Here is a 60,948-nt window from a genome sequence, read left to right as displayed (position 1 = left end):
ATTATTGAGAATATTCAAAGTTTAGTCACAAATTTAGCGTCAAAACTGCTGGTTAGTAATTGGGAATAGACAACGTTAGTCGTAGAAAGTTAAAGTCTTGGCGGCAGCTTACCCAAGAAGCAAAGTAGAAATTTGGAAAATAATTTTGAAATGGTCATTTTTATTTTTATTATTATAAAATTAAACGATGATGCAGGATCTGGTAGGACGTTACGAAGTTAGATATACAACACGGAGACTTTTTTACTAAAATTTGATTATTATTTGTAAAAACTAAAGGGGCAGACAAAAAGGGACGTGCAGTGTAGTTTATGGTAGGTTCATGTAGGTGCAGACTGGGCGTGGCGTTACGCCGGTTATAAGTACAAATTAACACCGCAAGCATAGACAAAACATAGACAATCTTTTTAAAATATTATAATGAATTTTGTTTATGGAACGCGTTGGTTACAAAAGGTATTACTCTTGACAGAACTGCACGAGGGGGAGGGGGGAGTCCACCCTCTTTACTATTCTGTTATGACATTTATCAATAATTTTATTAAAAAACTAGCTTTTGCCCGCGGATTCGCTCGCGTTAATTTATCCCCTTAGGGGTGGAATTTATCAAAATCCTTTCTTAGGGGATGCCTACGTCATAGTAGATTTATGCACGCAAAGTCTCAGCCCGATCGGTTTAAAATTGAGAGTTTCATACAAACTTTCATCCACTATTTTATGCCTTTGAGAGTATAATTAATCAAAATCCTTTCTTAGCGGATGCCTACGTCATAACATCTACCTGCATGCAAAATTTCAGCCCGATCCGTCTTGTGGTTTGGGCTGTGCGTTGATAGATCACTATGTCAGTCACCTTTGAGTTATATATGTATATTTAGATTTAAACACAATTAGAGACCCCACAGTTTCCATGGAAGGAATGAAATTTGTTTTAAGACTAGCTGTTCCTGCGACTTCGTCCGCGTTGACTGTTGACTGTTGTGCGACTTTCTTTATCTAAAATAAAAATAGCCTAACTTACTCCTTATTAAATCAGCTACCTGCCAAAAAAAGTACCGTCAAAATCGGTCCAGCCATTTCAGAGATTAGCGCAACAAACAGACCGACAGACAGACAGACAAAAATTGAAAAAAATGTTATTTTAGTATATGTTCCGTATTTATATCCTTCATTTAGTAAAAACGATTATTTCAATATTACAAACAGACACTCCAATTTTATTTATATGTATAGACTACATTCCGCTGTTAGTCTCGATTTCCGCATTGTTTCTTGGGAAATGTAATTTAATTTGATTATTATTATCAATGGCTTTTATCTTTTACGACTAACCCCCTACTCTTATAAGTATTTAAATTAAAACTATTACAATATTAGCTATGATTACATTATATTTAGAAAGATTACCCAATGTACTGGCCGATGTAGACCCATTTTCTACATGAAATAACAGTAACAACTGAAAATAAGTTTTCAGTCCAAACAAATTAAGGTCCATTTTGAAATACGTCGAATTACGTTCAAATATACACATGTTATGATTATATATTGTTTAGATTTTGTAAATTACATTTACAAATAAGATATATATTACAACGAAATGCAGCCATTTTACAATGGATAATTATAAACGTTCAGTAATTTAAAAAAAAAAGTATATCGAATCTATGGTTGTTAGTTTCTGTCATTTAAAATGTAATAAATAGTAGACTATGTGCACTGTAGCATGTGGGCGACAGTTGCTTCATTTAACAGTTGCTAAATTTGATCTACTACAGTTATTAATGATTTCATATATTACGAATGTGGTACAGCTGAAATACTAAGGCACACTTTTTTTTTTCGGACTACTCTAATGCTGTTGGCCGCAGCTGGCCTTTACAGCTTCACCGGACGTTAGGGGCGAGTGCAGATGGCACTCCAAACCAAAGGAAGGACTTATGGAGCTGCTAAAGCCCCCTCCCGCCTGACGGATACGACTTTAGTCTGAGGGCACCATTAGAGGTTCGAACCTAGGCTCAGGCCGTCGTAATTTCGATCCCCGTTTGAATTGGACGGGGGATCGATCGGAGGGGCGCCGGTGAGGCATAATTTATAAGTTGCGGCAACTTTCAAGAGTGAAACGAAACTGTAACCCGCACCATGCTACAGTGCACATGGTATAGCAATACTATTTCAATATCCAAATGCTTACATTCAGCCGCTTCCCCTGCCACTCGCGCTGCCGGAAATATAGCCGGGCGACAACTGAGCGAGAGGGCTGAATGTAAAAACACGCTGCCACTCGCGCTGCCAGTCCTTTGACTCGCGCACGAAAAACCGACAATCGAGGGAGCGCCGGGCAGCGCGTGGGAAGTGTTTCCACTCCTGTTTACACTCTCGCGCTGCTCACTTCCCTGCCCACTCGGGCTAAGTGTAAATTGGGCTTGGTGCATTAAAAAACTAAATGATAAATGTAACGCCCACATTGATAGAAAATTTAACAATAATTTATATACAGGGTGGCCCAGAAGTCACTTTACATTTTGAAAATTACATAACTTTTTTCTATTTATATATTTCTATTTCTCTTTTCAGAATTAAAAAATATAATCCCTGGAAATTTTTATCATGGATAAGTTTACAACAGAACAACGAGTGAAGATAATTGAATTTTACTTTGAAAATGGCGCATATACGATCTTTGCGTTGCAACAATTGACCATCCATTTTCAAAGTAAAATTCAATTATCTTCACTCATTGTTCTGTTGTAAACTTATCCAAGATAAAAATTTCCAGGGATTATATTTTTTAATTCTGAAAAGAGTAAAAGAAATATTTTAATAGAAAAAAAGTTATTTAATTTTCAAAATGTAAAGTGACTTCTGGGCCACCCTGTAGTTAATTTTATATTAATACTTTTTTGCTGGTCTACGTCAGTGGTTCCCAATTAGTTTTTGCTGCGTACCACTTCAAAAAACACATCTCACTTTGCGTACCCCTATACTACCAGTACTGTAGCATAGTATAGCAGTAAAGCATATAAAAATTATACGTTTTAAGTGTGAAGTTGAGTGCAAAAAATACATTTAAATCCTCAATCAGGAAAAAACTGAATTACTTTCCGAACAACCCAATATTTACGCATTTTACTACTATCTATACCAGTGGTTCCCAAACAGTTTTTGCTGCGTACCACTTCAAAAAAGACCTCAAACTTTGCGTACTCCTTATTGTAGCTATCACACTAATATTATAAATGTGAAAGTTTGTGAGAGTGTGTGTGTTTGTTTTACTGATAGCAGCACGTACCCCTTGATGCAACTTAACGTGCCACTAATTGGGAAACACCGATCTACGTCATAGCATAATACAAAAACTCAAATAAGAGTTCCAAGTACGCATTTTAATAACAAAAAGAAAATATATAATAGTACAAATGAAATTAGTATTTCTATGAATAAATAACACCAACAGTACATTTTCGCTCTCAACATACTCCTAGTATGTTGAGAGCGAAGAAAATCGAGTCTAATCGAGATCAAATATTTTATAATATAATAAAAGTTAACAACGACCTACTTGCAAACCCTATTTAATACTGATATAGACACCTGTCTAGTGAAGTGATGGGACCTTTCTGAACTGTATACGGCCTGAAAATACGCATTGTTACTGTTCAATGTTGATGTAAATTGTCTTTGGACGCATGGTCATTGGTCGACAGATAACCATTCAGAACGCAGATTCATCACAAGAACAATGAACAAGAAACTTGTGTGTTGCTCTTTTTAATAGATGTATAATAATAATAACAGTATAACAAGTAAGAGGCATGCGATAATCAACATAGAAATCGCTACGCACTCATTATTAGTGTAATCAGATAATATTGTCAGTGCTATGGATTTTAAGTTTTTCTATAAAAACATTATTATCGTTAACGAATTCTACAATTTTATAGTAAGCTTTTTTTGCAAAGGAATTGTTTTAAATGACATTAAAACCTGTTTTCAGGCAGATTTATAACAGACTCTGGTATTTTGTTGTAAAATCTTACGCAATTTGAGTTTATTTAAATAAAGATTATTTATATTTCTGTTTAGCTTTGGACTACATGGCGCTGTGTGAGTTGACTTTTTTTCGCTTGAAGTTTTTTTTATAATTAACCAAACATCGACCAATGAAAATGCGTTCTAATACATAGTCACAATGTAAAACGTTATTAGTATATATTTAGATGTAAAAATACAGATTTAGTACATAATTATATTCTCTCGATCAGGGACGGATCGTGAATTTGTGGGACCCTCGGCTAAATCTACTTAGGGCACTACCTGATTATATTACTCAACTAAAAAAAATACACCGATCAAAATACCCTGTTCCTTTGGATAGTAAGTGCGACTTGAGATTGATCTCAGGGTTGCCAACCTTATGATAGGTTTTTGAAAATTCTAGATATTTTTTTTATATTCTAAATATCATTTCACTGGGGACAGGGACCCCTTTGTATACTCGGGGTCCTGGGCTGCAGCCCAAAAAGACCTTCAGTAGATCCGCCCCTGTTCTCGATTCGTGTCAACCGACCCGCCATTCCAGCGATATTTTTCTTATACTGCAACACTGTGATTTTTTTTATTACTTGTATTTTTTTATTGTTTACAATGCAATTCACTTCCATTTTCTGTGATCTCTAACTATATCAACTATTTTGAATGTGTCAATTTAATTGTGTTCACTGCCGAAGTCTAGTTTCGAGGTTTCTAGCTGGTCCAGGGGTTTAGCTTCGCATTATTTATAATGGTCGCAGGTTCGAGTCCTCCCAAGATACAGAAATTATTCTTTCATGTATTCATGAATATGATTGTTTGTATTGGTCTATGTATAATATGTATGTATTTATGTATTTGTATTAATTGACTAAGTACCCATAACACAAGCTTTAGCTAGCTGAACTTGGGTCTAGATGGCGCTGAGTGAATTGTCCTGAGATTATTATTATTATATATGTGTATATTGTATTTTTTTATTTGTTATTTCTTATATTATCTGTCACAGATGATGTAGAGTCATTATTTTTGTTACAGCAACGATCAGTGCAGTCTTTACCAGATTTCGGTAGTGAATGCACTTAAACATTTCGTTCTATATACACTGAATATATTGTGTGCATATTTATAAGAATATTTTTTATATAAGCATTATTTGACTCTCCATATTTTATTAGATTTCTTAACTTTTAAGTGTTGATGCTGTGAGAAACGTTAATTGGAAATGTAATTTCTATTTGTTTATAATATTCGTTTACATCACTGTATAATTTGGTGATAGGTCACTTTAAGCTTTAATTTCTATTTTAGTATTATTTTTATATTATTTATATGGGAGCGTTGTGGCCTAGATGTTTACAATACAAATCCGGTGATTCAAATCTGGATGACATTAAAACTTTGTGTGTCAATTTATTACTAATTAACTCTCTGGTGATGGAAATAGATAATCGAATTAATCCGAGGCAGGTTCGTCGCCTGCTCTGTGGTATAATAAATAATTCTTGGACGCAAGTTGACTTTTGCGTTCACAATAACAGTTGACTATGCTCCTCTCTGACTCCCGCATGAGAGAAGAGTCGTAAAATATTATACCTTAGTCCGTAAATTACATAAGGTGTTTTTAATAGTCTGTGGTGGTGAGATGTCGTGAGATTTTAGTCAACCCTCTCCCCAATGTCACGTGAGTTTTTTCAAAATGTGGGTTTCTTACGTATACGCGTTGGATTGTTATTGTAAAAAGAAAAAAATGATTAGTGCTTTTATTTACGTACTCTCGTGTTACCTACTCAGCTCGTACTCTCTTCGGCTGACAGTGGCGCGAAAACAAAGGACGGGCTACACTGTATCGTAAATACATTATTGGGCTATTTGGTACAAGCAAATATGATTTGACAGTCAGATGTATAACTTTTTTTTCGGACTACTCTAATGCTGTTGGCCGCAGCTGGCCATTACAGCTTCACCGGACGTTAGGGGGCGAGTGCAGATGGCACTCCAAACCCGCGGAAGGACTTATGGAGCGGCTGAAGGCCAACTCCCGCCTGACGGATACGACTTTAGCCTGAGGGCACCACTAGGGGTTCGAACCTCGGCTCAGGCCGTCGTAATATCGATCCCCGTTTGAATTGGACGGGGGATCGATCGGAGGGGTAGGTGTATAACGTGACAAAGTATGAATGAAATTATTTTCTTTCGAACAAATGATCTTAATCTTAAATCTTAAGCATATACAATCTGGATTAGATGGACCAAAATAGTTTTTTTTTTTTTTTTTGAATCAGAAAAAAAAAAACCCGTGATATTTGCCGAGAGAGTTGTTTGAGTTGGAGAGAGGGGGGGCTCTCTCCAACGTAAGATTAGATGAGATTTGACTCGACCCCCTCCCACCCTTAAACATATAACGTAATTTATGGACGCCCTAGTCGTAAGCGACTAAAACCGAAAAAAGATCCGGAAATCAAACAACATACGATATATGCCGATTCATTTCCGAATCTTTTCGAGCGAAATTAACTTGCTTCTTATTTGGAATTGGTTTATACAAATATAATATTAGTTAATACTAAAGCTCAATAAAATATATAAATATAGCAGTAGGTATACGAAGAATTATAGATATTCGCAGGTTTGTGAACCTCGGCGCCGTTCATTAATCACGAGATCTTTTTTAGCATCTCTTAACCCATCCCCCCCTCCCCCTTGGTGAGACGCAGTGAGATTTAGGACAACCTCCCCCGCCCCCCACAAACCCCTCAAGATTACGTGTATTTTTAGTGCCTGCAAAGAATCTTAAAATTTTTAGATTATCATCTTTAAATACAAGTATAAACTATAATTCTATTTTACTCTGAAATTAAGGATCATGATAAAAATGTCTAGACTAGATTGCACGTTGTTTTTGATTGCCATAAAAACAGAAAAAAATAAATACACGTGATATCTTACTACACTCCCCCTCCCCCTTGTGATATTTCGTGATTTTTGTCCAACCCGAGGGGGGTTGGACAAAAATCACGAACCACCTTTCAAGCCTCACGTGATTAATGGATACGATTTTGTACTTACATTTATGTACCGAAGAAGTATATACAATATTACAATTTATACCATTAACGATTAATATAAATTTGTTCAGACATAAAAGTATAATTCCTTTTAGATATTTACTAAATAATTAAAACAATAGTATTTTTAAACTTTAGTAAACCTTTTTTTTCGCGACAACTGTTTTGACTCTATTCGGTTGTTTATGGTTAGTAACTGCTCTCGTTACTACATGATGAATGACGAATTGTTTATGGTAACGTGTAATTTTAATAATTAATAATCTGTGGATTATTTAGTCATTAGTATTGTTTATTGACAGTCTGTGGTAAAAATATTTTTTACCATTTACGTAATAAATCAGGTATAAAGGATACCGGTATCTCTAAACCTGGTCCTCAATCTCCTGGAACCCCTGATCAAACACATTTCTGCTCATTTATGAACATAAACATTATGAATTAAAAATAATAAATTCAACCAACTCTCTTACACCGACTTTTTGTTTTATTAAGGGGTTCAAAAAGTTAAGAGGTCTCTTGTGTTTATTGAAATAAACATAATTAAAACTCTGCTCTATATATATATATATTTCTTGTACAGTGCCAAATAGCTTCAATATAAGAGAACTGAATATTGAAACAAAACTTTATTCTATATTGTGAAAATTTTGCTGATTGTAAAATAAACTTTGTTACACATAAGTATATATTGTTGTCCACACATATATATATGAAAATGCATAATTAATTATAAACTGCATAGCACATAATGTATTTGGACCAGATAGAATTATAAAAACCAAGTAGTATTTAATGTTTGTTATATTTAAGAGGAATTTCAAATTTAATGGTGAATACACTTCATTTAGGGCTGGTTTACAGTTTTATTTTATATATAATATACAGTTTAGTACATTAATTTGTGAGTAAGTTAGTTGTGCTTCAGACTTCATGCTCAATTGAGAATAATAAATAACATCAAAAATAAGTGTTATGTATCTAGATAGATATCTATAGATAGATATTTGAGATATAATACAATTTTTAAATGTAAATTCATTAAATCTATTGTATAATTTGTATATTATAAAAATTTTTGCATGCCAAAATAATGGCGAAATATGTGGACAATTTTATTAATACTGACATTCTTTTAATATTTATAACATATTTCATGCAAATAAATACATTTCATTTCATTTCAATCTCTGCAAATATTTGATAAATATTACCAAAATTAAGTAAGTACTTTACCCCTCGTGAGAGGGGTAAGGTACAAGCATTTTCCTCAGCTTTCCACAGCCTATAGTTTGGCCAATATTTTACATGCCTAATATTCCGTGAAAATTGTACATTAATTAAATGTAATCTTATCTCTTTCTACAAGGTTGCTGTGTCTATTTCATGAAAAATATAACTGAAATGTTTCGTGAGCACGTATTACATGCATTTATTGTAATCTAATGAGTGCTGATTGCTTTTAATCATATCTATGCAGCCCTTAATAAAGTGTTTAGACCACCTCACTACCTAATCAGACGTCAAAATAAATATAAATAACATATAGATGTTAGTTATAATTAGAATTAACACGCATAATATTTAACTTTAATTCTACAAATTCGGGTATTTTCCGTGTCGCGGGTGGTGCCGCGAGCACGGTTAGGATAATATAAAAATGAGAGATTTGTCTCTGGTCTGTTTGGAGGCGGGAAAATAATTTACATAATCTGTGTATACTGTACCTAATGTTATGATTGTTGACTGACTGTGTAGGTCTTGTGTTGTGCTGTTACAAGCATTTAATTAATCAAATATTTAAATTCAATACAAAATATTAATTATTTGCCATAAAAGCAAATTGTAATAGACAATTGTAGAACTATGTTACTGTGGTGGTATTAAAACCTTTGGTTACATTATTGACATCGTGCAGACAATTTCTTCTAACACAGTTTTTAGTATTCTTATATCTATACATGTCTGACTGTACAAATTATAGGTGCAAATATTGTTCAGTAATGTCAATCACATGAATGATGATGATTTACACAATGAAATTAGTTACATTTAAAAGTTATAAATGCACAGAGTAATGGAAACTATAAAATAATTTTATTTTTATTGAATTGGGCTCAAATACAAATTACGTATATCATATGTTTGATACTTAATTTTTGTCTTTTATAATTATCGTAGGATTATATAAATTTCTGTTAAATAAACATTCATATTTGCTCGCGCAAAAATTCCCGCCTTTTATAGCTTTCTGTTCTGTGACATTTACGACTTGGTATAAATATTTTTTTTTGTTCTGTCTACTCTTTAAAGGAAAGGCAAAGGAAACTGCGCATAGACAGCCATATCAATGGTATTTGTAACTAATTTCATAGATAAGTCAAGATTTGCTTGAATTGTCAATTTCTCTGTAAGGAGAAGGAACTTTTTTCGACATGGCAGCACAACGCGCGGCCCCTATATTGATGTTATATGGTGAAAAGTTAATTTTATGACGAAATCGATTTACAAATTGTGTTACTATTAATTATTTAAATAATAAATGCCGTTTTTAATATAATGCCATATTATTATTTCCATTATAATAATAATAATCGTCACCATCTAGACCATTTATCTACAAACAATCATACTCATGGATACAAATGTTTGTGCACTGAAATAGATATATATATGTAAATAAATTCTGTTGGTCTTTGAAAATCGTAATAAGTAATTTATCATGACCTTGCTTTGAAGTAAAAAGTTCTGGTAAATATACCAAGTTATACTTTGTACAAAGTTATCCGAAATACACGGTCTGTTCTTATATCTGTGTATATCAGCAGTCAAACAGTTTGCTTTGTGAGTGTTTGGAGTATGAAATAAAGCAGTAAATTTACAGGGTATGGGTCTTAGTTCTTAAATGGCAACACCATAATGTCCGTGGTATTCATGTTACATACGCGTGACAGCCTCCGCGGTCTAGCGGTTTCAGCACACGCCTTACTTCCGATGGTCGCAGGTTCGTTTCCTCGCACGGCAGAGACACTTGTATTTTTCTATGTATACATATTATGTATGAATTTACAAAAAAAAATACCTATCTACGATGGCTCTGTGTAATTGTCCTGGGAGATAATATTATTATTATATGTCAAAAGCCGTCATCTTTGCCATCTTAATTAATTAAAATCATTTCTGAATGATAGTGCACTAAAAATTCAATATTCAGTGATAAACCAACAACTTTCTGTTGAGAGCAAGGCATGTACCTACCGGTGGTTATGATAAGGTATCGTTACACCTGGGCGAATGACACAGTCTCACAGGTGACGTGGCCACGGAGCGGATAATAGGGCTGGGCTACTGCACTGTGACTTACAGTTTTATATTTTAAATTAATAATATAACTCTTAGTCCACACAAACATATTTTAAAAAACTTGTGGCGAATTAACTATTATCGCGCGGCAACACCGTTGCCTAGTTACGAAAAACGAATAGAATAACAGGCCTGTCATTCGAGACCGAATCACTTTCTTGTACATACCTATATATTCATTGTAAATATTTCGTAATTATAAATATGTACATAACAACAATCTGGACTCATCATTTCACCTCCTTCTTTCCCGCTGCTGCTACAAGAACACAACATAAACATAAATAATAGCGGTAACAATATAGACACTAAAAACTATATAAACATGCAGCAGCAGTTCTTATGAACTGCTGGGTTCGGGCCTCGAGCTTGCGCTCCTTGCCCGGGCCTCGACCTTGCACTCCTTACCCGGCATTCTGCTGGGGACACCACTCAGCGTCAGCGCAGGCTGGAAGCCGGAGGCCGGCTACTTTAAAGTAGACGGCTAGAAAATATATAACATCTTATTTTAGATTTCGGTTCATCAGCGACATCTCCGTAACTGAGAGTAAAGAGAAGGTTATGAGCGAGCGGACTCAGCTCATAACCTTCTCTTTACTCCTTCCCATCATTCAGCCTTTATGTCCAACTCTTTCACAGTCACGGCAATTAACCTTTGGAATGCGTTACCTGTAGACCTGCGCAGAATACAGAGTAAACCCATTTTTAAAAAGAAACTTTAACTACCTAATGAGTCGCCAGAATGAGCTACAACCGTCTGGTGTTGAATTAAGAGTATTATATTCATATATGTATATATATATATATATATATGTACATTATATATCACATTTATATCTATTGTGTATATATTATTTTATTCTATGTAATTTTTATATCTATTATAGTTTTTATTGTCACAATTTTCCGCCACTACTGCCCTACATGCTTTCAATTTGTACCTAAAGATTAAGAATGCCATATGGCATTAAGCTCGCCAATTGTACTTTTGGTTTTATACAATAAAGAATTTTTATTCTTAAAAAAAATGTGCTAAATTAAAAACAACCTTATATATATTATATAAGGTTGTTTTTAATATATTATATAGCTTAAAGCAATCTCTTGCAGAAACCTGGGAGAAGCTGAAGAAGGTGAAGCAAGCTTCTAGCTTGGAATAAAGAAAAGTTAGGACAATGTTAACCCAAAAAAATTCACAATAGTGCATTGTGAATTTTATTGGGTTAACATTGTCCTAACTAAACACTACATCCAAACTAAACCGAGCTTGTGCTATAGTAATCTACTAAACAAATGATTGAAATACTTAATTGTTCTTTTTAATACATACTATAATGTGCATCGGAAACATATATACAAACATATTCAATCACATACATTGATACAAATGTTTGTATTGTTCGAGAATCGAACTCACGAGTAGAGTTGACTGGGTACGGTTGAAACAAGGCGAATATCTCGTGAAACGCGTTTTGTGAAGCTGTAAAGGCCAGCTGCGGCCAACAACATTAGAGTAGTCTGAAATAACAGTACGTGATGAGGTAAGGGGTAGAAGGAAAGAAAGAAGCGTACGACCAGTCAAAAGACAAATTTAACAACTAAGATAAATGGTTGAAGCATTTAATTCGTCAACAATGAAGATACCAAATGTTTGCAAGCCCTGACATAACGGACGAGCGCGAGACACGTTACAGCACCGTTCACACATCATACAAACATGACATTAAGCATACACAGCACACAAACATGTTTATAACACTACTCTTTATCTCTCAAGTACAGTGCGAATGGGTGCAGATCTCTCAGCAACATTACATGAAGCCATACAAACCGTCATACAACCCTACCGCTATAACAGAAGCTGTAAACAGAAAAGGCGAAGCATATGAAAGTGCATATGTCAACGAATCACTCGCACATATGTGGAATAAAGGTACGGTTGATAAGGTATCGCATAAGGGAATAGTAAGTCGTGTGCAGCCTGATTTAATGGAATCTGCTAGAAAACCAGCAAATAACGGTGTTAAACCGTCTGCTCCTAATATCGATTTAACTAAACATCCTAATCGCCGTTATAATTCTGATAAAGACGCAGTTGAGGCCTTAGAAATTCTAGCAGCTGATGAGGAATTTAAAAACAAATATGCATTTAAAAAAGAAGTATATAAATTAGAAGATTCATTACAGTTTGTAAGTAGTACTCAAGAAAATGAATACAACATTCACGAAAGTGCATCTACAGTAAAACATCAATACACTCGACCGCAAGTGTATGAAGAGAGACTGAAAAATTATAATCCTAGTGTGACGAAAGTAAAACCTAATGTCCAAAGTGATTTCGAACATAAACCTGTACAAAATGGAGAAGTTATAACAACAAAATCTATAATTAAAACAAGTCCGGACTACACTTCTCCAGCCGACAGCGACAAAAGTAATGACAAGTTTAGCAGTTATTCCAATATAGATATTTGGGATAAACCGAATTTAAAAAGTGCTACTCAATCTTACAAGCATGATCAATTGCCGGATATATCATTACAAAGACCTTTAAAAGGTCCTGCAAACCGTATATATCTTATAAGTAGCACTGAAAAAGTTGCAAATGATAATTTGAAAGAAAAAAATGCAATTAATGCAGAAATTAACGTACTAAATGATAAATTGACACGCGTAAAAGATTTAAGACCACTAAAAGCAGAGTTTGTTACTAAAAAAGAAGAATTCGAAGATATAGATTCAGAAGCAACTGTTAGTGACGAATCAGACAACCTATACTTTGAGAAATCTCCCGGTAGTAGTTTAAACGAGAAAGAAGATTTAAATGATGAAGAACAGCTGACGAATGAAAAAACATTAGATAAAATGGGGAATGTTATAAAATTTATGAAAGTGGTTGCCGAAACAATATCGAAAAATTCACATAGAAGTGTTGACAGTAAAATAAAGTATTTGGAGAACCTCAAAAATACTATTGTAGCGAATATTGGTAAGGAACATATTCTTTTTTTCTGACTTTCTTTTAGACTACTGATCATCACTTAAATCGTAATACTGTAGTGTTACTCTGTACCACGATTTAATTTTTTATGTTTATGTTATACATGTTGTTGTTAGTTTGTAGTTAGTTAGTTTGTTGTTGTTTTTGAATCACGACGAGTATAATAAAATATTACAAAGTGAATGAAAGCTCTATAGGTTTAGTATGTTTAAAATCATTTATTAGTAATGACTGTGTATAATAATAATTGCTATAATTATTCTATTTTTTACATTACAAACATAACATAAATTCTTGTGATTTTATAACTATTTTAAAATTTTAAATGTATGTAAATTACATATACTATAAACGGTACAAAACGAATAAGATAATAATATACACATAGAGAAATGAAATGAAATTTATTTCTTAAATGTAAAGAAGAAAGAAAGAAAAATGTGGTTTTACATTGATGGTTTAACTGTAAAGTTTCATCAAAACATCAACAGTTTTTGCTTGAAAGAGTAACAAACATGCATCCATACTCACAAACTTTCGCGTTTATGAGATAGTATTCATATTTCTAATTTTTAATTGACATGATCTTAATGTACGAGACTATTTTTTTTACAAATAGAATATCGAATAGAGACTCTATGGCCGGATGACACCGTTGACCCCAAAAACACCATACGTCGGAAGGCCCGCGCTGCCCAGCAAATGGCGCGGGGGCACGTCGAGATCCCTTCGGCAGAGAGTGCCCTGATGACCATATCGTTCCTCACTTTCGCTGTGTACCTCATCAAGCTAGTTTTGGTAAGAAATATAGGGATTCTTTATGAATGACTAGCTGTTCCTTCTGCTATTTTTCTAAAATAAAAGTAGCATTAGTTAATCCTTATTAAATCTGCTACCTGCTAAAAAGTCCCGTCAAAATCGGTGCAGCAGAGATTAGCCGGAACAACAACAACAGACAGACAGACAAAAAATGTCAAAAATGTTATTTTAGTGCATGTACCGTATTTAAGTTTCAATATTACAAACAGACACTCCAATTTTATTTATATGTATAGATGTATAGATTTTATCTCACCTGCAGATAAACGTAGTAGTCATACGGTTCATGCCGACCATCTGGCAAAGTTAGGGGCAAAAACCGTCCAACTGGGCCCCGAACCCTTCTGTGGTGTGCCTCGTTGCCTAAAACTGGGACATCTCAAATTAATAACCAAACGAGAAGCACTGAATCACTGGCAAGAAATGCCAGGATTAATACATTCAAAAGACCTTATATCGGGCTTCTCGACCAAATACTCCAATAGATTACTGCAATTGAGTAAAAACAACATATGCATGATGACTAGGGCCCTCACAGGACACTGCAAATTGAACAAGCATATGGCTAAGCTAGGCCTATGCACGACAAGTTTCTGCAGATTCTGCCAAACTGAAGAGGAAATGCCGCTTCACGTCCTATGTGGTTGTAGCCCACTCATGCATAAACGAAATATCTCCTTTGGAAAGTTTACACTCTTTCCCGAGGAGATAAAAACGATCGCTCCTAAGAATATCCTTCAATTCTTGTCCCTGACGGGTCTAGGTAGCGAACTCTGAAAAGGGCGAGCACAATAGATCTATGTAGGTCGCAGTGCTACAGGTGCTACACATCTGACAATAGCCCAAACAACCCAATAAAAAAAAAAAACACGGTTCATGCAGTGGTAAGAACGTCGCTCTTAAATTATGAATGAATGAATGAACCGGTGCCACCGGTCGCCCCTCAGATCTATCCCCCGTGCAATACAATCGGCGATCCAAATTACAACGGTCTGAGACGAGATGCGAACTCCTGCGATATCTTTAGAATAAAATCGTATCCGTTAGGCGGAAGTTCGTCTTTAACCACTCCATAAGTCCTTTCTTTGGTGAAGCTGTAAAGCGCCAACGGCCAACAGCATTAGAGTAACAATAATAATAATCTCAGGACAATTCACACAGCGCCATCTAGACCAAGTTAAGCTATATAAAGCTTGTGTTATAACTGATACAAATACATAGATATTTTTTTTTCGTAAATACATACATATTATACATAGAAAACACCCAGACCGATACAAACAATCATACTCATGATTACAAATGTTTGTGCCGTGCGAGAAACGAACCCGCGACCATGGGACGTAAAGCGGTGTGCTAGACCGCTAGACCACCGAGGTCGTCAAAATCGTAAAATAGTCTAAGGTACTCCTTATTCCATCAGCTATCTGCTAAAATAAAGTTGCGTCAAAATCGGTCAAGCCATTTCAGAGATTAGCCGGAACAAACAGACAGACAAAAATTGTAATAAATGTTATTATGTTTTATGTACCGTATTTATATTCATATGCCTGTAGTAAAAGACGGTTATTTCAATATTACAAACAGACACTCCAATTTTATTTATATGTATAGAGTATAGATTGTACCTACTGAAATTAAATGAAATTAATTTTGTTGCAGCAAGTAATACAAACGTACAAGAACAAAACTATGATGGTGGCGCCCGCAGTTGTAGCGACAGTGGGGCGGGCCGCTAGTGCGGTGCTCACTCGACGGCACACCGGTCGATAAAATAAACAATTCAAATATGTACTGATATTTTATTACATGTTTTTAGTTAAGTGTTGCTTTTTTCACATTTTTTCACACTAATAAACCCCTTCTCCCACCCCTTTCCACTCTTCAAAGCAGAGCTTATTAATAAAAGGAACCCTTAATACAAACTAAGGGTTCATTTTAATAATAAATGATTACGAAATGGCGCTCCCGGGGTAAGCTCACGATATACGTTGGCAATATACCAGTGAAGGATAATAAAATTACAAAGAAGTCAGCTAAAGTAGATCGTTGCTCATCAACCTGATGGGTTATGTGAGATATATTTCAGCTCTTGAGTAGTAAATTCTATGTATTTCAGTTTGTTCAGAATTACCACCCCCCGCTCCACTCCGCCACTACCGTTTATTTACTCTTTAGTAGGGATGACGATGTCTTTCGAAAGAGATCGATATGTTAATCGATTTTTACCGAATCGGATAAATCTAATAATAAAAACATTTAACAAAAGCTACATTTTGGATTGGTAGTTTTAAAATTTTATTGTACCTACACTTGTAAAATTTCTGTCAAGACTCATACGTTTAAGTTAAGCGTGAAACCAGTCTACATCCGACTTCGCATCGAATTTATGGGTTATTAATAACAAATGTAGCACACTATCTAATAAACTTATTAATGTACAATTATTTCACCGGTATACTCACTACCTAGACTATTATAAAATTATATATAAAAATATATTATGTAGCGAACCACCGTGATTTAATATAAATATGAACAAATAAACAAATACAACGCAGCACAAATTATGGGTTTGATATTTTCTATCTCTATAGTTTTTTAACAACGCACAGTTTAAGTCAGAATATGGAAAAAAAATCATAATATTTTTTTATTGTTTTTTTAGAAAACACCTTAGTAAACTGATGACGGACATGAGGTGGTTCATGTGTAATTCAGTAATTATATTAAATAATTATAGTAATAACAATAGTTTATGGATATGATCAACATAAAAAAAAACTAATATCAAGTTACTTGGAAATATTAATTCTCAGATTTATTGAGTGGCGTGTATCGTTTTATAAAATCGATATTTTTGAGCGGATGAATCGATTTTTCGACTAATCTAATAAATTAATCGTACTCAATACGCCATCCCTATCACATCCCTACTCTACTCTAAACTCTGGACGCCGACGACGGCTGAGACATGTTGTTTTGTAGTTATTTAAATAATTCTGTCTAATTTTCAATATTTAAAATTAATATACTGTTTTATTATAATGGGGGACGGTCCTGCACAAGTAGGCGCACTAAATCCATCGGAAAATCCACCAGCTAGAGCAATGCCAGTTGCGCAGTTTAATCTAGACAGTAAGTAATATTTATAATATAACAAAGACTGTATGAAAAATATTCACCGGTATTTATATTGGAAATTTCATAATTTATACTTATTTAAAAACATGTTCTGCAGTAGGTTATTTTATGTCTGACATGACAATTATATACTTATCCTTTGTTATCTCATACAATTAATATTTCGATCATCCTTGCGTTTTACAAGCGTCTAGATCCAGGTGAGACCTACTGACTTAAATTTTACGTACTAAAAGGAACATCAAATCAAATCTTAGGGACCAAATTGAAATACAACATCAGTAATCGCCGTTTCGCAAATGGCGAAACGACCATGGCTTTTGATTACACACTCCACTACTTGTATACTCCAATTTATAAAGTTCAATTAAGATTCAACTATTAGTTTTAGGGAAGGGGTTTTTATGGATGACTAGCTTTTACCCGCGGCTTCGCTCGCGTTGAATAAAAATATTTGTTTTTTTTAATAAATTTAATAAAAAGTATCCTAGTTCATTCTAATACTGCCAAGAACATGTGTACAAAATTTCACGATGATCGGTTCAGTAGTTTTTGCGTGAATGTGTAACAAATACTTTAATGTTTCTCATCAGTGAATGCAATGCATGCATGATGTTTTGCATGATGCATTGATGTGATGAGAAAAAATTCCACAATACTAGGTGAGTATTGTGCAATTTTCTCAATGTCATTTACATCTTGGAGTCTTCTTTTTTTGAATTTTTATTTATATAGTGGAGAGAGAGTTGTGTAATCAAAAGCCATGGCCATTTCGCCATTTGAGAGAGATGGGAAAAAATTCTACAATTTATAACTAGTACTTGTATACTCCAATTTATAAAGTTTATTTAAGATTCAACTATTAGTTTTAGGGAAGGATAGACATTACACAATACTAAGTGAGTATTGTGCAACTTTCTCAACATCATTTACATCTTGGAGTCTTCTTTTTTTGAATTTTTATTTATATAGTGGAGAGAGAGTTGAGAAAATATTATACAATACTAGGTGAGTATTGTGGAATTTTCTCAACATCATTTACATCTTGGAGTCTTCTTGTTTTGAATTTTTATTTATGTAGTTGAGAGAGAGTTGAGAAAAAATTACACAATACTAGGTGAGTATTGTGCAATTTTCTCAATGTCATTTACATCTTGGAGTCTTCTTTTTTTGAATTTTTATTTATATAGTGGAGAGAGAGTTGAGAAAATATTATACAATACTAGGTGAGTATTGTGGAATTTTCTCAACATCATTTACATCTTGGAGTCTTCTTTTTTTGAATTTTTATTTATATAGTGGAGAGAGAGTTGAGAAAATATTATACAATACTAGGTGAGTATTGTGGAATTTTCTCAACATCATTTACATCTTGGAGTCTTCTTGTACTGAATTTTTATTTATGCAGAGGATCCAAAGCTACAAGCTCCACTTTTCAATTCAAGGAGCCTTAACACATTGAAGACCTTATTTCTATAAGATTTAAATGTCATATATAACACTTCCTTTGCAAAAAGCTTACTATTGAATTGAAGAATTTGTTAACGACAATACTGTTTTTATAGAAAAACTTAAAATCCATAGCACTGACAATATTATCTGATTACATTAATAATGAGTGTGTAGCGAGTTCTATGTTGATTATCGCATGCCTCTTACTTGTTATACTGTAATTATTATATTAAAAAACATCTATTGAAAAGAGCAACACACAAGTTTCTTGCTTATTCGTCTTGTGATGAATCTGCATTCCGAATGAGTGGTAGAATCAAAATATGACTATTCAAAAGTGCTTGTAATGAATTTATTTTGAATAAAGATTATTTCTTTCTTTGTTATTTATATACATAAAAAAATATTTCTCATTCCTTATTATTAGATAGAATATACTTTATTTGTAACATATAGTAAAGAAAAAGGCATAAACAATATATTAATGGACAACATGTATCGTTATAATAAGGCAGCCTTATTGCTGAAGGCAATCTTTTCAAGGCAACCTTAGGGAATTGAAAAATGAACAGGTAGATAATATGCATACAAGAGAAAACTAAAAGAATAACAAACATATATTGATGAAGGAAAACTATAATAAATATAATATGAATTTAAATTTATTCTTAGCCTGGCTAGTTTTGTTGAGAAGAATGGGCAATGAACTCAATTATTATATTTTTATTAGTTAGGCCCAGAAATCTCATCAGTGAGTTTGGTACATAGTTAAATAAATGTGCAGAAATTACCTTTTGTCGACCTCTGTGTTCTAGTGGTTTAGCATACCGCTGGTCCAATGGTTGCGGGTGCGATTCCTCGCACGGTACAAACATTTGTATCCATGATATGATTGTTTGTATCTGTCTAGGTGTTTACTATGTATAATATGTATGTATTTACTAAAAGAAAGTAGCTATGTATTTATATATGTTGCCTAGTAACCATAACATTTATTTATTTACACTAAGTTAAAAATATAGATAGATATATTAATAGGAACTGTTGTATTTTTAGATGTGGAGGACTTCTCCACGGTGTGTAGAACTTGTGCCACCGTGACGCAGCTTGTCATACCCATATTTCAAGGCGAGGGACTGCAGAATGACTTGGCAGCGAAAATAAATAAACATTTACCTATAACTGTAAGTATGTGACAATGATATTATTTTTAATGACCAAAATCGGTAGTTTTTTATTGTTACTGACATTGGACAGGACACTAACATGATTCCATTCTGTAATTAACATGAGAAGGGCATAGGAGAGGATTGACGAAGTGTGACAATATGTGACAAGGTGTGCAAGATTATGTGATGTATAATTTTGAAATCTATATAATATATAAAGATATATTAGAAAACTTAAAAATACTTTCTACTCAGTAGGTGTACTTTCAAAATATATAACACTGGTCACTAGTGTTATATATTTTGAACGTGTCCCAGCGTCGCATTAATTTCTCGACTTATATGTATAAAAAATTTGTTACAGTATTTCTATACTAAAAAGCTTTCTCTTTAATCACTCCATCTTTTGCTGAAAACTCCGTGGCGTAATTTAAAATATATAAGTGAACAGATTCACAAATGTGACAAACTGTGACAAGAAAAAATGGTCTAAAAATCATTGCATTATGTATGCCATAGTTTATGATGGAAAATATGGCATTATTATCTTACTTATTTATTTATTTTTTAATTATATTCAACAATGACTCCCAGGTTATCTATTCATTATAATAAACTAATAATAATAATAATATTTATTGCCAGAACAAAACATACATACACCTTTGAGTTAATACACTGTTTGTTGATCAATATCTATATTTTATTTATTTATTTTATTTATTTTATTTATTTATTAAAGGAAAACCAAGGCTATTCAAGTACATCTTATATAAAGTCAATATATATGTCACAGTAAGCCACTGACAGGCTTTCACTAATAACAATAGACTAATTCTTAAAAAGTTTTACATCACTACGTATAAAGGCATTATAAAGTTAACAGAGAATATGAAATTAATTAACAAGAGTACAGTAACAAATAGTACATTTATAGAAATATATACATATAGGTACATGATTTTCAATAATAATTAATTGTTATTTAAAGAAGGACTCACTTAGTTGGTGTCTCGTTGAATTAATACTATTACAAAATATATCTATATTAACTGTTTTAGATAGTTTATTAAAATTGTTGCTAGCTCGCCAGAGAAATGAACTGCTTATAGTTCGATGACACTAGGGGAACAGATAGAAGAGGATTGTGCCTTGTTGATACTCGTGGTACATTAATAGATAATTTACCCAGGAGATTCTCGACAGCACCAGAGGCTATTCTCATGAGATATGTTATATCCGCGATTTCCCTACGCTTCTCAAGAGGCAGAAGGTGGTGTGTACAAAAAAGAACCTCTTAAACTACATATAAAATAGCAGCAGTACCTCATATTGCGTATTCTGAGCAAAAGGGGCTGACTCAGCTGATGCTGTGAGCGTAACGTTTACACGTACGCTGCATAGCACTGATTTTCAGTCATACTCCTAAATTCTAAAATATAAACTCCTAAATTTAGGTGGGTTGTATTGTCTATATTAATCTATAAATGTGTATTTGTCTGTGTACAGGTGACGGAGCAGGATGAACTGCCGTTGGTGGTATGCTACCAGTGTGCAAGCACGGTGCTGGGCTGCCACGAGCTGGAGAAGAGCAGCCGCGAAGCTGATAAAGCGTTACGATCTCGCCTCAATGACATCAAGGTACTGGTAATCTAAACCCACCATGCCTCTTCCTACCGGAAGGAAGTTTTGCTACTAGTACTGCTTTTAACTAACTTAAAAAAAAGGAAGATATTCTCAATTGTAGTGTTTCTTTTTAATATCTCACCTCAGAAGATTTTGGTTATTTAATTTTTTTTTTTTGGTGCTGTACCTAATATAATCTATACATCTATATATATATAAATAAAATTGTGAGTGTCTGTTAGTAATATTGAAATAACCGTTTTTTTACTATATTCATATGAATATAAATACACCAAAATTTTTTTTACAATTTCCGTCTGTCTGTCTGTTTGTTCAGGCTAATCTCTGAAATGGCTGGACCGATTTTGACGAGACCTTTTTTGGCAGGTAGCTGATTAGTTTTGTTTTAGTAGAAAAATAAAGTTAAATTCCACGCGGACGAAGTCGCGAGTACTACTAGTATGTTAGTTATGTTATGTTGCCTCGCTGGCCTGCTCTCTAATAGTATTAAATGAAGTCACCGTTTTCATCTTTCTATACTTTTTTATATATTCACTAGCTGTCTCGGCAAACGTTGTTTTGTCATATTAATTAATATCGCTATAAAAAATAGGGGTTGATGATAGAAGGGTGAAAATTTAGAATTGTATGTATTTTTGTATGTTGTATCATAAAAAAATTTAAATTAATATTTTTGTCTAAAAATTAAAAAAAAATTTAGGGGTGGATGAGATGTTGGCCGATTTTCAGACCTATTCAATACGCTCACAAAATTTCATGAGAATCGGTCAAGCCGTTTCGGAGGAGTATGGGAACGAAAACTGTGACACGAGAATTTTATATATAAGATTTATATCATTTATGTAAAAATCTTTTTTACAGAAAAAGAGCGATGCAGAAAACAACCAGAATAACAAGTAAGTGTAACTCATAATTATTATCATACTTTATTAATTTAATAATATTTAAAAGATATATAGACATGTACTTTAAATAATTTGATTAATTAATATATGTTTTAGATGATATTAAAGTTTATTTAACCACAGAAAGATTTAAATAAGTAATATAGATTGAAGATTTTTTTTTGTTGTTATAGAAATTTGTTTTTTTTTTTAAACTTAATTGTACAACTACAAACTAAAATTAAAAAGCTTAAAAAATATAATATAATAACTAAAATATATTATTAAAAGGGGTCCCTTTAGGCAAAGTTCCGATACTGGCAGCGTTCCCTCTTTGAATAGCTAGACTAATTCTTTGTCCAAGGTAGCTGCCAGCTCTTCGGTCTTCTGTGATGTCAACTAACCTTTTCATTATTTCTTTGATTACATACATATTACAAGATTACATATCTAACAATATGGTTGAAGGTTAAATACTGACAATGTGAATTAAATACTTACACGTTTATTACCATTATAAAGAGAGAACAGATAAAGAGAGACATAACTAATATGCGCAAAGTAAATTAACCAAATTAATAAGGTATAGTTAAAACAGGGACAGAATTTCCCAATTTACACTTGATGGGCTATATATTTATTTATTTTATATCATAGAATCAGTCGTCCAGACTATACTCTGATTCATTAATACTTGTAATATCTCATCTCAACATAGGCATTATAAGATTTTTATCGTTACTAAATAAATGCGAAAGCAAGTCTGTCGCATAAAGCAAATCTGTCGAGCTTTCTCGCCAATACTACTGAACCTATTTAAATGAAATTTGTTACATAGATAATCTAAACCCTACGAAAGGACAAGCTATTTTTAATGCTAAAAAGGGTTGTAAAGCTAGAAGCTTAAAACTAATATTATATTAGCTTAAAGCTTATAAAATATATGTATACAAAGCTTATAATGAGTTTGTATATATAGTATTATATCAGAAGAAGATATAATGTGTTTTTTGAAAATTTAAAATAAAAAGTAGGTTTTGATATGTTTCACTGTTTTTTTTGTAATATGGTAACATATTGGGAGGATGGGATAATCTCGAAACCGCGGGATTAGAAAAATCAACCGAGATCGAATCGTCTAATTATGATCCTCTGAGCACTAATTACCACCTTATCAAAGAAGCTAATAAAGCATGGTAAAATGAAATCCAATTTATATGATTTTTTTAAATAAATTTATATGATTTAAATCTTTCTGTGGTTATATTATATAATATATATATGTCAACAAGTACATTAGAATGTAAATATCCTTGTTATGTTTTTTTATCATATATTGTTATGGAGGTTTATTTATAACCAAGATTATTACATACTTCTGTATGTAATAATCTTGGTTATAAATAAGAAGATGTTACAGAAGTTATTATAGATTTTTTTTATGAGCGTTAATGGAATTGTAAGGATGAATATGTACTTAGTAAGTAAGTAGTATATAAGGATTGATTATTATAATAAACAAGACAGTATATACTTAAATACTGAGACAGTCAATCGAGTCAGTATACTTCATCCTTACAGAATAATGCCTGCACTGACGGTATACGCTGGCTTTTTTGATTGACACCCGAGATTCCTTGTATGAGTATCAGAGTATTGATGATAATTTAATGTTCCACTTATATATAGTTACTAGCTGAATTGGTTGTCTCTTCATCATTGCAACACATAAAACATATAACAGAAATTAAAAAATGGTAACATTTATATCTCTGTATTTTAATTTGTGAAATTTCTATTCATATCTCTCATGTATGCTATGTGTTTGTAATTGATGAATAAAATAATTATCTATATATCTATGTACTAATAGGAATGACAAACAAACTGAAGGACCACTACATGAAAGTAGTAACTATTGTCAGTCTAGCATATTAAATTTGAACATGTACTTAGTTAATCCTAGGCAGTATTGACGTTTATACAGAAAAATGATTGCATAAGGGGATGTGTACAATTTCAGATCTCAGACCTCACTAATATTTTACGAACAAGTGAAATCTGTTATGGTCAATTATGTTGACACCATTTACATGGACGACGACTTGGATATGGAATGTGTTTGTCAGTTATGTGCTGACCATCCATCTGCAACGAGCGTACAACATTTGGCTGAGCATCTTACAACAGCTCATAACGAAGCGGTGCAAGATATTAAATCTATAGAGGAATTCATAAAAGACAATATTACATTCGAAGTGGCATTAGTTTCTGAAGATTCTGACAGATATATAGAATCAGATACAGATGATAAGTCCAAAGATAATTTGCCAAGTTTCCTATGTCCATTTTGCGATAGTGCCTTTTCATCGCCAACTCGTCTGATCTTCCATCTAAACCAACACATAGAAATCTGTATAGACAATGCTATTGAGTGTTGTGATGTCACATACAACAATAAGAAAGCGTTCGTAACACATTTGCAAGAAAAGCACGTGAGCCACACTCCAGGTGATACTGGGTTACACAAGTGCAGAAGTTGCGCCCACGTGGCCGAGGACGCAGAAACTCTGCAGCGACACATCAACGAACACCACATTGATCATAAAAGAACATGTAACAAGACCACGACCGAGCAAAGTTCAAAGAATCAGAAGTTTATACCAGCAGTGTGTCCAGAGTGTAATAAAACATTTTCAAATAAATATAACATGTTCGTTCACATGAAAAGTCATTCGAATGGAAAGAGCATATTTCAGTGCGATAAATGTAATAAGTGTTACAGTAACCAGTGGAATTTAAAGAACCATAAAAAACAAGTGCACGACGGTATATTGAACTTTGTTTGCTCCATTTGCGGCGAAGCGTTTCCGACGCGCTTAGCTTGTAATGTTCACGCCCGAATTCATACAGGGCACAAACCTTACAGTTGTACTGTTTGCAAGAAATCATTTAGGGCTAAAAATACATTGGATCGTCATGCCGAAATTCATCTCAATGTAAGGAATTACGAGTGTCACTTGTGCCAGAAGAAGTTCAGAAAAAGGAGTCACCTCAACTATCACCTAAACACACACAAGAAGACGAAGTAACGAGGATTATTTGTTGCAGGTGGCAAACCTGCTGGAGCGATTTCGCCAGCCACTCGAGGAATGTTGAGTCAAATATGAGCGAGTTCGGCGAAGATACTCTTGAAATAAAATTTGATATTGATTCTGATCACGATCGACTGTCTGTCGACGAGGACGACGAACCGCTTTCGAATATAGCGGCGACGAAGAAATTTAATCATCCGTACAATGAATTTTATCGTGCCTTAGTTAAATTTAGAGATCACTTCGTATCATACCACGGGTCGAAGAAGCGCAAGTACCCAGAATTCACAGACTCGAACGACGAGGAGGCGGCGAGCGAGGAGGGCGACGCGGAAAACGTCGACGTGGACGACTACGACGACCTCACCAAGTGTAACATGCGAAAGGACAGGATGGACGAGGAGACGCGCCGGGAACTCGGCGGCGTCCAGACCAGGGTGAACGGCAAACTCTACTACGCGTGCGCCGTGTGCGGCAAGAATCTGAGCTCGCCGCATACGTACGTCTTCCACAAGCGGATCCACACGGGCGAGCGGCCGTGCGTGTGCCACGTGTGCGGAAAGCAGTTCCGCACGCCCAACGGCCTGCAGCGGCACGTGGTGGAGACCCACGAGAGGCTGCGACGGCACCCGTGCGCCCGCTGCCCCAAGAGCTTCGCCAACTCGCAGAACCTGAAGCAGCACATGCGCATCCACACCGGCGAGCGGCCGTACGCGTGCGCGCAGTGCGGCAAGCGGTTCACGCAGAGCGGGTCGCTGCACGCGCACGCGCGCACGCACGGCGGCGACCTCGCGCACCGCTGCCTCGAGTGCGGCGCGCGCTTCCGGCTGCGGGCCGGGCTCGCGCGCCACCGACTGCGGCACAGCGGCGAGCGGCCGCACGCCTGCCCCGCCGCCGCCTGCGCGCGCGCCTTCCGCCGCCGCCACGAGCTCGCCGCGCACCTCCTCGCGCACCAGGGCCGCGCGCCGCACGCCTGCGCCGCCTGCGCCGCCGCCTTCCGCTCGCGGCGCGCGCTCCGTCTGCACGCCGCGCGCCTGCACCCGCCCCCGCCCCCGCCCCCACCCCCGCCGCCGCCGCCGCCGCCGCCCTACGCCGCGCTCTAACCTCGACGCGGCGCGCGAGGCTTCAGTGGCTTCATCGACAAATTTACCTTTGCAGACGACACAGAGTACGGCCCGAATCGCGCTCGCAATCGACGACGGAGAGCGAAAGAGACGCCGCCAAACCGAAAGACGACCGCGTGAGTTCGGTCGGCCCGGTTCGCGATCTCGGCGAGATGTACGTGTCGTGCGACGTCTGCGAGAAGAGCGTCTCGAGATCGTCCCGGACGCGCCACGCGAGGTACCACCGCGAGGAGAAGCCGCATTGGTGCCACCTGTGCGGCCTCGGTTTCAACGAGGGCGGCAACCTGATGCGGCACGTTCGCGCCGTTCACCAGCGCCGCCGCCCGCACTTCTGTCCGGAGTGCGACCGGGCCTTTTCGCGAAAAGATCATCTAGAGGATCACATCAAATCCCACTCGACGAGCAGGGAATTCGTGTGCGACGTGTGCGGCAAGGCGTCCAAGTCGGGCGCGGCGCTGCGCATGCACAAGCGGACGCACGCCCCCCGCCTCCACCCCCGTCCGCTCCCCCGCCCCCACCCCCGCCCGCCGCCGCCGCACTAACGCGCCGCTTGTTGCAGATCGCGGATGCGCAAATGCGCGTTCTGCCCCGCGAGCTGCCCCGTCGACGCCTACGACAACCACCTGGTGGCCCTGCACGCTCAACTCCTGTTCCAGTGCGGGGTGTGCGAGACCTACGTCGCTAAGAAAGAATTCATTCGGCACATGTCGGATCACTTAGAATACAGTAAATCAGACGACGACGGCTCGGCGTCTGCGAGAGCTCGCCGCTTGGAAAGAAGAAGAATTCGGGCCCAGGGCGTCCGCGAGATCCGCGTGTTTCACGGCGTCGGCTACGCGGACTTTCTTCTGCAAGACGAATCCATCATCACCGGGCCGGTGCCGGAGTCTACGGCCAGACGTCCCTCGAGTTCTATGGCCGGACAGCCCTCGAGGTCCACGGCCGGATCGCCCTCGAGTTCTATGGAGGGACAGCCCTCGAGGTCCACGAGCGGCGCGTCGCAGGGGCGCGCGGCCCGCTCGCCGTCGAGGTCCGCATCCGAGTCTTCGTCGGAGTCCGCGCCCGACCCGCCGCCGAGGACCGTATCCGTCACCTCATCGGAGTCCGGGTCGCAGTCGGACTTTCGGGTCGTCCCGCCGTCGTGGTCCGCCCCCGAACCGAACGTCGCATCCGGCCGGAAGTGTCCGATCTGCTCGAAAACGTACACGGCGACATCGGCGTATTTGTACCACGTGAAATACTTCCATAAGCGCGCGGGCGAGGCCCGGTGCGGGAAGCGGTCGTGCACGGCCGAGCGCCGCTACGAGTGCGGCGCGTGCAGCAAGCGGTTCCGGTCCAGCGCCGGCCTGGTCGCGCACGTGCGCACCGACCACGCGGCGGCGGCCAGGGGCGTGGCTGCGTCCGGGGGCGTGGCTGCGTCCGCGAATGTGGCTGCGTGCGGGGGCGTGGCTGCGTCCGCGGGTGTGGCTGCATCCGGGGGCGTGGCTGCGTCCGCGGGTGTGGCTGCGTCCGCGGGTGTGGTTGCGTCCGCGGGTGTAGCTGCGTCCGCGGGTGTGGCTGCGTCCCCGTGTGTGGCTGCGCCCGTGGCTGCGTCCTCGGGTGTGGTTGCGCCCGAGGGCGCGGCTGGGGCTGGGAGCGTGGCTGCGGCTGGAAGCGTAGCTGCATCCGGGAGCGTGAGTGTGGCGCGGGAGCCCCGCGCGCGGCGGGCGTGCGCGGCGCGGCCCCGCCCCCCGCCCCCGGCGCGGCCCCGCCCCCCGCGCGTGTCGTGCGACCGCTGCTCGTCGTCGTTCTCGCAGGCGCGCTACCTGCGCGACCACCAGCGCCGCAAGCACGCGCCCGCCTCGCGCTAGCTCCGCGTGCTCCGCTCTCTGTCTCTCTCTCGGAGTGAAACATCTCTGTGAATATTACGATATTTTCGATATCGCGATCGATACGATATCGTAGACGCTACTGCGTACCGCGTAGAAGTGACCGTGTAGGAGCCGTCGTATATGTAAAAGTAATATTCACAGAAAAGTTTCAGTTCTACCAGTGTAACTTCTGGTGTCATATGTTTCGTTTTTTTTTCTGATTGATAAAGTATTTTTTTACGTTTTGCCCGATATACGACTCCGTAATATTAATGTTTTACATGTTATCTTGCCTCGTGCCGAATAAAACGTCACTTCCGAAAATCAGAAAGACACACGAGAACTTATAATGTATCGAATAATGCCTTACCTTGTCGAATTTAAACCACTAAAAAAAATAAAGTAATAAAAACATGTAAAGAAAAAGAATTGTACACATAAAAATTTTTCAGGTGATATAATTTAGTCATAAATATTCATATGTAGTTTTAAGTATTCATTCAAACGAAAACGTTGATCTATCTAAATATTATGATTCATTTTAAGTTAAATATAACATTAAATGGTTAATGTTTCATAGAATTTTGTAGCACTCGTAAATCAAAAACAATAAAATTCTACCTCCATAAATTGAGACACAAATATAGTTTTCTGTACCTGTATATGACTAAAATAGGTTTGAAAATTTGAATATAACACAGACCCATTTGTATTAGAATATATATTGTATTTAAAGTGCTAACAATATTCCCAAAATGCTTACTCGATTGTTCTGACTGTATTCCCTCTATTTTCTGTGATAAAACATTACAACCACTGATTTAATTATAAATGTTAGACGTAGAAATATTAAATAATATGATTATAACTAGATTATATAAATGTGTGTATCTTTAAACTTTAATCGTGATACAGTATCTTGTATACCACAAAAATAATACATATAACTAAATATGCCACACAGTGGAAATGAAGGTTTCGCTGCATTATTTTTGCTTCCTAAGTAAATCAACCAAACTAAATCAAATCAACCAAACAGCGATTACTGATTTATTTTACTTTTACGGCTTCACTGTACAATTTCACTGTAAAATCACCACTAACACGAACAAATTAAGAAAGCAGGTTGATCGCATCGATCACCAGTTGGACGCTTTGATTTAGTTTTAGACTCTTATCACTGATTGCAATCGGTATTGGACTTAGATAGAGACTGTAAGTCTCGTCTATTGATTCTAATTTAGAGGTCATTCGAACTCAGATTGTGGGATTATGTTGAACTTATACTTTATTATAATTTCAATGCCTCTCAAAAGATCGAACAGTCCGTTATAAACGGATGGTGCTTGTGGAGATTTCTCTGTTTAAATTCTTATTTATTTAACAGCTCTGTATTTCTTTATGTTAGGAAGATTACCTATGTAATTTTACATATTGAATTGTCCTATTACACTTTATCCTAAAGCTACAATTATTATAATAAAAAAAATTAAAAGAGTTTCGTAACAGATCTCGGTTTCTCTACTAGAATGTGATGGTATATTTAACATAGGTGTCTATATTGAATGTATTGTAGAATAAGGATTTTTCGGTGTTAGTTTATATAAAGACCTACAACCCAGTTTTCACTCTTACCTTATTTATTATAAACGTCTGAAAACCCAATATTAACTACTTGATTCTATTTATGGGGGCCCTCAAAAAACAACTAAATATCTATAAATACGTCACACGTTAAGGGGACGGGAGGTTGGCGAAGTGTGACATTGTCACGAGTGTCCCCTCACACTCGTCACAAATTGTCACACGTAAGTTTTGTGACGTCACATTTAAGAATTTAAATTTTCATTAAAAATATCTATACATTAATACGGAGTGTTTATTTGTAATATTGAAATAACCGATGAATACGGTAATAACCTAACATTTTTGTTACATGCATATGAATATAATAAGAGACTACTTTTTATTTTAGGAAAAATAAAGTAAAACTAATTAACATTTTTGTTTAATTCCACGTGGACAAAGTCGCGAGTACAGCTACTTATAAAAAAAATATGCAAATGCTGTTTGTTAATTTAGTCATTTCTAGACGCGTTATTATAAAATGTGTTATATATATATATATACATAGCGCGTCACACTAGAGAGGGGAAGTGCTACAAATGAGACCAACTAAACAAGGATGGCGAGTCAAAGATCATAAAATTCGAGTGTCGAATCTATGTATGTATGTATGTATGTATGGCATGTTACTTAATTTTAATTATTTGATAAAAATCCACAATATATAGTAATGGGTTGTAATAGTGAAATTGGTTTGTAGGTAAACATTTGTATGGTGTTTACCATGTTAGTTTATAAGCGTGGTATCTCAAGTTTGTGAATAATGAAGAAACTGTTCTTCAATTTATAAATTATAAAGAGATAATAGGACTGACTAATGCTCTCTCTTATAATGTGTGCGCTGTAGCATGGTGCGGGACAGTTACAGTTACTATAGTCTGTTTTTTAATCCCGGAGATAAATTTGACATTTCCGAAGTTATTAAGTTTTGCATTTTTAAATAGGGATGTTACACTATCGGATATTAATATTAATTACCTATTTTTATAGGTTATTTACAAATATTGTGTGGATGTTTATTAAAAATGCATTAACGCAATATAAAGTATAGATATTAATAAATATATGGTTGTTGTATCAAAATAGATTTTCATATTTTTCACTAAAATAAAGACTAACTGCTTTTTTATAAAACAAATGACCTTCGTATACTGTTATATATCATAAAATAAACACCTATTTAAGATATTTTGCTGTTTGAAAGAAAAAAAAAATGTTGGTTTGTAGCTTAATACGGTAAAAATTACTATTTGTACGGAAACGACAAAAATGTATTTTTAAGCTGTAGATACGACGACAGTAATGGAAACACTAGTGTATATACGCATATTTGAAATATCTGTTGTGGTAACGTCATTTAAAGCATTAAAACTAATATGTTAAAATAAAACTTTCCGATTAAACAAATCGGTATCGCAGGTACACCACTACTCCGCTATAGGTGGTAACATAATTTTAAAATTATATTTACACCTGTCAATTTAATCCCCGGGATTAAAAAACAGACTATAATTTAACATTTAACAATTGCTACATTTAAGTTAATACAGTTATTAATGATTTAATGTGGTACAGCTGAAATATTAAGTCATAATTTGTAAATCGCGTAGTGAAACGAAACGTTAATGATTAATAATAATTAAAACGTAAAATGAAAATATCACCCGCCGCGCCATGCTATTATTAGATCATTTAAGTTTAATTGTAATAGCGCGTATATTGGTATTAATTTTATATCTTGCGACATTCGAAGCAGTATTCTATATTATACTCCATGTGTGTATAACATTTGTGTGTTATTCATAGACTTTCTTAAAGAATGTTTTTGTTGTGATTTAGGTACATAACCTACTATTAAAAATACTTTTTCGTTGAACGAGTGAGTTCTTTCTTATTTTAAGTTTTAATGTATTTTGTCTTATAAAAATACTTATTTGTTATTATTTCATTGTAAACTACAAAAATTGTGTCCCATTTTTTTACAATGTCAAAAGTACTTCATATATACTGGGTGACTTTATTGTGCGAGAACATGAATGATGACAATAAGCACATAGTTTTTTTAAACGTTTATATATATATATATGTATACACGTTATTTATATTGTTAACCGGATAATTTTATCTTAAATAAAGGTTATACCTTTATTTATATCTTTTTTAACCTTTCGATGTGTAGCCCACTCATGCATAAATTAAATATCTCTTTGAAAGTATACATTGTATCCTGAGGAGATAAAAACCATCGTTCCATTCTCGTCCCTCATAGGTCTAGGTAGCGGACTCTGAAAAAGGGCGTATAGATCTATGCAGGTCGCAGTGTTACAGGTCTTAGCACCTGACAGTATAGCCTAAACCCAAAAAACCATAAATTCGTGTCAAAGTGTCGGTTAACAATATAAATAAAGAACATTGATTGATTGATTGAACATTGAAAAAATAATAATATCGAATTACTTTTGTTATCCAAGTTTTAATTATAAATTAAAAATAAAGTCATCCGGTTCCATTATCATGTATTTGGAAGACTGATTCATTAAACGCAGATCGGATGCTGAGCACCGTTCAACCGTTAACACATTGACCGTCTTGACTTGACTGGAATACTCCAACGGGCCTATGTCACTACTGAAGACAATGGCTGTATGGGCTGCGTCCATTTGCCTTTCCCTGAAAAGGGAAAAACCGAACAAAAAAAAAAATGGGCCTATGTCAGTCTCCAGTGACTGACACCGAGTACTTATTTTAACTTGCCATTTCCCACCAAAATGCATCAATGTATTTAATAATCATATCTCTACATAATTTATTAAATATAACTCAAGAAGAAATATTTTTTTTACTTTTTATGGAAAACTTTTTGGCGGTGAATGTGTTAAAAATTAGACATAAGCGACTTTGTTTTTTATTATTTTTCTTAGCTATATATTCGACGTACTTATTGTATTAATGATTGTAGATCTTAAAATAAATCAGTGTTGTACATTCATTATTCTTTTATTTCATCTTAATACATCTATAATATAATCTTATTACACTAATAATGATTACATATATAATATAAAAATAACACAATAAACTCTTTTAAATTTAACAAATAAATAATTTTGACGGCCGAACGCCCTAGCAAACTAAATAGTAATATAATGATTACTATAGCAATAGTGTAGACAGCTTTTTTCTAATTGTAGAATGAACTACCTGCATCATATGCAGTGACTGCAGTTTTTCAGCAGGGTTGTATTAAGTGTCACAACTTGTTGATACTCCTAATGTTTCAGGCGTCCATAGGCTACGGTAACCGTTTACCATCAGGTGGGTAATATAAAGTATTGCAACTGTTATGGTATTAAAAAAAATGTAACTGAATAAGCAGAAGAATATGGCACTGAGTATTGATACAGTTGATACTTGCGGATTCTTTCTCCATCTATGATTGAAAACAAAACTAGGGAGCGTATATACGTTGAACTATTATATAACTAGCTGTTAACCGTAACTTCGCTTTTTGTAAAACAAAAGCTAGCCTATGTTCGCCCTCGTATTACAATCTATTTTCGTACCAAATTTTATTAAGATCCGTTTAGTTGTGAAAAGGTAAAAATGGACAGACTTCTGCATTTGTAATATTATAAGATATTTTTTCGAAAGTCTGATGCTGTTTGCTGCAGCTGGCCATTACAGCTTCACCGGACGATAGGGGGCGAATATTATGTGTGTGACTATACATTAGCAATAATTGTAGAGATCTCAATTTTATTTAAAAAAATCTTTGGACAGAAATGCAATGCAATTCAGAATGACGACTGCATATGCTGGTCATTCTCCCTAATTGAATTAAAAAATGAATCTGTATTTTTGTAATGTACAAGCTCATTTGGAAAGAATAAGAGCTGAGTTTCTTATCAGTTCTTAGCATGATATCACTCTGAACTGATGGTGGATCACGTATAAGACATGTGATCAGGGGGGTCATTCAATATTTCCCCCCCCCCCTTAATTGTCCAATTAATATATCTAATTGAACATTTATTATGATTTTATTTATATATTTCGTCACCATACAGATTTCATGTAACATAACATGTACATACCTTCAATATTTAATTAATTCAATATAATATGTCTTTGTACATTAATAAAATACTTACTTTTTACTTGTATCTATTGTTATCAAAATTAAATTATAAGTTCTCGACTTAACCACGACTATGTGACCCCTAATGATAAAGTAGCTTCCTATAGGTGAAAGAATGACTAAAATTTTATTTTCTGAGTTTATCCAATACACACAATAATATTAATTAAATAATTTATGTTTACAATAATAATTTAGATGTCTTTTTCTTTATTATTTCACATTCCACCGATGAAGGATCATTTCAGTGAACAAGTTGTAAATATATATAATAACAATAAATTTATAGTACTTATATTACGATATCAGTGCGTTATGATGGTTATAACACACGGGCGGCCGAAACGAGTGCGTAATAGAGCCGTGTGTGTTAAATACGCATGTATAGCGTACGACATTTTTTAAAACACTCTCGGGGGAAAAATCATATTATATTTTATACTGTTTTAAACTTGATAATTAGTAAAAATCACGGTATCTTACCACGTTTTATATTTATTTGCTGAGTTCCCGATATTTCGGTAGTGTTTCAACCACCGGTGGTTGAAATGGAAATATAAAACGCGGTAAGATCCCGTGATTTTTACTAATTATCAAGTTTAAAACAGTATAAAATATAATATGATTTTTTCCCCCGCAAGTGTGTTGAAAAAAGTCGTACATGTGACATATCATAAGAGTCTGTAATAGACCTACATGAATAAAGATATTTTGAATTTGAATTTGAATTTAATTATACATATTATATTTTGTTCATTTTGGCACTTTCCCGTTTTAATTTTTTAAATCAGCTCACTGCCTACTGTCACTAAATCTGATAAAATAAAATAGCAAATAGTGCTGTTATGGAATATAACTTCATTATATTAACTAGCTTTTCGCCCGGGCCTCGCACGGCAACAACATGTATTATTAAATATATAAACCTTACTCTTGATCTCTCTTTTTAAAAAAAAAAAAACAGTTTAAAAAGCCGTTGCGTAGTTTTGAAGATTTAAGCACACACAGACAGCGACAGCGACTTTATAATATGTAATGATAATGAAGCACGTGTTTTATGTGCCGAAAAACCGATGATATTAAATCCATTTTAAGTCATCGGTTTTCGGTGTTGAAAATTAAGTTACATTCAGTAATTATAATATCTCAGGACAATTCACACAGCGCCATCTAGTCCCAAGCTAAGCAGAGCTTGAGTTATGGATACTAGACAACCGATTTAAATACATGGATACATTTTTATTTGTAAATAAATAGATATTATACATAGAAAACACCCAGACCTATACAATACATACTCATGAATACAAATGTTTGTACCGTGCGAGGAATCGAACCCACGACCATCGGATAGTAAAGCGGTGTGCTAAACCACTAGACCACCGAGGCTGTCTATTATTTCATTAACAATCACATTGGCTTCAAAACTGTTGCCTTGCAAAATGAGATGGCATTTAAAAAGTGAAAACTTATAATTATGGGATTAAGTAATATCACATTCATTCTGCAGTTATCGACGCCACTGCCAGAGCTCCGGACCCCGATTCAATAAAGTTTCACCAGATCTGGAAATAAGAGAATTATCTTTATACTATCCACCAGGTCAGTCCTGTCAAAGGTACGGCCCGCGGGCCGCATCCGGCCCCCGGGCTGTAACAAGGCCCGCGATCGCAACGTGATTTTATATCTTACTAGCTGCACCCGCAACTCCGTCCGAGTGGAATTTAACTTTATTTTTCTAAAATAAAAGTAGCCTACATTACTCCTTATTACATTAGCTACCTGCTAAAAAAAGTCCCGTCAAAATCGGTCCAGCCATTTCAGAGATTAGCCGGAACAAACAGACAGACAGAATGTTATTTTGGTCTATATACCGTATTTATATCCATATGCATGTAGTAAAAACGGTTATTTCAATATTACAAACAGACACTCCAATTTTATTTATATGTATAGATTATTAATATTACAAACGTGATAGTTTGTGAGCATGGATGATTGTTTGTTACTCTTTCAAGTAGAAACTACTAAATTAATTTTGTTGAAACTTTACAGTGATATAGCTGTATAATTTCTATATAAATGTAACTGGCAGCCTACAAATATGTGAGTTATATACAATAAATATAATAAAATAATAATAATAATACACATATTCGTAAAAACCAAACATAATACAAAAAACATGAAAAATTAAAAACTAGAATAAAATTAAAAAATTTTTTTTTAAAAAATCAGAGACTATATAACGCAACATTGCATTTTTATTTCATAAACATAATTAGATATCTATCAACCATCCCTCAAATCCTCGATTCAGGTTTAAACAATAGCTTATACATCAGAATAACATATAGGCTGTATATTTCATGCATGGGTGAAACCGCTGGCGCAGCTAGTACTATATATTTAAATAAGTACATTTTTATAATTTTTATTTCTACATTTTATAACATTTTGCGCCGGTTATAGAAATGTTGCGAGGTAACAGATTGAGCTGGTATGGGCATGTTATGCGGAGGAATGAGGACCATGTCTTATGGAAAGTGTATAATATCAATGTGGATGGATGTAAAGGGAGGGGACGCCCTAAGAAAAGATGGATGAATTGTGTGAAAGATGATATGAATAAAAGAGTATGCTCAGATATGACGACCGATAGAGAGCAGTGGAAGAGAATGACATACGCCGACCACAAATAATGGGATAAAGGCAAGGCAATGATGATTTGTACATTTCTTTTTATTTGAATCTGGCCATCAGAATGTTAAATTCTAATTATGATATATCTCTCTACAAAATTGAATTTGACACCTCTGCATAGTTGTTTCCCATGACATCGTCCACACATGAATATTTTTTTATTGGCCACAGAGGTCATGTAACACATGCCAACACAATGTGCTGTATATTGGTACGGGGAATCAAACCTGCGACTATTATGACTGAATCACTAGAGGACCGTGACCGTGTAATACATAGCAACATAATGTGCATCTGTGGGGAATCGTACCCGCAACTATTGAGGGAAACGGAATTGTTAGTAATGTGGACTCATGACCCTATTACTAGCAATGCACCATATCAGGTCGACCTCCACGCGGCTCCCCTTGGAAACCATCGTGATAAATTCTTGGTGAATTTGTCACGATGGGCTAACTGACCTGACCTCATGTTCATCTTATCATCCTCCACTAGTGCCCCGCCAGTGTAAACCGTTAGCGCATGCGGGTGCACCATTCCATTATCATCCATAAAAAGACCTGCAACCATTATGACTGAACCACTAGAGCACTGAGTTTGTAATACATACCAGCACAATGAGCATATACCGGGAATCGAACCCGCGACCATTGTTACTAAACCGCTAGAGTACAGAGGCCGTGTAATACATACCAGCACAATGAGCGTCTAGGAGGCTCGCAGCGGCGGCGTGGAGCGCCCCTCGGGCTCCAGGTCTCCGTGGGCGGCTGCGGGCGGGGCCTCGTTCTCGTTGACGAGCCGCTGCCGCTCGCGGTACATGGACACCTGGATGTTCTCGAGCTGGTGGTAGCGGCACACCTTCAGCGTCGAGAACACCGCCAGGCCCACCCACGTCGCGAATGCGCCCCACACTCCGAACTGAGCAAACATTTACATACACTACTCGTTACATAATCGTTTTTTACTACACGCATATGAATATAAATACAGTACATATACCAAAATAACATTTTTTAAGAAAGAAAGAAAAACATTTATTGTCAACCATTTTTACATATACATATATACATACATACATACACACTTAGAACAATTACAATAATTTATCTTATATTATTTCTAAATATGGTTGGCAACATGGCTGACACTCAGCATATGCCGTGACAGCTAACTGTCACGGCGCTGGTATTCTGTGCCTGCCATTACATTTACATTTTACATTTTACAATTTTTGTCTGTCTGTCTGTTTGATCCGGCTAATCTCTGAAATGGCTGGACTGATTCTGACGGGACTTTTATTGGCAGGTAGCTGATGTAATAAGGAGAACGCAGGCTACCTTTAGTTTAGAAAAATAAAGTTAAATTCCACGCGGACGATACGTACGAAGCCGGGGCGAGTAGTTAGTTTCTTATAGAATAGAATAGAAAATCATTTATTCAAATAAACTTAATTTAAGCACTTTTGAATAGTCAACAATATTTTTTAAATCTACCGCTCATTAGGAAAGCTCATCACAAGAAGAATAAGCAAGAAACTTGTGTGTTGCTCTTTTAAACAATCCTTGTAAGTTCACATTTTACAAGTCGAAACGTGTGAATACAAACTACCAACCAGCACTAATTTACTTAGGCTCAAATATAAAAACACAATAAGATTAAATCAGTCGTAGTGATAAGAGCAGACCAGTTCCTACAAGCAGCACTCGTTCACGAGTATGACGGATGAGACAGCCATCACTGCGCTCGACCATATTTTAGGTAGCCCAATGAGTTACTCAGTTACAAACAGAGATAACTCTAAACCTTATTATAAAATAAGGTTAGAGTAAGGATGTTATGGATATGAAATTTCGGATACGGATAGGTTTCGGATATAGGAATGATTATTATACCGGATACGGATGCGGATATGAATATATTTCGGATTATCCGTTAGTTTCGGATAAGTTCAGTTACGGATATAATTTTTTTAAGGAATTTCAAAAGTAAAATACAAATAGCTAATAAAATGGTTACATAACGTGTCTCAATTAGGCTCCGCTATTATCCGAAACTTTTATTTCGGATTCGATATTTTTATATCGGATATCCGATAACTTTTTTTTTTATATAGGATATCCGATAGTTTCGGTTACGGTTACGGATATTGTTTTATATCGGATATCCGATAGTTTCGTTTACGGTTACGGATATTTTTTTATATCGGATATCCGATAGTTTCGTTTACGGTTACGGATATTTTATTATATCGGATATCCGATAGTTTCGGTTACGGTTACGGATATTTTTTTATATCGGATATCCGATAGTTTCGGTTACGGTTACGGATATTTTTTTATATCGGATATCCGATAGTTTCGGTTACGGTTACATCCCTGGTTTAGAGTTATCTGTTTTTTGTTACCTGTGCTGTCCCAATTTCTACATAGAATCCATTAGTGGAGATATTGTCCTTGCTGTCTATATTTTGACCGGCAGCGTCCTCGCAACTGAAATTGTACGATTTCTTATTAATAATAATCTCAGGACAATTCACACAGCGCCATCTAGACCCAAGTTAAGTTAGCTAAAGCTTGTGTTGCGAGTACTAGGTAACTGATACAGATAAAAACCTTTTTAACTTTCATTTGACGACATCGGTGGTCTAGCGGTCTAGCACACCGCTTTACGATCGATGGTCGCGGGTTCCATTCCACGGTACAAAAATTTGTATTTATGAGTATGATTGTTTGTATCTGTCTGGGTATTTTCTTTGTATAATATGTATGTAGTTACGAAAAAAAATCATCTATGTATTTGTATCAGTTGTCTAGTACCCATAACACAAGCTTTAGCTAGCTTAACATGAGTCTAGATGGCGCTGTGTGAATTGTCCTGAGATTATTATTATTATTATTTACATAGAAAACACCCTAACCAATACGAACAATCATACTCATGAATACAAATGTTTGTGCCGTGCGAGGAACCCTGACGTCCTCAGTGGTCTAGTGATTTAGCACACCGCTTTACTTCCGATAGTCGCGGGTTCGATTCCACGGTACAAAAATTTGTATTCATGAGTGTTATTATCTGTATAGGTATTGACGAAAAAAAAATGTATGTCTTTATATCAATGGTCTAGCACCTATAACACAAGCTCTGAGCTCTTACCTTGAGACTAGATGGTAGTGTTAATAGTCCAGGGTAATTATTTACCTTGGGAACCGCTCCACAATGTTCTGGCACCAGGTCATGAAGCCGAGGGTGACCATCACGGCGGCGGAGACGGTCAGCCCGCACAGCATCACGCAGCCCACCGCCTCTATGAACGCCGACAGGAACGAGCTGTCCAGGCCCTTGTACATGAATCTTGACAATCTGCAAATAAAATTCATAGCGCTGATAATGTTATCTGATTTATTTATCTATTTGCTTTGAATAGGTTACAATGTTCTTACAAATTAAATTACAGTTCCATATTCTGCTGCATTATGAGCATGCAAGTTTAAATTCATGTTAGTATGAAATTTAACAAATGTTAACAACGAATATCATAATCTAAATATATATAACTCAAAGGTGACTGACATAGTGATCTATCAATGCACAGCCCAAACCACTGGACGGATCGGGCTGAAATATGGCATGCAGGTAGATGTTATGACGTAGGCATCCGCTAAGAAAGGATTTTGATTAATTCTACCCCCAAGAGGATAAAATAGGGGATGAAACTTTGTCAATTTTAAACCGATCGGGCTGAGACTTTGCATACATAAAGCTACTATGACGTAGCATTCCCCTAATTTTGAAGGATTTTGATAAATTCCAACCCTAAGGGAATAAAATAGGTGATGAAAGTTTGTACGAAAGTACTGTAAATCCGCAAAAACTACACCTAATAATAATACTTCTTAACGCGAGCGAAGCCGCAGGCAAAAGCTAATTATTTATATTGTTAAATGTCCAAATATAAGATCAGATAATTAAAATTAAATGTAATAATAAAAATTTATGTAATTTATAGGAAATAATCCGTGTTTGAAGTTAAGCTTGTATTCAGCGCTGATTAAATGATATGTTGATTAAACAGAGGTTAAGTGAGTAGCGGTTTCTATGTTGATAGTCGCATGCCTAATCTCTGTGATTCTTTGATATTATCCAAATTCAATTACGCTGATGCTGTTTATGGACAATGTACATTGGTCCGAAAGTAAAAACCTGATACAGAGAGTACAGAATGCTTGTGCTAGGTTTTGTTTTTCCATACCATTTCGAGGACATGTTACTCCATTTATAAATCAAACTAATTGGTTAAAAATGGATAGACGGAACAAAACTTCGCTACGTTGTTATTTATATTGTTAAATGTCAAAATATAATTTGATAAACTCAGATAATTAAAATTAAATGTATTAATATATCCCCAATTTATATCATTTCGTGGTAGTTTTAAATAATTCTGTAAGTTGGAATAATCTGAGCCTCTATCCTTAATTCAGTGACAGTTAGTTCTTTCAAACATAAATTATTCATTGAACAAAAATCATTGTAGCAGGTTTCACATATAATATAATAAGCATCTAAAACATGTACCAACTACACCATTTATGTACGTTATATATTTAAATATTATTAATAAATTTTATTATAATAAATATCTCATTACATAGCTCATATACCTACTTAAATAATATACAGAATATACTAAATACATACATTAATTAAAATTGCATTTATCTTTACAAAATACCTATTTATAAAATGGTCTTAATTTTAATAAAGATTATTTTCTTTATTCTTTACGTATCTCTCGTGTGTGGTGGCCCCACTGAAAATCATTTTATATATACTGGATAAATGCTGAATGGTGTCACATTCAGCGTTACTAGTATGTTTTAGCTTTTAGCTTTTAAATTGTATAGTATATAAGATAGATAGCATCTAAGAATACTGTAATGCTGAATAAATGTCTTTATTATTATTATTATTATAATCCTTGTTAATATAAATATAATTAAAACAATATTCATTTAAAAGAGCAACACACAAGTTTCTTGCTCATTCTTCTTGTGATGAGTCTGTGTTCGAGGCAAGAGGGGGTAAAATAAAAAAATATGACTATTCAAATGTGCTTATATTAAGTTTATTTGAATACAGATAATTTTATTTCTATACAATTTTTTTTTTTATTATTTATCACGAAAAACACATGTACAAAAGGCAAGCATCTGCCATATGGCATTATCAAGAAGTGCTGTTGGTTGATATTTTTTTTATGGATGATAATGGAATGGTGCACCCGCTTGCGGTAACGCTGTCGGGGCCCCACTGGAGGATGATAGGATGAGGGTGAAGTTAGTATCCACCAAAATCTGGGGGTTTATTTTATAGATGATAATGGAATGGTGCACCCGCCTGTGAAACCATCGTGAATAAATTTATCCGATGGTTTCCAGGCCTCATTTTTCACGATAGGCTAACTGACCTGACCTCATGCTCATCTTATCATCCTCCACTAGTGCCCCGCCAGCGTAAATCGTTAGTGCAGGCGGATGCACTATTCCATTCTCATGCATAAAAAAAATATTATCCGGCACAAATTGTATGCGCAGGTTTTTTTTTATGACATGGTGCCCTCGCCTGCACTAACGCTTTACGCTGGCGGGGTACCAATAGAGGATTATAAGGTGAACATCAGGTCAGTTCAGTAGTCATTACGTCAATGCTTTAAACAATCAAATATCCTCACCGTTGCCTCACAGTACATTTATGAAAATATTATGTATAAAGTGGAAAGCTTAGATAGTTTCAACTACACGAAATGCTTAAAAGACTGTACAAGTAGAAATGAACAATAAAAATAAGTCGCTAATTTTACCAAATGCCGCCATCTACACAAAGTTAGAAATTCATTTTATGGTAATTGCGTAAAATTCATATAATAAACTTTTGTCCAGAGACTTTTTGCTAATTCGAAATAAATCTTACAGAGAGGCATTTTATTCAAATCTTATATTAAACAAATGTTATGTAAAAAAGCCTATTATAAGATAGATGAATTTATAGATGATAGCAATATATAGCAAGAATAAGTTTATTTGTCGGACAACGTTATATATATATATTTTTTTAATTTTCATACTGCTTTCTTGATATATGATAGCGTAGCGATTTTCGTATGTAACGATTGACGCATGCAATAATGCGATCATAAGACGCCATTTGACGCGAATACTGTAACTAAACGCATACATATCGATAAAAATTATTTCTATCGAATGTCGATTTGGTCCTCGTTGCAACGTCACGTAATCATTTTGCCAAATGAAAATGTCCAGGCATTATGGAAACAATTTAGCCGGGTCAATGGGCTCCCTTTAAAATATGGTCGAGCGCATTATTTATCTTGTTTTGGTCATTTTCAGTCATATATTTTTATTATATTAAATATTACGTGAACGTGAAAAGGTTTTAAATTTATTAAAATGGGAAAATTGTCACGACTCACAACACGGTCTTGCCAATCTTATCACTAAATCGACTGATTTAATCTTATTTGATTATGATTATATAATTGAAAAAAAATTACGTGCTTGTTGGTAGTTTATATTCTCTGTTTTGTTTGTAAATGTTTAAAGTTTTTACAAGGATTATTTAAAAGAGCAACACACAAGTTTCTTGCTCGTTCTTCTTGTGATGAGACAGCTTTCCGAACGAGTGGATAATATAAAAAACAAATTGTTATGACTATTCAAAAGTGCTTAAATTAAGTTTATTTGAATAAATGATTTTCTATTCTATTCTATTAGTCCATCGTGAGAAATTCCTGGTGAGTTTTTCCAGTGGGAACCGCGTGGAGGTCAATCTAACATGGTACATTGGTAGTAATGTCATGAGTCTACATTACTAACAATAACCTTCACCCGTCACCGAAATATTAAAAGTGGAACAGCTAAGAGTTTTAAACAACTACACGCGGGGAAGATGCGAAATAAGCTACCTGTACATTTGCACCAGGCAGACATATAAAGATAAAGATATATTCCAACCACATGACATGTCGCAAAATATAAACGCCCAAAAATAAATCCAGTAAAAAAAAATGTAACATTTTATTATCATCATCATCATCATCATCGAAAACAGCAGGCAGTGACCGCTGTAATTATAAAATTCATATAAACCACAGGTTCCCAAACTTTTGTCTAGTAGACCCTTTGCAATATTTGTGAAATAATAGTTTCGGATAATATCGGATAGGGCTCGATTTTATTAGCTAATTGTATTTTACTTTTGAAATTATTTAAAAAATTAACATCCGTAACCGAAATTATCCGAAACTAACGGATGAACCCTAGGGGACCCTTAGGCAGTATTCTATAATCCGACAAATCCGATAGTCCGACACTGCCCTGCAAACTGTTTGTCGGATAACCGGGGGTCCACTGTACATAAGTATTTTTTTTTATACTACTATGGTGGCAAACAGGCATACGGCCCATCTGATGGTAAATGGTTATATATAAAGATGAAGATATATTTCGACTTTCATGACATGTCTGAAAACAAAAACCCCAAAATAAATCTAGTTTAAAAAAAAAATGTAACATGTTATTATATTACATGAAAATTTTAAAACATTCAATCATACAGGTCAAAAGATTATCCTATATGTTCAAACTGAGGTAATGCTTATCGACTATTCAACTACATCCATGCTATAAATAAATTACATTTATTTATATTAATTTTCCTCATCCACAGACAGATCCATTAGTAGAGCAACTAAATGAAAAGGTCATGAGGAAATAATTATTACTACTATTCTTAATAATGATTCTTGGTGTTGGTAGTCAGGTATTGGTACCATAGTCGCGTACTAAGCCTCCCAAACACAGTCGCCTTGCCAATATGTGAGTTGATCTCCGATTCAAGCAAGATATTGTTTGACACGGTCAACCCTAGATGGAAGCGCCATCTAGGAGGCTCAGTACAGACTACTGCCAATAATTTCCTTGTCGAGCATGTGGTAGGCAATGCCGCTCTCGTATCGGTTTATACAGCCATGATAAGAGCTGTTCATGGGCCATTATGCCATAAATTGTGTATAACAGATGCATAGGCCATTATATATATATAAAAATTATATTATTAATTATGAAATTATATTGTATTAACCATATCCTCCACCAGTGGAGGGTGACATTAGGTCAGAACCATAACAGACCATGTAAGATCCCATGGAACATTGTCCATTGTAGGCCTAGTCTGGAAGATAATAGTATCTATGTTACAAGCTCTGCCTAGTATAGATACTACTAGTAAATTCTCTATATGATGCGTATTTAACAAAAATGTAATAGATTACAAGAAGAATAACTATTTCTAGTTAAATTGGTGTCAATAAAAAAATATATTATTGTCATCAATGGTGTCCTGTGGTATTAATAATATGGTCATCATAAGACCTCTATAAAACCATAACTAGGAACATTTTCTAGTATAGGTATAAACTTATGAAGAGACTCCTTAGCCTCTTTACAAGTAAACAATCCAATCCAGCCAGTGGCCAGGTAGCTTAGTATTAGGTTTTATTACAAGCATTTCTATATCTGTTTATTATATTTTAGACTAGATATATTTAAAAACGAATATATCACTTTTAAAAATTAAACTTTTCTATATTAAATAAAAATTATAGCTGTACCTGAACTCGTCCTGGTGCATACTCAAAGGTACGATAATACAAAGAGACAGGATGAACCCGATCACATAGGCCGCTATCTGACTCAACAAAAGTACATTGGTTAACGCCATTTCTAACGCCACACTTCAAAATGAACAGAAACTCTTCTTTCTGATTTTATTAAAGATAATTGCCCGTATTTACTGTAGTTCTATTATGACAATTTCATCACAAACAAAATGGGAAATATTTATATTGAAAAATCACACACTGCACAGAGTACTTTACAACAGTTAGAGTAACAAAATCTCTCTATCTTCGAGGTTTAATTTATATGTAATAAATATTAAAAAGAGTTAAGCAACGACATTAACACTAGTGTTTTATAAATTTTATTGCCTTGATATAACTCATGAGATATAAATATAATAATGAAAAAGTCGCAAAAACAAGTTTCATTGTAGAGTCGATGCGGTGGCAGGATGTGTCAAAAGCAAACGTCATCGCCATCAAAAAATATTTGTTGTCAAAATTCTGTCAAATACGACAGATGTGGGGTGATGTGTTTGAATTAAAGAAATATTCTATAAAAATTAATAATTCGATCGTTTTATTATGTTTTCACTATTTTGTAGTCAATAAATAGATGCAATAATGAATTTCAACGCTTCCAGAAACGGTATGTATTTTTACAACCGTAAATTATCCTCACGTTGGTTGCAACATGTAGTGATAATTAATGTTATTTCTACTCTAGTTAATCAGTCTGGGGGCATACGGAAGGCGAAACGAGTTAGCGATGTTTCGGCGATGGGGTCCCCAACACCGGCGCCTGCTTTCAGCCCGGGGCCGGCGTACAGTGCACCGTACGCACAGGCAACCCCGCCGCCTGCCTACCAAGAGGGGATCCAACTAGAAACTCCTCCGGACTTTGGTTCGCCAATACCTCCTGCAAGTGAGAGATAACATTATTGTTTAATAATACAGTCTATAATTATATCGTTAGTTGTATAAATGGTATAAATGAATGAATCTGGTTAGAACTGCTATTTAAATTGACAATGATTATTTATATACGTTATAATTTTAATTTTCATACTGCTTTCTTGATATATGATCACTAAAATGTCCAGACATGTGGCGGCGTGGTGGGCCGGGTCATTGGGCTCCCTAAAATATGGTTGATCGCAGTGATGGCTGGTTCATCTGTCATACGCATGAAACGAGTGCTGCTTGTAGGGACTGGTCTGCTCTTATCACTACGACTGATTTAATCTTATTGCATATTTATATTTGACCCAAAAATTTGTGCTTGTTTGTAGTTTGTATTCACACGTTTCGACTTGTAAATGTAAACTTACAAGGATTATTTAAAAGAGCAACACACAAGTTTCTTGCTCGTTCTTCTTGTGATGAGACAGGTTTCCGAACGAGTGGTAGATAAAAAACAAATTGTTATGACTATTCAAAAGTGCTTAAATTAAGTTTATTTGAATAAATGATTTTCTATTCTATTCTATTCTATTATATATAAAATAATATAGGCTGGTGCTGTATTCAGCTTAAACTTAAATATTCAATCAATCAAATATAGCTTTATTCATGTAGGTCCATCACAGACACTTATGACAAGTCAAATTAATCTACAGTATGATACTTAGTGTAAATTACACTACTTATTGGATACTCTAACATGACAGCTAAAACATCCAGTAACAATTTTTATTAATGTATATATTAACCTGTTTAAAGAAATTTGTTCTGACCTTAGGCACCATGTGCATCTTTTTGTCACACAGTGTCTGGAACACTATGTATTCAAAAGTATACACAATACAATATCTTTCTACTTAGTAAACGCGCCGTGTATCCTTTAGAAACACATTCTCTGTACATATATTACACAAATGGAAGCCCTAGCCTGTCCCAAATTTCTGATGTGAATTATTTGGGAATCAGTAATTTTACAAAAATTTTATAGATGTTTTTTTTAAAACGGTGACTTAGGGTCTGGCTTTGAAGGTGTTAAGAAACTAGAGCATAACTTTATTTTACAGAGATTTTTATACTATGTAATGATTTATTGAACAGAGATAAGATCATAGAGATTCTGTGTTATCTTATGCTACCATAATATGTTGTAACTGGCTAATGAAGAAATGTTTGATATTCTAAATTTGTATTTAAAATTTATAGTTCCTTTTGTAGATTCTTGTTTGTTGCTTCACTTTCATTCTATTCTGTTATGTCAGTAGTCTATATTAATATATATTTTTTCCATTTACCTAGTCTTTTCTTATTACTACATGAATAAACTACAACATAATATACAGCATCATTCTGGCTTAAAAGTACTGCTAATTGCAGTCAATAGTATCCAGAAGCAGCAAACTGTCCATTTTAGATTAATATTTATTTTCAGTTAGATTACGACATTTTTATTCTTTATGTTGTAGTTTACGGCTAACAGTTTATGCTGACACTAGTAAAATATAATGAAGTGAGCAAGACATCGGGTCAGTTTGCCCATTGTGTTGCATTGCCCAAAACATCGTAATGGTTTCCAGGGGAACTGTAGAAAGGTCACCTGACATGGTACATTGGTGTAATGTGGTCATCAGCCCACATTACTAACTATCTCCTCCGCAAAGTTATGATACATTACATGAAACCAGGGCAAGTCCCTAGTCTATCTTTTTTTCTCTGTATCTATCCTGCGATCAGTTGGAGACTATGAACAGATATGGTATAGGTGTAATTACTAATACTAGGCACTAATATTAAAAATAAATTAACTATGTATTTGTATCAGTTATCTAGCACCCATAACACAAGCTTTAGCTAGCTTAACTTGGGTCTAGATGGCACTGTGTGAATTGTCCTGAGATTATTATTATTATATTCAATATATTTGATTTTAAATTTGCAGATTATGGCTACATGGGTGGTTTTCCACAGGCTGCTATGACATCACCCGCTCAAATAGGATCAATGTTGCAGCAACCTATTGTTCAGGTATAATAGCTTGTTTATGATATTCTAAAATTGATATTAATATTGTAATATTCTATATCTATTACTAATATTATAAACAGTAATGTTTGTTTGTTATTTCACACAAAGAAAATCAGACAGAACAAAAGTAACAGATTTATTCTCTTGAATAAACCATTTAAAATGGAGTTGGACTGGGTATATGCTAAGGTATATATAAAAAATTGGAGTGTCTGTTTGTAATATTGAAATAACTGTTTTTTACTACATGCATATGAATATAAATACGGTACATACACCAACATAACATTTTTTACAATTTTTGTCTGTCTGTTTGTTCCGGCTAATCTCTGAAATGGCTAGACCGATTTTGACGGGACTGTTTTTGGCAGGTAGTTGACGTAATAAGCAGTAACTATTACTTAGTTACTTACTATTCTTATTTAAGAAAATTAAAGTTAAATTCCACGCGGACGATGTCGCGGGAACAGCTAGTAACTAATATATATTTTTCATCCACGTGAGTTTAAATGACATCTCTTTTAGGACATGGCACTGCAATATGGAAACCAACTGGCGACCCAGGGCCGCGAGGCGGTGCAGCGGGAGCTGAACAAGTATGTACCTGTCTCACGGTTGCGGTATTACTTCGCGGTGGACACCAGATATGTCTTCAAGAAACTGCTCCTCATAATATTTCCATTTACACACAAGGTTCGTTATATGTTACTTAATCATTACATAGTATAAAAAAGTCGTCACCGGCGTCTGTTCGCTATCTTTTAAATTGTGTAACGGATTTTATTTCATCTCAGCACAATTTACACCGCGCCATCTATACCCAAGTTAGCCAAATACATATGTATATTATTTTTCGTAAATACATACATATTATACATAAACACCCAGACCTATACACAAACAATCTTATATCATCATATCACCGTGCGAGGAATCGAACTCGCGACCATCGGACTTAAAGCGGTTTGCTAAACCGCTAGACCAGCGAGATCGTCCTATTTTAATCTAGTTTTCAGAAATAGAGTTATTCAATAATAAAATTAAAAAAAATTCAATTTACTAGCTGTCCCGGCAAACGTTGTATTGCCATATAAATTAATAAATAATAAAAAATACGGGTTGGTGATAGAAGGGTGCAAATTTAGGGTTGTATGTATTTTTTAATGACACTTAAAAAAATATAAGTTAACAATTTTGCCCAAAACATAATGTTAGGGGTGGACAACCCTTATCATTTAGGGGTATGAAAAATAGATAGTAGCCGATTCTCAGACCTACTGAATATGCATATAAAATTTCATAAAAATCGGTCAAGCCGTTTGGGAGGAGTATGGTAACTAACATTGTCATTGGGCTCCGCATGTCTGTCATATCCGCATCCGTATCCGGTATAATAATCATTGCTATATCCGAAACCTATCCGTATCCAAAATTTCATATCCATAACATCCTTACTCTACATAAACCTTATTTTATAATAAGGTTTAGAGTTATCTCTATTGTAACACGAGAATGTTTGTAACTGAGTATTCGAGCGTTAAAAAATATTATTCACGAAACTTATCTGCATAGTAACGTCGCTATTGTATAGATATTATTTAATTTATTTATATGTATATATATATATACATGTGTGTATGTATATTTTATATATAATGATTATTATGTAGTTATATGTATGTGTATATGATATGTAAATTGTACATCCAATAACTAATTGTTATACCTTTTACCAGGTATAGTCTAATCACTCCTCTCCATCCTAAGGTTGCCAGGAAGAAATCGCTATTTAAAAATCCCATGCTGTAGTCTCGTGGGAAAACGATAACGCGGGAGGAAACTCCTCTGAAACCGCACTGGCCGCCCATTGTGGGGATACCTCTATATTATAATTATTTTGTTATTATTGTTGTATCATATTTAATGTACATATTAATTTATGTAATTACTCTTTCTGTGAGAGGAACAATAAAGTGTTTTTCATTCATTCATTCATTACTTGTATTAAAATGATTTTGTTGTATTTACAGGAGTGGATGGTGAAATATGACCAGGACTCGCCAGTGCAGCCGCGGTACGATATCAATGCTCCCGACCTTTATATACCCTCCATGGGGTATGTCACTTATGTGCTGCTCGCTGGGTTCATGCTTGGTGAGTGATTCTAAATTATTCTAATCTATCTATATCTAATCTAATCTAACAAAGACAATAAGATATAATCTTACTAATATTATAATCGAGAAAGTTTGTGAGAATCGATGGATAGAAATGTTTGTTACTCCTTCACGCAAAAACTCATCATCTGCTTCTTCCTCATCTCATTTATTTGTGGTCGGCGTAATATGTTTTTCTCTTCCATTCATCTCTGTTCGCAGTCATCGCGTTATTTACTTCCTTTCTTACCATATCATCTTTCACACAGTCCATCCATCTCTTTTTCGATCTTCTTTTGCCCTTATAACCATCCACATTTATATGTAACACCGTCCTTAGGATATGATCTTCATTCCTACGCATTACATGTCCATACCACGATAGACGATTACTCTTTAACTTCTCCGACATCGGTGCCACTTTCATACTTCACGCAAAAACTACTGAACGGATTTAATAATACAACTTTACAGCAATATAGCTTATGCATATAGCAATATAGCTTAGGGACTGGTCTGCTCTAATCACTATGACTGATTTCCTCTTATTAATTGTTTAACCAGTGGGTTATATATTCAATATTTTTTTCTATGTGAGTTTTTAAGTGAATTAGTGCTAATTATTCACACACTTAAACTTAAAAATGTAAAGTAATAATAAAATTATTTAAAAGAGCAACACGCAAGTTTCTTGCTCGTTCTTCTTGTGATGAGACAGCTTTCCGAACGAGCGGTAGATTAAAAAATGTAATGACTATTCAAAAGTGCTTCAATGTAAGTTTATTTGAATAAATGATTTTCTATTCTATTCTATTCTATACATTAGAATAACCCATAGGCTATAAATAAAAAAGATATCAAGTGTGATGTAGACTATGCTATATGTATGAACACCTTTGTGACTGCAGCGGGGGCACAACAACTATTTATTAAAAAACCGAATATATAATAATAATAACCTCAGGACAATTCACACAGCGCCATCTAGATCTAAGTTAAGCTAGCTAAAGCTTGTATTATGGGTACTAGACAACTGATACAAATATTAAGATAAAGATATTTTTTTTTCGTAAATACATACATATTATACATAGAAAACACCCAGACCGATACAAACAATCATACTCATGAATACAAATGTTTGTGCCGTGCGAGGAATCGAACCCGCGACCATCGGTAGTAAGGCGGTGTGCTAAACCGCTAGACCACCGAGGCCGTAATATTCGTCTTATATGTGTATAATTCCCAAGAGAGCTCACAAAGAAGCTTGCGAAAGTGATATATTACAAAACATATATAAAAATAATACAATATTTATAAAAAAAAAAGTGTACTAGCTGCCAGCAACAACTTTAAACATCGACTCGAGGTTCGAGTTCGGTTCGAGCCAGAGACATCGTCAAAGGTGGTTAAAATAGTTGAACTATGAATCCTATCGAAATTCAGCTGCAGTTCCGAGGGTAGCTTGAGCAGCGGTCTCACAAACGTGTAAAAGAAAATCTCGTTTCCTCTTGGTTCACTATGGATCTGCGTCTGGATGTGCTCTCGGTTCAAATTGCTGTCAAAATTTAATTGAAAATTTGACATTAACATCATATCATTCCACCCAAGTTTGATTCATCCCCGAGGAGTAGGATCTCAATGATGGTCCTTCGAGCCGGATGGTGCAGTGGCAAGTGAAAGTTAATCGGTGCGGGGCGCTGTTCCCCGGTCGTGCCGCACAGTCCATCAAAGTCACTTCGTCCCCGCTAGCAGTGTTCATGCGAACATCTGTCAATTTTGTCTCTGAAATTAAAAAATACACTATAGTCACTTTATTTAAATAATTATATATTCCAGGTCTCCAACACCGATTTTCACCAGAACAAATAGGCATACAAGCATCAAGTGCTCTCGCGTATATAATATTTGAAATGGTGATCTACCTGCTGACGCTATACATCACGAGTACCAGCACCAACCTGAAGACGTTGGATCTGCTGGCCTTCTCCGGGTACAAGTATGCGGTGATGATCGGCAGCCTGCTGGCCGGGCTGCTGTTGGGCAAGACGGGGTACTACTGTTGTCTCGTCTACACTAGTTGTACACTATCTTACTTCTTGGTGAGTTGCGTATTCGTAGCTTAATTCTATTTGATATAGACAGCTTTGGTGTTCTGGTTGTTAAGCACACTCAATTCTCTCGTTCAATTTTATCAATTGCTATTTTTCTTTAATGGAATGATTTAGTCTCTTACGCTGGTCGGACAGGAAGTCAAGTCCGTTAGCTCATAACTGACCTGACCTACTGGTGACAAATTCATCAGGAATTTATCACGATTGTTTCCAGAGGATACCGCGTGGAAGTCAACCTGACATGGTACATTGCTAGCAATTATATCATCAGTTCACATTGCTAACAATCCCCTCGTTCTCCCTAACAATTTCTATTACAATATCAAATAAAAAGTAATTTATTAATGTAGGCCATTTTAGCCGCTTATGAAAAACTAGTTTTTTAAATTAATAATTTTTCCCTACCGTCTTAAAAATAGCAATGATCAAATTTTCAGGTTAAAACCCTAAGGGTGCAAGTATTGGCGGGGTCGCAGAGTGCCGTCCCGGAGCAGACACCGTACGGGTACCAGGCGCCGTACGGGGGCGCCAACCCCTACGTGGACGCGTGGGGGGCGCGGGGGGGCGGCGGGGGGGGAGGCGGCGCCGGGACCAAGCGCCGCGTGTACTTCCTGCTGTTCGTGTCGGTGGTGCAGCCGCTGCTGTCGTGGTGGCTCACGTACGGGCTGGTGCCCCTGGGGGCCGCCCCCGGAGCCCCCGGGGCGCCGCCGCCGCCCCTGGCCAGCCTCGCGCCCGCGCGATAGCACCGCCCCGCGGACGTACTTACCTAGTTCTCATGTAAAAGAGTATAAACCCGATTGGCACCCGATCGATTGGATCCGATGAAGTAAGGCTGGTTGTTTAGTGAATGTAGAAATGCACACATCGAACTGCACACCGGTCCAACCGATTAAGTGCCAAATTGTGTAATTAGATTTTAAAGCAACTTCCTGATTGGTCGGTACACTGATATTTATATAATTAATGTTGTAAATAACCGTTAAAACATCAATACAAACGTATTGGTTATGTTTTTAATACGTTTATACGCATAGATAGATGAATCAAACGATTTGCAACTCTAGTACATATATAATAGAATACAAAATCAGATTTTTAATACCAACCAACATCCCTGCATACTTAGTAATTTTCCTTGACAATATAATAAAAAAATTCTTTATTCAAATAAACCTAAATTTAAACAACTTTTTTTTTAAATCTACCGCTCATTCGGTCTCGTCTCATCGCAAGAAGAACGATCGTTGCTCTTTTAAATAATTATTGTAACTATACATTTTTAATTTATAATGTCTGAATACAAACTACCAACTAGCACTAATTAATTATGAATAGAGCAGTCGCTGCAAGCAGCACTCGTTCACGAGTATGACGTATGCGCCAGCCATCACTGCACTCGACCATATTTTAGAGAGCCTAATAACCCAGCCCACATATCTCCACATATTTGAACATTTACTGAGCATGACTACTCAAAACAGTCGGCCACGTCATAGCTACTAAAAATTACTATGTGATAATCATTAGTATTCGCAATTTACTTAAGAATGAGTAATTTTACGAAGTCTACCTCGATAAAAGTTAAAAAATATATAAATTTGTATCATCGCAGCCCGGAAGACGTCCACTGCTGGACATAGGACTCCCCCAAAGATCTCCACGACGATCAGTTCTGCGCTGCTCGCATCCAATGTCTTCCAGCGATCTTGATCAGATCGTCGGTCCACCTTGCTGGAGGCCTTCCCACGCTGCGTCTTCCGGTCCGTGGTCGCCACTCGAGGACTTTACGACCCCATCGGCCATCTGTCCTACGAGCTATGTGCTCTGCCCATTGACACTTCAGAGTCGCAATTTTTCGGGTTAAATTTGTATATTTTGTATATAATATATATATATAGGCGCTGGTACCGTTGCCGCTAGAGCTGCTGTCGACACCAGTCCACTGGTGCACCGATTCATGAAGTGCTTATGTTTTGCATCACTTATTATAGCCAGGAATAATAATAATATTCATTTATTGCCAGAACAAAAGTAAAATACATTTCAGTTCTTACACTGTTTTTTTTTTAAATGAAGATAATGGAATGGTGCACCGCCTGCGCTAACGGTTTACGCTGGCGGGGCACCAGTGGAGGATGATAAGACGAGCATGAGGTCAGGTCAGTTAGCCGATCGTGACAGATTCACCAAGAATTTATCACGATGGTTTCCAGGGAGAACCACGTGGAGGTCGACCTAATATGGTACATTGCTGGCAATGGGTGTTACTAGTTCCCATTGTTAACAATCTCTTTCGCCCCACTATAGAAGTATTTGTATCGTTTCGACCAATCAGTAAGCAGCCGGAATATGACAGCATTTGCCGAGGTTACGTTATGGGTTATATTCGAGACTAATAGTGAAACGCTTTCAACTCCAAACGAACGAAATGCTTGTGATTCTCTATGTATCTATTAATAAATCATGAATATAATTTACTATATAATATTGCCATTTTATGATATTATCTAAATAAAATTGGAGTGTCTGTTTGTAATATTGAAATAACCGTTTTTTACTACATGCATATGTATATAAATACGGTATATACACCAAAATAACATTTTTTTACAATTATTGTTCCTCTGTCTGTCTGTATGTTTGTTCCGGCTAATCTCTGAAATGGTTGGACCGATTTTGACGGGACTTTTATTGGCAGGTAGCTGATGTAAAAAGGAGTAACTTAGGCTACTTTCATTTTAGAAAAATAAAGTTAAGTTCTACGCTGACGAAGGAGAGAAAAAGAAGCATATATAACAGTAAGAGCGAGTGACAATGGCCAGCCACATTTAGATGATGCATGCACAATTAAAATATTAATAGAAGATATTAATGACCCAGCTAGTTCTATAATAAGTTTCGTTAAAAACTTAAACTTATTTACATTATTAATCGGGTCTTAACACGAATAATTTTCTTTGCTAAAAAAAGGTACATTAATCGAGAAATTTTACGTAAGCATAAATTCAAATTCAAATTCAAAAATCATTTATTCATGTAGGACATTTTAGCCGCTTATGAATAAAATTTTTACATTATAATTTTATTTTTTTCCCTACCGTATAAAGGTAACCTCTCGGAGTTTTTACGCCAAATAAAGGTAACCTCTCGGAGTTATGTTATTATATTTCACGTCTCTTATATTATTATATATTTTAATCAGTTTTAATTTTTAAAAGTATAATATAGAGTTTAAGTAGTGTATATGTGTAATATATATGAAATATAGAAGATTCCTTGTTTGAACAACTGACGCCATCCAAACTCGTCTTCCGAATAGTCGTTCAATATAATTCAATATTTCTCCATAAAATAAATATATTAAAAAGTAAATACAAAAAAATTTAGAAATTAATACCCATTCCTATATAAGATAAGAACTCTTTAGATTAATTGAGATGAGCGAGTAATCTATACATATAAATAAAATTGAAGTGTCTGTTTGTGATATTGAAATAACCATTTTTACTACATACATATGAATATAAATGTATATGGTACATATACCAAAATAACATTTTTTACAATTTTTATCTGTCTGCCTGTCAGTTTGTTTCGGCTAATCTCTGAAATGGCTAGACCGATTTTGACAGGACTTTTATTGGCAGGTACCTAATCTAATAAGGAGTAACTTAGGCTACTTATATTTTAGAAAAAGAAAGTTAAAATCCATGCGAACGTAGTCGCGGAAATAGCTAGTATTAAATAAATAAATAGGACCTTTTAAACTTATATAAATGCAATTTGAGGACTGCAATGTTATTTTTGTATCAATATTAATATATATTATGTTATTTACATCGGTGATAATTTTAATATAACAAAATTATGTTTTAGCCAAGTTTAATTACACCCAGGAAATAGTAGTTCAGTAAATGAGTCTCTTATTTAGGTAATTGTTTCGTTGTTCTACATCTTTGAAAGTGTTTCACTAGCAGGCTGGTTTGTTATGGGATTTTATAATTTACTGTACAATGTCGTACACGGTAGTGGTGTCTTAGGCGTCCATAGGTAACCGTTTACCATCAGTTAGGGCGTATGCATGATTAAATGATGCCATTGCAGATGTAAAAAATGGTTCCACACGACATATCGTACGCTGTCGACTCAAAACTAATGTATATTACAGAGTACATGGACGACCGAGCTTTGCTACCTCGAGCGACCACAATAGACAATAATAAATGAAGTATAGTAAATATTTTGTTTTAGAGATATTTTCTGTTTATAATTTTGGAAAGTAATACTCAAAATATTGTTTTTGTAGGCATTATATATATATAATATTTTACTTTATCTATACATATAAATAAAATTGGAGTGTCTGCTTGTAACATTGAAATAACCGTTTTTACTATATCCATATGAATATATATACGATACTTATACCGAAATAACATTTTTTATCGTTTCGGCTAATCTCTGAAATGGCTGGACCGATTTTGACGGGACTTTTTGGCGTTGCGTAGTTTTAAAGATTTAAGCATACGTAGGGACGGACAGACAGCGACAGCGACTTTATACTATGTAATAATGATAATTTACTGCTGCCAATCAAATTACATAAAAGAAAATACATTTAAAGGCGGCAAAAGAACTGGATCGACAGGTCCCGTGGGCGTTAATTTTCAACTGGACTCGTTTCTACCAAATTTGAACATGAAGGACCTATAATTTTAACTAACAAATATATCTTATATATAAAATTCTCATGTCTCAATGTTAGTTACCATATTCCGCCGAAACAGCTTGACTGATTTTTTTTATGCATATTCAGTAGGTCTGACAAGCTGCTACTATTTTTCATACCCCTAAGAAATAAGGGTTGTTCACCCCTAATATTTTTTTATATCATTATAAAGTGGCATTAAGAAATACACACGACCCAAAATATTCAGCCTTCTATAACCAACCCCTATTTTTTTAATAGCCATTTTAATTTATATGGCAAAACAGCTAGAAGTTTATAATGTTGACAAGGTGCGGTAGATTATAAAACGTTTCAAATGTCGACGGACGTTAGTGTACAGTCAGCCTTAGAATAAGGCAGTGATACACGATCTTACCAATATATTTTAACTTGTACCGAGTTTGTATTTTAATAAATAAATTCACTAATGGTATGTCGTTTTTAATTTTTTTCCCGTAAAACGCCCTGTCGTTTATCAAATTGGTTTTTAGAAAAATGACATTTTTCAAAATTAGAAGCTGGAATTACCTCCTCTGATATAAGTCCATTAAATTAACCACTTCGTCTTAATCATTATGTAAATACTTTTAAAATGATATATAATACTTCTGTGTAAATTTAAAACTTTAAAGGGAAAAATAATTTAAATAAATTTAAAAACTTTAAATGCTTGTCTATAAGACAAGACAAAAATGTACATTTTGAATACTGACATTTTTCTATTTAACCGTCGAAATATTACAGAATTAATTAAAACAATATTAAAAGTAAGTATGTATTTTGTGAATATATTACAGAATTAATTAAAACAATATTAAAATTACTGTATCTGAAAGAAAAGAAAGAAAGAAAGAAAATAGTTTATTTGGTACACTGAAAATAATTTATAAATTTTAATTTACATTTTATCGGTTTATATCAATTTTACAGAACATACGACGGGGTGCCACGACGCTGAACCTTCATATATAATAAATGTAATAAAATAATAATAATACACATACATACATAGACCTAGGCGGATAACACAGAGTAAACATTTACGACATACTACCATAAATAAACATCAAACATAAAGTTCTGGTGACACTAGCAGGCTGACACTTCAAATGCAGGGTAATGCAAGGTGCATTACCCTGCATTTGAAGTGCAGACACATCACGGCACAGTTTTCTGAGTGATAGTTTTTTTTAAGTGATTTACATCCACACCTTACAATCGAAACGGATATTTATGGTTCCTTTTTATTTTCAATTTGTTAGTAACAATTGTACTTAGCCTATGTTAGTATACCTAAAATTACATGTTATCATTTAAGGGCCCCCGCTCACTTACAATCGAAAGGGATATAGTATGGTTTCTTCTTTCTTTTATTTATTTAAATTTTATTTATTCAGATAAGAGCATCCAATTTGTTAGTAACAATTGTACTTAGCCTATGTTAATATACCTAAAATTACATATTATCATTTAAGGGTAACAATTTGGGTCCAAAAACAAAGTATTGGGCTGTCAAATTTATTGCACATCATTTTTAGAATGCTGTTACTGTTGCCGCGCAGTCTGTGCAATAGAGATGATCGCCTGATGGCATACAGGTCGTCTGTAGATGGTGCTGCAAACATTGTGGATGCAATGAAATAGGAATCTCCTGGGTAAATTATCCATTAATGTACCACGAGTATCAACAAGGCACAATCCTCTTCTATCTGTTCCCCTAGTGTCATCGAACTATAAGCAGAATTCATTTGGCGAGCGAGCAACAATTTTAATAAACTATCTAAAACAGTTAATATAGATATATTTTGTAATAATATTAAATCAACGAGACACCAACTAAGTGAGCCCTTCTTTAAATAACAATTAATTATTATTGAAAATCATGTATACGTATATATTTCTATAAATTTACTATTTGTTACTGTACTCTTGTTAATTAATTTCATATTCTCTGTTAACTTTATAATGCCTTTATACGTAGTGATGTAAATTTTTTAAGAATTAGTCTATTGTTATTAGTGAGAGCCTGTCAGTGGCTTACTGTGACATATATATTGATTTTATTTAAGATTTACTTGAATAGCCTTGGTTTTCCTTAAATAAAAATACAAAAGCGCGGCAAACGCAACAACATCCTGAAAACATTATTGTATTGACCTGGCAGAGAGCTGTATGCCTGCTGTGTATAGTTAACAACACACACACAAGCTTATTGCCAATCTTTCTACACGAGCAGCCTGTGGGTTAATTATACATAGAAAGCATGCAGCGCTCTGCGAGTTCAATGTAATAATGTTTTCAGAATGTTGCGTCTTTAGTCGAACAACGAGCGAACCTGCGAGACAGGGGGCAAATTTCACTTTTAAGTGATTTACCACCGCCTATATAAATATGGATGGTGCTTCCGCCTGCGCTAACGGTGTATGCTGGCGGGACACCAGTGGAGAATAAGATGAACATGAAGTCAGATTAATTAGCCCATTGTGACAAATTCACCGCAAATTTATCACGATGGTTTCCAGAGGGAACCGCGTGGAGGTCGATCTAATATGGTACATTTATAGTAATGGGATCATCAGTCCACATTACTAACAATCCCCTACCCCCCGGGGAAAATGCGTTGGATGGTAATGTAATGGTGCACCCGCCTGCGCTAACGGTTTACGCTGGCGGGGCACCAGTGGAGGATGATAAGATGAGCATAATGTCAGGTCAGTTAACCCGTCGTGACAAATTCACCAAGAATTTATCACGATGGTTTCCAGGGGGAACCGCGTGGAAGTCAACAGCGAAAGTGCGTTGGATGGTAATGTAATGGTGCACCCGCCTACGCTAACGGTTTACGCTGTCAGGGCACCATTGGAGGATGATAAGATGAGCATGATGTCAGGTCAGTTAGCCCATCGTGACAAATTCACCAAGAATTTATCACGATGGTTTCCAGGGGGAACCGCGTGGAGGTCAACAGCGAAAGTGCGTTGGATGGTAATGTAATGGTGCACCCGCCTGCGCTAACGGTTTACGCTGGCGGGGCATCAGTGGAGGATAAGATGAGTATGAGGTCAGGTCAGTTAGCCCATCATGACAAATTCAACAGGAATCTATCACGATGGTTTCCTGCTGGAAACTGCAGGTTTCCAGGGGGAAGGAG

The 60,948-nt window shown here is 35.6% G+C and overlaps 4 protein-coding genes across 4 annotated transcripts; 3 read left to right on the top strand and 1 right to left on the bottom strand.

The window, feature by feature from the left end:
• Positions 1-11,798: 11,798 nt before the first annotated feature.
• LOC131843654 (uncharacterized) lies at positions 11,799-16,105 on the top strand. Its single transcript, XM_059192338.1, has 3 exons — positions 11,799-13,452; positions 14,084-14,262; positions 15,946-16,105. The coding sequence occupies exons 1-3, from the start codon at positions 12,111-12,113 to the stop codon at positions 16,054-16,056; spliced, it is 1,632 nt and encodes a 543-aa protein (XP_059048321.1). The 5' UTR covers positions 11,799-12,110; the 3' UTR covers positions 16,057-16,105.
• A 1,129-nt stretch (positions 16,106-17,234) lies between these two features.
• On the top strand, positions 17,235-29,136 carry LOC131843012 (zinc finger protein 761-like). The gene is made up of 7 exons (XM_059191607.1): positions 17,235-17,421; positions 19,936-20,063; positions 21,558-21,689; positions 22,557-22,591; positions 25,691-26,728; positions 26,833-27,273; positions 27,358-29,136. Exons 1-7 carry the CDS (start codon positions 17,331-17,333, stop codon positions 28,646-28,648), a joined length of 3,156 nt encoding a protein of 1,051 aa, XP_059047590.1. The 5' UTR covers positions 17,235-17,330; the 3' UTR covers positions 28,649-29,136.
• A 6,230-nt stretch (positions 29,137-35,366) lies between these two features.
• LOC131843000 (transmembrane protein 179) lies at positions 35,367-46,064 on the bottom strand. The gene is made up of 7 exons (XM_059191597.1): positions 45,805-46,064; positions 44,238-44,256; positions 44,098-44,162; positions 40,314-40,475; positions 39,520-39,604; positions 37,809-38,033; positions 35,367-35,977 (listed from the first exon to the last, which is right to left on the bottom strand). The coding sequence occupies exons 1-6, from the start codon at positions 45,912-45,914 to the stop codon at positions 37,824-37,826; spliced, it is 651 nt and encodes a 216-aa protein (XP_059047580.1). The 5' UTR covers positions 45,915-46,064; the 3' UTR covers positions 35,367-35,977; positions 37,809-37,823.
• Positions 46,065-46,328: 264 nt separating this feature from the next.
• On the top strand, positions 46,329-54,278 carry LOC131843470 (protein YIF1B-B). Its single transcript, XM_059192126.1, has 7 exons — positions 46,329-46,462; positions 46,541-46,738; positions 48,713-48,798; positions 49,324-49,491; positions 50,829-50,952; positions 52,794-53,056; positions 53,506-54,278. The coding sequence occupies exons 1-7, from the start codon at positions 46,438-46,440 to the stop codon at positions 53,809-53,811; spliced, it is 1,170 nt and encodes a 389-aa protein (XP_059048109.1). The 5' UTR covers positions 46,329-46,437; the 3' UTR covers positions 53,812-54,278.
• Positions 54,279-60,948: the final 6,670 nt, after the last annotated feature.

The sequence above is a fragment of the Achroia grisella genome, unplaced genomic scaffold (genome assembly GCF_030625045.1).
Source record: "Achroia grisella isolate CSIRO2021 unplaced genomic scaffold, CSIRO_AGI_Agris_v1 utg1086, whole genome shotgun sequence".
Lineage (NCBI taxonomy): Eukaryota > Metazoa > Arthropoda > Insecta > Lepidoptera > Pyralidae > Achroia > Achroia grisella.
This window is presented reverse-complemented; position numbering and strand designations above follow the sequence as displayed.

Excerpts from the sequence above, each read along its gene's own strand:
- LOC131843654 (XM_059192338.1), top strand. The coding sequence starts at position 12,111 with ATGTTTGCAAGCCCTGACATAACGGACGAGCGCGAGACACGTTACAGC. Across the intron at positions 13,453-14,083 it reads TACTATTGTAGCGAATATTG|AATATCGAATAGAGACTCTA; the intron begins GTAAGGAACATA and ends TTTTACAAATAG. Across the intron at positions 14,263-15,945 it reads ACCTCATCAAGCTAGTTTTG|CAAGTAATACAAACGTACAA; the intron begins GTAAGAAATATA and ends ATTTTGTTGCAG.
- LOC131843470 (XM_059192126.1), top strand. The coding sequence starts at position 46,438 with ATGAATTTCAACGCTTCCAGAAACG. Across the intron at positions 46,739-48,712 it reads TTCGCCAATACCTCCTGCAA|ATTATGGCTACATGGGTGGT; the intron begins GTGAGAGATAAC and ends TTAAATTTGCAG. Across the intron at positions 48,799-49,323 it reads TGCAGCAACCTATTGTTCAG|GACATGGCACTGCAATATGG; the intron begins GTATAATAGCTT and ends CATCTCTTTTAG.
- LOC131843012 (XM_059191607.1), top strand. The coding sequence starts at position 17,331 with ATGGGGGACGGTCCTGCACAAGTAGGCGCACTAAATCCATCGGAAAAT. Across the intron at positions 17,422-19,935 it reads TGCGCAGTTTAATCTAGACA|ATGTGGAGGACTTCTCCACG; the intron begins GTAAGTAATATT and ends TTGTATTTTTAG. Across the intron at positions 26,729-26,832 it reads CTGCACCCGCCCCCGCCCCC|ACGACACAGAGTACGGCCCG; the intron begins GCCCCCACCCCC and ends TTACCTTTGCAG.
- LOC131843000 (XM_059191597.1), bottom strand. The coding sequence starts at position 45,914 with ATGGCGTTAACCAATGTACTTTTGTTGAGTCAGATAGCGGCCTATGTG. Across the intron at positions 39,605-40,313 it reads ATTGTGGAGCGGTTCCCAAG|TTGCGAGGACGCTGCCGGTC; the intron begins GTAAATAATTAC and ends GTACAATTTCAG. Across the intron at positions 38,034-39,519 it reads TAGAAATTGGGACAGCACAG|TTCGGAGTGTGGGGCGCATT; the intron begins GTAACAAAAAAC and ends ATGTTTGCTCAG.